The sequence below is a fragment of the Chenopodium quinoa genome, unplaced genomic scaffold (assembly GCF_001683475.1).
Source record: "Chenopodium quinoa cultivar QQ74 unplaced genomic scaffold, ASM168347v1, whole genome shotgun sequence".
Taxonomy (NCBI): domain Eukaryota; kingdom Viridiplantae; phylum Streptophyta; class Magnoliopsida; order Caryophyllales; family Amaranthaceae; genus Chenopodium; species Chenopodium quinoa.
Genome location: NW_018742899.1, coordinates 835,760 through 907,848, shown reverse-complemented (window position 1 = coordinate 907,848; position 72,089 = coordinate 835,760). Strand labels below are relative to the sequence as shown.

Genomic DNA, 72,089 nt, shown 5'->3' with positions numbered 1-72,089 from the left:
GCGCGCCCGCCTGGTGGCCACCGCTGCTGGCATGCGCCGGTGGTGGTGGCCGCCGACCAGTGGTGGCGTGTGGTGGTGGTCGGCCGGTGTGTGGTGGTGTGTGTGGGTGGTGATTGAAAAACATTAAAAATAAGGGGAAGGGGAATAATTAAGGGGAAAAGAAAATAAGAGAAGAGAGAGAGAAGGTTTAGCTTTGGGTGCACTCCACTAGGCATATGATGGGTATTTATACCCCCTCTCAATATCTCTACTACTTAAAATTCCTTTACTACCCTTAATGATATCTTTCCTAGTCAAACTAGTATTCTGACTTTTCTTAAATACCACTGACTTTAAAAAAATTATCTTTTTATAAAATAATATGCCCCAATATTTCCAAATCATAAAATAAAATATTTTTAAGATTATTAAATAATTAAAAATAAACTTTTAATTAAAATAATTCTTTTTAAATTAATAAAATTCATAAATAATTCATTTCAAATTATTTAAATACTTTAAGAAATACTTATTTAAATTAAAATACGTATAAAAATATGGGGTATTTACAGGTACCAACACAATAGGTACCCCCTTACGTGTCGCCTATGACCTGTTGCATTAGGATAGTTTACGAGTCGCCTGGTTGATTATAGGCGATGCATAAAATAAGGTATAGGAGTCGCTATAATATATTTTATGAGTCACTTGTTTCTTTAGATGCGACGTGAAAAATAGAGTTTTCGAGTCTCTTGTTAGTTTAGAGGCGACGGGTAAGGTCTATTTTATGAGTCATTTATTCACCAAAAAGCAATGCATATAATAAAACTTATGTGTCCCTTATTTATTAGAGGCGATGCGTATAGTAAAATTTATCAATTACCTATTTATTAGAGGCGATGTGTATAGTAAAATTTATGAGCCACCCATTTATTAGAGGCGATGCAAATAATGTAATGTAGGCTGCTACGTGCAGTCTTAAACATGCATGATATTAAAATTCATTTATAATCATAAAAAATGAATAAATAAAAAATAATGATATTTGATGAATTTAAAATAATAAAGACAAAATTAACTAAAATATATTAATAATTTAAAATTTTCTAACAAAACGAGTACATACATGAAAATTGTCTGTGCTATAAAAAACGAAAAAAAATTGAAATAAGTTTTTCCACGAACTTTTGAGTACTAGTTTCATTCTCATTAAACTACAAACATTTATCATAAAAAAATCTACACCATCTTTCTCGAATATCATCGATCACCTCCTTAGTGAATGGATCAAGAGAGAAATGCTACATACACAATAAATAGATGTATTAGTAATACATACATTGATACATGTAACATAAGCAACTGCTAATTTTATAAAAAATAATATTTATTTAATATATTTTCCCAATCGTTATATTTTGTAATACAAGTGAGACAATTTGATCCATATACTTCATGACATAATAGCCACACTCAACTCCGCCTGTTTGTTGAGAAAACTGAAATGCAAATAATAGTTTTTTTTTTTCGAGTAATGTCAATACACACATAAAACTTAAATCACCACATAATATGATGTACACCAGCAACACCTACCTTAATGACATTCCATGTTAGCTTTAACATTACAATATACAACCAACTCATCTCAAACACCATGAAAACCATCACGTACTTATAACCTCTGACAGTTCATCTTATCACCATCAACATTCAACATCCATATGATCAAACAAGTAAAAAAAATAGATTTAACTGTAATACTTACTGTAGACACCTGATTGTGTCTCCCCAAAAACCAAACCTAGTGATGAGTACCTTTCACGTTATGATTTATGAGTTCGATAAAGAGTTGAAGAGTCTCGCAAAGTTCCCTTAAGCCTTAACCATATTCCTAACCTTTCCTAAAATGTTTTAATCCAAAATAATTCATTTTGTGTCCTTAAACCCAAAAACATTCATTTCGTGTCTTTAAAATCATTCATTTCGTGTCTAAGTCATAAAAACGTCCAAACCCGGTAATTTTGGTTCAGGTTCCCGGTCCAATTATTGTTTAGTTGGATGTGGTTTGAAAAGAGCTTTCCAATGGTATATTATAAGCCCAAATCTGACTTAAAATGGATAAGTTATGGCCAAAATACTAAACCAAGCCCAAAGCGAGCCTAGGTACACCTTAGCTACGACCCAATGATTATATGGAGTCCGAATATCTTATTTAGGCCCTATATGATCATATTCCTAATCCTAAACCAGTTAGGAACTTCTAGAATCCTCTATAAGGCTCTAATTTATCCTTCCCGAAAAGATAAAGATCAAAGAGTTCGAGATTGAATAAAACTTCTCATATGATAATCCTCATCCTGTTCGAATTCAAAGACATTCGGATATATTTCACGATCATAATTCCATTAGAAATCAAATTCCGTACAAATTAGATTATCCTTTAAAACCAGCGCACAACGCCAGGACCAACGCACCGCGATGATCCCAACGCGGCGCGTCAGCAACCAACGCGGTGTGTCAGCAACCAACGCGGTGTGTCATAGTCAGTTTTACTTCCATTCAAATTCTGATATTTTTCTGGTCGCCTGACTCTCTCTTTTCCTTATAAATAGAGGTCGTTTTCCCCGTTTTCAAATCAGCACCAACCATCATAATCCTGAGCTAGAACTATCATAAGCTACAATTAGCTACAACCACCTAGCTCCAATCATCATCAATCCTTATCAATCATCCATGTTCTTAGCCTTAGCCTAAACACATCCGTGATACATCCCAGTCAAACACCATACCTCATTCACGAGATTTGAATACTCTAAGCTATCCTCATCGTTGCCTTCGACCTCGACGTGAAAGGTTGATAATTATGAGGGTTTGGTCCCAAATCTATATTTCAATTCACATTTGATTTATTTACTTTATTGATTTAACTTTCTTGAAGTTTACTAACGTGTGTATTGTTTTAATAGCACGAAGGTTGAAGCATCAAAGTGAGTAATTTAATCCCCTTATTATTATTCTTAGATTTTGGAGTAGAAATCATGTTTACAATGTTATTTTAATTCCTAGTATCATGTTTAGGATGTTTTTATAATTCCGAGTATCATGTTTAGGATGTTTTTATGATTGCTAGTATCATGTATAGGATAACTGTAACGCCCCGTATTTTCGAACCACTATTTTAGGTGCATTTGAACCTATTAAACCTAATTTCTAGTTTAAAATTCTATTTCTAAATTGAAATGTTAATTTAATTATTAAAATCGTTATTTGATTTAAGGGTCATCCCAAGCTTTTGAAACCCTAATTTTAATGTTTTGACGAAACGATTGAAAGTTGTTATTTAAAAGGTTTTAGATTTGAGTTTTTAATCATTTCAATTGTATTTGACTTGTCTGAGTTGATATTAGCGTTAAAGGGTGATTCCTTAAGGTTAAGCATCAATTCAATAAGTGTTACACTTAAATTGTATTTTAGAAATTTAACCTATTATATAATTGATACGGGTCATCATGGGTGATTTCTTGACTAAAGTGTCAATTTAATAGGTATGAAATGATTTTAAGGTTTTAAGACGTTTTACGTTCAATCGTATCAATATCGATAAATAAAGTTGTATTGGGTGATTCCGTCAACTCGTTTATCAAATTGATATTGTTTATAAAATATTCTTTTATTTTATATTTATAAAACTCATTGTAATGTCCTTTTATTAATTAGGTCATTATAAGTAAATAATATTATTGTTTTGCATTTCGTCTTTTTATGTCGCTTTTCTATAGTTATGAACTTTATATATTTTTGTATCTTGATTTAAATCATTTTTTTCGTTCTTATTATTGTTATTGAGATATCAATAATATAATTTATTATGAGGCTTATTTGTGAGCTTCATTTGAGCCCATTTTAGGCTGATTTACACAGCAGCTTTGAGGGATTAATGGCTGATCATTTTACCTTAAGTAACCTCCTCTAATCAATGGTAATAACATCTAATTATGGCTGCTCAACTCCTCCTCTTCTCCTTCCCTTTTTACGTACAAAATAACAAGCTTTCAACTGTTTTTCTTCACCAAAAAAATGCAGCACATATCTTCCTTTTTCCATTCTATTTTTCGTGGGTTTCAAGGGGTAATTCAAGGGTGATTTGAACGCTGATTGTTGCTGTCAAGTGCTCCTAATTTCGTGCCTTATTCATCCCCCTTTGGAGCATTAAAAGTGGAAGAACAACAAGAGTGTCTAGAGGGTTGTTTTGGGCGTGATCTTAGGCGTGGGTGGTCTGATCTTGTGGCTCTTCTCCTTTCTCTTCTTAATCTGAATTTTCATGCCTCCTAATCAAAGGTAACTAGCCTTTCTTCCCTTAGATTAGAAATGCTAGGTTTTAGTGTTGAATTGATCGGTAGAAATCATGTTAAGGATAGATTAATTTGTTGATTGATATGTATGTCAGATTTTCATGTACAATTAGGGTGATTGTTGTTGTTTGAACAATGTTTTTCATGTTAAATTATCTTACTATCAATCCCTACTAATTGGTGTATGATATTTTGATGTGATTATATTAGGTTTTGTGATGACTTTTGGGTACTTAAAATCTGATTGTGTGCGTACAAGAGGATTGTTTTACGATCGATTTGATATATTATGGTTAAAATTCGGAGGTGTTTAAGGCCACCAAATGACTGATTTTGTGAGAAAAGCTTTGTTGTCAACGTGAATTAGGACGTGATATTAGATAGATTTTATGAGCATGTAAATATATTATTTTTGTGACCGATTGAATGTATTTTCTAGATTATCATGTTAGGATTATATAGGAGTTTGTATCTTAGTCAAATTATGTGTGTTTGAGGCAAAATTCTATCTTTTAAATGCATGTACTTTCGAATTAGTGTGCTGTAATGACAGCTTGTGTTTCACATGTTCCTAGGCTCTGAAATAATTACTTGTGTTGATTTTATTGCCTAAAATGAATTAGTATCATGTTAGGCGATCACCTAATTAATTTGGCATGATTCTAAGCAAGTTTGATTTGTTTTAATGGCTTAAAACTAAGTATAAGAGCTGCTGCCATCCACTGTGAAAGGTGTGTGATTAGAGAGTTTTTATGATGTGTTTTTCCTAAATTCTAATCCCAAATGCATGTTTAACATGACCTATTATGTTCTTAGAGTGTATACTCTAATGGGCTAAGCTTAGTTTCATGTTTAAGGTGGGGTTTTGAGGCGATTTGTGTGAATAGTGCTGCTGGAATTGAACTTGGGGCTGCTGCGTTTTTATTTTTTGTCTAAGCATGTTAAGTCATGAATTTTAAGTCCGAAATGGTTTTATATGATGCTTATTGAGTATATGTATGTGCCCTAATTTTTATTTCGCATTTGAAGTATGTTTGATTAAGTTTTATGATAATATTTGGACTTATATGGTGCTGCCCTATTTTAGTTATTTTATGAAATTGTAGTTTGGATTTTTGGGTTTATCAAATGAATTTATGGGATTTTTATTGTAATTATCATATATTAGTTGAAATTATATTTTAAAGGAAAAATTGCATTATATAATACGACCTTTACCCCATCCGCTAATAACAAGTGGACTCGTGCTGCCCTATTTTAGTTATTTTATGAATTTATTGTTGTTATTATTGTTGTTGTGGAAATGGTCGTGGTGGGTTTAAGGCCTGGCTGCGACCACCACCTTCTGGCTGGCGTCTTCGTGGACTCGTGCGTCGGCCGGAAATGTTCTGGCTGGCGTTGTGGGCTGCTGCTCCGGTGGCTGACCACCGAACTCCCTTCCCCCTTCCCACAAAATAATAATAATAATAATAATAATAATAATAATAATAATAAGGAAAATTTGATTTTTACCACCTTCAAATAACGACTTTGTCGAATTTACCACCTCCAAAAAAAACATTTACTTTACCACCTCATAAAAAAATTAAACATCAGTTTTACCACCAATCACCTCCAACTAACGGATTCCGTCCAAAAATCCGTTAGTGGGGCCTACCTTGCACACGTGTCGCCATATTATTGGTTAAGTTTTAAAAAAATAAATAAATAAACAAAATAAAAAATAAAAAATCCCCATCAAGCAACCGATGGTTGCTGCCACCGTCGGGACCCCCACCGCCGGACCGGCTACGACCAGCCCCACCACCTAACCGTTACAACCAGCCCCCACCACCTAACCGCTACCAGCCACCGTCGGGACCCACAGCCACCGCACCGATTTCGACCTCAAAACCCTAGCCACCACCTAATAGCTACGACCAACCCCACCACCTAACCGCTACCACCGCACCGCACACCACAGCCGCGCCGATTTCGACCCCCTTTCCACCAATTTCCGACCTCAAAACCCTAGTCAACACCTAATAGCTACGACCAACCCACCACCTAATCGCTACCACCGCACCGCACACCACAGCCGCACCGATTTCTACCCCTTTCCACCAATTTCCGACCTCAAAACCCTAGCCACCACCTAACAGGTACGACCAACCCCACCACCATCCAAACCCTGACCAGAAACAACCGCCACCCATACGCGAAACCACCCCGACTCAAAACCACCACCACCCAAACCCAGACCAGAAACAACCGCCACCCAGAAGCGAAACCACCCCGACTCAAAACCACCACCACCCACCAGAAACCACGCCAGCCAGACGCGAAACCATCGCGACTCGAAACCACCACCACCCAGATGCGAAACCCACACGAAATTCCGACCAACCGAGGTAGTTGATTTCGTTACTGGTTGGTTGACATGGAAGATCGGGGAAGATGAAGAAGAAACGTCAAAAATGTGGGCCCTACTAACGGATTCATGGACGGAATCTGGTAGTTGGTGGTAAAATCGATTTTTTGGAAATTTTGGTGGTGGTAAAGTAAATCTTTTTTTTTTGGAGGTGGTAAATTCAATTAAGTGGTTATTTGAAGGTGGTAAAAATAAAAATTTCCTAATAATAATAATAATAATAATAATAATAATAATAATAATAATAATAATAATAATAATCAATATTATTACATATTAAAAAATAAAAAATTAAATTAAAAAAACAAATTAAATTTTTTTAACCCAATTAAACATTGACACGTGTCCCATATACCTATTAATCAAGTCAACAACAGGTCATGACTTGTTTAAAGCGGACACCCCCTAAAGGTCGTATTATTCTGAAATAAACAAAAGGTCAACTTGTTATTAGCAGATGGGGTAAAGGTCGTATTATTTAATGCAATTTTTCCTATTTTAAATAAGTGATGAGTGAATTTTTGGGTATTATAAACCCCTAAAGTGAAATATTTCGACGTGTGTTTGAATATGGGTGAGTTGTAAATTGTATTGTCGACGTCGTAATGCTTTGGAGAAGGATAACACTGTCTTTAGCATCACTTCGCCAAGAGTTATGAATGCAGTTAATTGTTGAATTCCGAAAATTAATTATATTCCCGAACTCAGACGATACCTTTTGTGGTTTATTAAGTTGAAATGTCTTTTGAAATGGAGTTTCAATTGAATTTAAGAAATATGATTTTCTTATGCAGTTTTAATTGAGTGTAAGACCATTTAGGCTTCTCTGCAGATTTCTGAGTGAAATATATTATATTAAGTATTTTAATTGATTTTGAATTATGTGTGGGGCCATAGTCGGGTGTGAGGCCGAGTTTCTTTCCGATGGTTAATGAATATGCTAACTGCCTGGATTGCGATTCTTAGGTAGCTCAACTTGGGTTAGTTGTTGTTGTCCGGGGGTGTGTAAGACCTTATAGGAATCTACCCATAACCGGGAGTTGGCTAATCTTAGACACGATCTCTGCAAGATGACTGGGGGTTTGTCCTGATAAACCTTAGGAAGTGGATTGTGAGGCCACTAGCGTTCCCTCCATGCCAGTTCTACTATTTTGAAGGTTTTGAGTTTGAAATATTGAAACTATGAATTTATTACTTATTTTGAAGTTTATATAAATTATGATTGAAGTTAAGTGTTTTAATATCGATTTTTCCTGTTTTAAGTTTATTCTGTAATATTTCATAATTGTATGGTTTGATGGTTTTAAGTGATTTAATTTAAGTTTTCAAGTTGTTTGTGGTTGTGGTTTCCTTCTATTAATTTAAGTCTAAAATCTTCTAATTCTGATTTGAGGGAGAACTGCTAGTTTCTCCCCACTGATTGTGGAACGTTGTTATAATTTGCAGGTTATATTTGTTTATTTGATCTATGTGACGATGGGTTGGGAATTGAGAGTTTAGAAACCAACTTTTGGGCTTGTATGCCTTTGTTGTTGGTTTTTTGTTTAAGTGCTTTGAATTTGGTTTTAGTTTGATTTCAACTTGGCCGATAAGGGTTGTTATGCCCTTGGCTTTTGAATGTAATTGATTTGTCTGAGTTTATGTCCATTTGTTTATTTCTTTTTCTTCACTTAGTTTGCGCTTAGGTTAAAACAACTTTATTTGGATGTTTGAATGATTTAAGTTTAACTTTTAGACCTAGGTTAAGCTTGACTTTGTCAATCGAAGTTAAGTAGCCTCCCGTTCAGGCGTAATTCCGCTAACGCTTCTAGTTCTAAAAGAATGGGGTGTTACAATAACACTTTGATCTTATTATTAGTGACATGCTAGGATTTGTTACTAAAGTATCATGCCTAGGATCTTACTATTAACAATATTTTGATGATGTTGTTATGATGATTGTTGTATTAACCCTATGTTGCTTGATTATTCATAATTTATTGTTATTGCTTGATCACGCCTCTTCTTCCAGGTTTAAAGGGAATTTGTGCTTGAAATCACGCCTAATAAGATAATTAATTATTTGATATAGGCTAATATGATTTTAATTCAACTAATCACCAATAACAGATTTTATTGTGCATTAATAATCAACCAACGTAGATTAAACAGGTTTAGGATTAATTTGATGTATGTATGTTGATTGAAAAGCGCACATGAATATCATAAGAATTAATTAGAGGTCTATTTAGGGGGGTTCAATCTCTTTTAGGTTGGATCCGTATTAAGGCTGCAAACAATCCGAGCCGAGCCCAGTTTCAGTCTGTTTGAGCTAAGCTTGATAAGTATTATTCGTGTTCGAACCATCTCGAGCTTGAACGAACTTTTAAAAATCTTGTTCGAGCTGGGCTCGTTAAGAATTTTGCTTGTTCGAGCTTTATTCATGAACGTACTCGTTTGCATTTCGAGTTTAAGTTTGAGCTTGAACGGGATTTAATCGGGCTTGACTAAATAAACGAGCCTTAATTTGTTATTAAAAAAATGTTTTCTTTCAAATTTTAACACAACAGAGTTTTCATGCCTTTACATGATGAAATAGTTAGTACTTTTTTACAATTATGTATGAATAAAAGATATATAAATTGTCCGAGTTTTAATCGGACATTAAAAAAACTTATAAATGGACTTAAACGAGTTGTTCATGAACAATACCGAGTCGAACATGATGTTGTTCGAGCTTTGTTCATTTATTTGACGAGCTTAAGTTTTTTGTTCAAGCTTGTTTGTTAGCTTAACAAACGAGTTTTGATCAAGCTTTGACCGAGCTTGTTCGCGAGTAGTTCACGAACGTATCAGCTCATTTACACCCCTAATTCGTACCATCATCCCCGAACATCCAGTCATGGTTCCAGACCACTATGGAGTTAGCAATCTTCGTGATTGTGAATGGAGTGTAACCTTCACACCCGTGAACGGTTTACAAGTTCCTAAAACTTGTTGGCGACTCTTTTATCTCTAACTTCTTTTCCTTGGAGCGTCGCCATGCTTAAAAACATGAACCACAATAGGGCTCAAAGAGTTGAAAAATTCCCTACGGTTACACAGACAATGCTCCTTGGAGATGCACACTATCTAACGACCAATTTGCCAAAGAATTGAAGTAAAAAGCTTCTCTTTTTTGGAGGCAAATCACAACTAGCATCCAATGACGACTTATAAACAAACAAAAGTAAGAAAAAAATTAATTAATCATTAAAAAAAAAAGAGGTTAATATAGTAATGAGATTAATTTCGAGATGTGTGTGCTTACTCTTGATAGAATGGGGCAAGTATACATTGTTTCGTACGTTGCTTGGTCATTGAATGATTTAAATAACTTGTTAGTGAGGAAGGACGAGATTTAACCATTCCTAACCTTTGGGGACAAAAAAATCTAATGGTGCCTTGAACTTTGTTCTTATTGATTTCGTTTTGCAAGCACCTAAACCAATTGCATAAATATTAATATATTAAATAATAAGCATGTCTAGTCAAATTTTACTGGAAATTTCACAATCTAAGTGTTATTACCATATCCAAATATGAACACATGATATGTTTAGCCATGCCATGTCAAGCAATTGCTTAAGATCGTCGCCAAATACGTAAGCTGTAAAAGTGACTCTCTCGGGATAATAAAAGATATCCTCTTCAAACTCAACATCAATGCTGAAATCAATGTCACGATTCTTATACAAGTTGTATAGATCCTTGCAACTTTTTGGCAATGACAAGAAGGTGACCTTTCTAACAATGAAGCATTGTATATTGTTTCATTCTCATTTTCCTTCTAATGTGATTCAGCCACTGAACCAATCAATATCAACTATTTTATTACCATCTTGGATATTTTCCATGTTCTTTTGTTGTGGTTTTTTGTTGATCTTCATAAAATATAAGAGAAGATAATTAAGTGCTTATACTTTATAATTTAAAGTTATATAAAAAAAAGTAAGTTACCTCCTAAGATAATCTGACTTGTTTTCGAGGCCATTGTGCCCAATTTCCTTTTACATCATCACCAAGGTATTCATGTCTGAAAAAAGGCAAAGGTGGGGGTGTACTCTCCTCCCCATCAACAATATCCAAGATAGTCACTTTGACATAATCTTTAAGTAATGGAACATTATGAATAATCTCTCCTGGTTCAGCTTTGCATAAGGTCCCTCTAGCCACAACTCGATATACTTGATCTTTTCCAAGGACCAGTAACTCACATGCAATGGACTCCTGTACACAAAGTTTTAATAATATCACTTTTTGTAACCAAATTCGATGCAAATATTGAGGTCATGTATGCTAATAATGATATATAAATAAATATCTTAGAACCATTAACGAAAGGATTAGGATCAATGGAGTGAAAATTGCTACGAGGATGGAGGGATGTAGGAGAATTCATATCAACTTCAACATAATTTGGTACATGTATGCCACAAGACTTCAAAAGCTCAAGGGTAACAGATTTCATTTATGCTCTTGTTTGCTCCTTTACTTGTTCCGCGAGTAAATCTGCAAATTCCTCCACTTGTTTAAATGATAGCAAACCCTATGCCTCACGACAACGCTTCTTGTTTAAACTTGCTTCCCTGATAGAGGAATAGGAGGGGTTCCATGCTCGGGCTTTCCATCAAATTCCTTTCAAAGTTTATGGTAGGGATGATTACGAGGAAGCCATCTCCTATACTTTTTATACGCCAACTTCTTACTTTTTGGTAGATGAATAGCTTTTGTATCATCTTCACAAATAGGACATGCTTTATATATCCCTTAGTCATGTGACCAAATAGATCCCCATAAGCTGGAAAATCATCAATTGTACAATAAATCGTGGCATGCAATGTAAAAGACTCTTGTCGATAAGCATCAAACACGGAAACGCCTTCATCCCACAACTTTTTTAAATCTTCAATCAATGGTGCTAAGTATGTATTTATGTCATTACCTAGTTGCTTAGGTCCTAATATCAATAATGACAACATAATGTATTTACGCTTCATAATTAGCCAAGGTGGTAAATAATAAATCACCAACAGAACTGGACAGGCCAGGTGCTGTGTTGGCTACTCATGTTACCAAATGGGTTTATTCCATCAGTACATAAGCCTAGCCTTAAATTCCTTGCTTCACAACCAAATTCTTTGAATTCATCATCAATATGTTTCCATTGTGGGGAATTCGCTGCATGTCGAAGCATTCTGTCTTTTTCACGCTCATCAGTATGTCATGTTAGATTCTTTACATCAGTAACATTAGAGAACAAACGTTTAAACCTTGGCACTGTAGGCAAATTCCAAAGCATCTTAGCAGGAGCCCCTCCTTTGACAATTTCACCATTATTGCTCACCTTATATATTGATGTCCCACATTTTAGACATTCATGCAAGTCATTGTACTCTTTTCGATACAACACATAATCATTTGGGCAAGCATGTATCTTCTTAGCATCAAAACCCATTGGACACAACATTTTCTTTGCTTGATATGTAGATCTTGGAAGCTCATCACCTTCAGGAAGCATATCTATCAATGATACCAACAAATCTGTGAAACCCTAATCACTCTACCCATTTTCAGCTTTTATTTTGAACAACTTTAGTACACCAAAAAGTCTTGTATACTTGGAACAGCCAGCATACAAAGGTTTATTAGCATCACTTAATAAACTATCTAAAACATGTCCCTTTTCATGTATATTTTCCTCCATATCATGTATCATCTCATCAAACTGATATTCTTCATAATCATCATCAACATTATTTAAGTCCACTACATTGTCATCGCAGTTAATATCAGCATCTACTATTCCCTCACCATGCCAAATCCATTGAGTATAATTCTTCAAAAACCCATTCCAAAATATATGCTCTCGTAGTTCATTTTCAGTAGACACCATACCTATATTTCCACAACTCTTACATGGACAACATATTTTCTCCCTTTTTTTTTTTTTTTTATGTTTCAAGGAAAATTGAATAAAAACTTCAACCCCTTATCGAAATTCGGGCGTAGTACGCTTTCGGATAATCCAAGTTTTGTCTATATGATCTCTAACCAAGACATACATGTCCCACATATATTAATTTAATAAACATTATATCTCACAAAACCAATATATAAGAATTTAAATAATGTATGACTTTTTGTTATGGTCCTTATCACTCTAGTTAAACTCATTCTAGAATTATTTTTTTATTTTTTTTATTTTTATTATTAGTAGCACAGTACGTAATAGCATAATATCATAGCTTAGTGTCTACCATATATGCATTAGAATCAAAATTATCAGATTTAGTTATATTATTATACGAGCATCTATATATATTCATTATTCACGTGACTAAAAATTAATTGAAAAATCAATTTAGGCAGATGTCAAACTAATACGGGATGCATAATCTTCATCTTTCTTAATTTTATAAGTTTTTAGTGTAATACAGAAAGAGTAATTAAATATGTTGGAAATAACAAATAAATAAATGTCAACTAAGAAAATTAAGTCCGAAAGGCCCACGGTTTTTTCTAAAGAGAGAAACTCTCCCTTCTCTCTACTTTTCTAGTGGGTGTTTTTTCTTTCCTTCTACAACTCAGGTTACTGCCATGGCTAAGGGTAGGAAGAAAAAAATGAACAAAAAATCAGGATCTTCTTAGAAGAAGAAGAAATAGAAGCAATCTCAACAGAAGCAAAAGCAAAAAGAAAAGCAACAATTGATGGTAAAGGAAGCTGTGAGCGGGGCTGAATCGGGGTCGGATGATTCAACTAGGGCAATTACTCAAGGTAAACATTCTTCTGCGCAACTGGATCAATGGTTGACTGTTGTTAATAGAAGAAGAAGGAATCAATTAATTAGCACCCCTGACTCTCTGGTTGTTGGTGGCAGTGAAATGGTGGTTTACCTAGTGCATTAGAAACTCCTCCAGTTCAACCGACCACTAATTCGAATAATTCGATCTGAGAATGTGAGGAGGGCTCTAGTTCCTTGGAGACATGGTAGTGAGGGTCCGAGTATTGCTCCACCTACTATTCCTAGTCCTGAGGTGGAAGCTAGAGTTGATGTAACACCCCCAAATTATTCTCCAATAATAATTATTATAAAACAGGATTTAGAATGCTAAGTAACTTAGGGATATTACTGCCACGTGATAACGTAAGGCTTTTCAAAACATAGACTTGCAGCGGAAGAGATACATACTTAACCTTTTTTTTGTATTGATAATATGAATAATAATATCCAAAATAATAATTAGTATATATATAGTGGAGTACTTCAACAAAATACCACAATAGTGAAAACCCTAATCTAGGTGATTACTTCGAAGGTCCCCAATGCAGCAACTAGCATCCACGCTTGAAAACACCTAACTACTCATCAATGAATGATAAGTAGGGCAAAGCAAAAAAAAAGAGAAGTACGGGTTAGAAAAAACGCTAAGTACATACCAATGCTAGCTATGTAAAATCAATTTAGTTAGTTAAACATGCTTTCGTAAGATTTAACCTTTATAAATAATATTTATTCAAAACATTCTATAAATAGAAATTTCACATTTAGAAACATTTAGAAACATTCCAAAAATTATCAAAATTTCAAAGCCAACGATTTTCCAAAAATAGATTTCAATAGAAATGGAAGATCAATGTTTTCGCAAACCATTTTCCCAACCTAAGTGTGCACACCCCCCAAACTAGTGACTCCTTACATAGTGCTATACTTGGGGAAAAGACTAGATCATACATAGTTCATAGCCTTATCATTTATCTCCGCATAGTGGGAGTCATAAAAATCCGATAAATATCTTTTATAAATCAACCTTCTAATTCCTGTGTATGGGATGATTAAAATGATAACATTTCCTTTTTTAAAAAAAAATTGGTAAACAAAGTAAGTTTACAAACAAGCTTATAAAGCATTTAAATATTTAAGATCAAACAATCATTTTTTATTGAAACATGCTTACACAAATTATTTTATAAAATTAATAAATCATTGTTCAACATTCAAACATAGCTCACCATTCAAAACATAAAATACATTTATATAAAATCTCATATTTAAAGATCTAGCCACTAGTACGTACCTTGATCTTTACAACTGTTCCACTTAGATTTACAACCACGAACTATCTCCTAAATAAACATTATATGAAGTATTTTAAATTAAAATCAAATATGAAACCTTATAAAAATCATAAATTGAAAATAGATATTAGTTTTAGAAGACTAACTGCAAAACAATATAAAATAGCAAAGCTCACGGGAAGGTTCACGTTGAAAAGAAGGAGTTAGATATTGTAGAGGTCATATCTCATAGTATATAGCTCCAAATTGGGTAATTCTTGATCCTAACATCAAGGAATTTTTTAGAGGAACAACTTTTCTTCAAACAGCAGAAGCCTAAAAATGATCAGAAGTGGTTGAAAAATGGCTTGGAACATATACGGGCTGAACTAGTACGAAAATGAGAGGCATAAGAAGAAAGAAAGAAGAAAAGAAGGATGGAGCTTTGATAGAAAGAGACTTTTGGCTTAAAATGGCTGAACTTTGGGTTCTATTTACAGAGCTTGAGATCTCTATTGACATCATGTATGATGTCAACAACTTTATTGGGTTAATAAACTTTAACTTTCTAAGTTAGCCTTTATAAGTTTATTAACCCTAATTTCTGAATGAAACCCACTATAGCCGCCACTTCCTATTTTATATCTCTCTCACTTTAACTTTCTCACTCTAAATCACCTCTTTCTCACTGGTTACTATTCATCACCATCGTTAAATACTCTGGCCATGAGCCACCATCCACCGCGACCACAAGCCACTAGCCACTATGACCACGAGCTGACCCATCGCGAGGAGCTGAGGACAACAAGCACACTCTAACTTTCCTCTTCTCCTCTCTCCAACTTGATCTGCCACTGCTACACGCCACCTCCAGCCCCTCATCGCCGGACCATTCCAGCAGCATGTTCGCTGTGTTGCTTCCCTCTTTTTTCTTCAATTTTATTTTGAGGAAATTCGAATTCTTTTTTTTTTTTTGTATATACTTTGTAATGTTAGAACTTAGACATTTGTTTGCATAAAAATCAAATCATATTTGTTTCATAATAATTCTCTTACAAATTTCTTTATTAATGATTTGTAATTTTAATATTGTTATAATGATAATGTTTATGAAGAAGAAGAAAATAAAAATTAATGAATATAAAGATGGTAAAGGCAGGGAAAAAGGGGTATAAACGGTTCATAATCGAAACGGACCGGAATAAACAGGTCAAGACCAGAACCCCGACTGTTTGATTCAGGCCCGGTCTCTGGTCCTTGCTTTTAAGATCATTCTGGTCCAGGTCCATTTCGGTCTTGGTCTGGTCAGGTCCGATTTTGGACCGGTGCACAACCCTAATTGTAGGAAAAATTAAGGGGTGACTCATAATAGTAACTAAAAATAGTGGAATATGATGTGGAGATGATGTGGAAAGAAAAATGTAGGAGAGGGAAATATGTGAGTAACTCACCAATGTGGGTGTTGTAAGGCGTGACTTACAATGGTAACTCATAAATAATGAAAAATGATGTGGAGATTATGTGGAAAGAAAAAGTAGGAAAGAGAAAATGGTGAGTAACTCCACCAATGTGGGTGCTCTTATATAGGTCATAATTATAAAATATATTTAAGTTTCCATACTACAAAAAATAGACATTTAGCAACAGATCAAATTCGTTGCTAGATTGTACTTTTATGTCGCTAAATATAGGTAGCGACAGATTTTGAAACGGAATTACTCCGTTGGCAAAACTGTTATCGCTAAATGAGACTAGCGACGTTGTATTTGTTTTTCGTTGCTGAACTTAGCAACGGATTTTTATTTTCGTCGCTAGTTTTAGCAACGGTTTATTTTTATCTGTCGCTGGTATTAGCAACGGAAAAAAAAATCCGTCTCTAAATTTAGCAATGGAAAAAAAATCCGTCGCTCATATCAGCAACGGAAAAAAAAAATCCGTCTCTAAATTTAGCAACGGAAAAAAAAAAATCTTTCTCTAAATTTAGCAACGAAAAAATTATATTGTGTATAAAAGAAGATGCTATTCGGTTCAACCTCACTCGGGTCAACCCGACTCAGCTTTGCATGTAAGGCTCTTTGAATCCCCAATCTCAAAAATTGCAATAGGTAGGAGTCAAACCCGTGACCTCAAAGTCACATAGTGAAACTCTTACCAACTATACAAAATATTATTTGTTTACTTCTACGCACATATTTGATAGGAAGAATTCATGGGAATAATCTCACCTTTGGGCCATTCGTTTTTAATAATCCCACCTTTGAGATATTATTTAATAATCTGATCTTTACCCTCCATTCTTTTTTATTGGTCCCATTTGACCAGAAACCGGTTGAGTAGGTAAATATTTTTTTTAAGTTTAATTTACACGTGTCACAATTTGATTTGTTCAAAATTAAAAAAAAAATTAAAGGAAAAAAAAACCACCACCCCTGCCACCACCTTCCCCACCATCTTGCCACCATTCCCTCTCCTCTTCCCCTTCACGCAGCTCCCCTCTCCCCCAGCCCAGAAATCGGCCGGCTGGCGTCCAGCTCACCCACCGCCGGCCAACCCACCCCCTATTACTCCGACCTCCCCTTAACCGTCGCCCCACCCATCCAAACGAACCCTAACCTGCGAAAACCGCAACCAACCTCCACCTTCACGAACTTCAGTTCTGATTCCACCCCTTCCCAACCACCGCAGTCCCGAAACCACCCCTTACCATGATTTTCGGCCCCCATAAACCCTATTCCCCCACCTAACACCAACAAAAAAATTGTTTTAACTAAGAAAACCCAAAACCCGGAAAAGGGGGTGCAGTGGTGGTGGTGAAGTGGCGGTGCATCAGTGGCTTTAATTGCTACGAAGGTGGGATGGTGGGTGGGAAGAACTAAAAAAAAAAAATCAATTTGGGGCTTTTTGTTTGGTTAAGCTACACTTGTAATTCGTTGCACCAAATGAATCTACGTTGGATTGTGAGCATTTTGATACAAATTTCATACATTTTGGTGAAGAAATGAGTAGGTTACCATTATGCCATGGACTCCATACGTGAGCTTCAATAGAGTTTCCTCCATTGTTGTCTTCTTTAAGCTTAAAAATGGGGTTGTCGAGGAAGGAGGGGAAGGGGAGGGAGGCCGGTGGCCAGCGGCGCGTCTGCCGGAGCAGGTACCGGCGGCAGGGGGCTGGCCTGGGCTGGTGGCTGGGCTGGCTTCCTGGTGGCTTGGCTTTTTTTTTTTTTTTTTGGTTTTTTTTTTTGTTATTTTTTTTATATTTTTGACCAATCACAGGCCGCCACGTGTCATGTAACCTGTTCCTCCTTCGGTCATTTTTCCATCCACCTACTATCATATACTTCCTCCTCTTCCACCTACCTTCATCTTCTTCCTCCTCCTTCACCCACCCACCGTCATCTTCTTCAATTCCCGATCCGACACCACCATTTCGGACATCGTCACACCAACACCTTCATCTTCTAGGTCTTCATTGATACCAACTCCATTAAATATTTCAGACGGATTCGCCTCCATTTAAATGAAACCCTAAGTGAAAGGGGAAAAATACATGGCATGGTTAACCCTTAAGGATAGGTGAGTTTTCCCTTCTACTTGTGAGCTTTCTCCGGTAATAGTGAAGCAAGAAATTTGCCATCCATTTTCGTCGTTGCTGGCAACCAAACGATGAGAAACAGTAGGCAAATGTCGCTTTCATGCAAGTGGCTAAAAGTAAAAGTACAACCGGCAAATCTATACTAATATTTAATAACATGAAAACTAAAGTGTCAAGTGACATTTTTTTAAAGCCTTTTTTTTCCCTTTTTTTTCAATCCTCTAAAAAAAAAAAAAACAAAAAACTTCTTTTTTCTATCCCCAAACGCTTCAATTTTCAATTTTCTCAAAAATTAAATGATAAGATATCATTTGTCTCTCTTGGTTCCTCTGAATGTCAATATAATGTTCTTTAATTACACTAGAAAATTAGTTTATCTTCAATTCCCCTATATCACCATTCTCTTTTCTTCTTTCTTTCATCCTTCTCTCTATTCTTCCTCTTTTCACCCTCAATTTATAATGTATTTCAAGTATATTTAAAAAAAATGAAGTCAAGATCTATATAAAATTCAAGAAAATATGGTGGCCTTGTATTCAATGGAGTAGGTTAGTTTTCTCAACTTTGTTTACATTTTATTTTATAGCTTTTTTTTCAAATTTTTTTGAAATTCGGTTTTTGATTTTTTTAATTTTGTGATTTTATTTTGACTAATTGTTCTATAAACTTTTGTTTGAATTTTTTTTTTTAAGGAAAAATTCAAAAGAATAATCTCAACTTTTACATATCTTCTCAAAATAATCCCAATTTTAAGTTTAACCTTTTCAAAACAGCCCCATGTTATTAATGACTTGTTGCAGGCCTTGCAGCCAGTGGATTGATCTAAGTGACGCTGACAGTTGTTAATGTTATCAATTTGCGCTTAAATAACATCAACCACTCCATTGACCATTCTCCTTATCCCAAAAGTACTAGCTCCTCTGTAATTCCTCAAAAAATAAAAAGTATTCCTTTGTATTCTCCTTCCTTTCCCTATCACATAAACCTGCCATGGCAAAATAATACTCTGTGAATGTCATGAATTGCTAACATCTTGAAATTATGATTAAAATTGATTTTTAAAAACCCCCAAAAATTAGGGATTCAATTGGATTTTTATTTTTGATTAATTTTTAATACCTTTGTGTGTAGAACGAGGATAATGGGTTTTCATATTTTTAACCTTTAATGTTTGGGTACTCAAAAGTATTACCTTGCAATTGTGCTTTTAACCTTTGATGTTTTTCGATACCAGCAATCAAAACCAATGATTTATCCCCTCTGCATATGCTCCAGTTTTGGTACTTGAAAGACAGAGATGATGCAAGGAGGCAAAAAAAATTACTCGTAGAAAGGAAAGAGATTTTTTGAAGGAAAAATTGTCCAGAATAATCCCACCTTTAGGCCGTCCGCTAAAAATAATCTCACCTTTGGATTATTTTTAAATAATCCCACCTTTATACCCACCCCGCTATAAATGGTCCCAACCGGTCATTTAACTTGTTATAACAAGTTACCATACACGTGGCAACCTGTAATTGGTTAAAAAAATAAAAATAAAAATAAAAATAAAATAAATCTTTTTTTAAAAAAAGTAAAATAAAAAATTAATATTTAAAAACCATCAACCACCCAAGCCAACCCCTACCCCAGCCACGCGACACCGGCGAGCCACGCTGCTCCGGCCAACCACGCGGCTCTAGCCATCCACGACAACCTCCGCCGTTACTCCTTCCCCAGAACCACCCCAACCCTCTCCCTCACTCCTTCCCCCGCGAAAACCCAGGTAAGCCACTGAACTCGCCGTTCCTCGATTCCACCCCGTCGACCACCCCAGCCACCATAGCCGGCTATGCCGACCTCTGTAGTATTTTAAATCGGACACGCTGACCTCCCTTGTATCCCGATGCCGGCCTCGCTAACCACCCCTGCCCTCGATTTCAGACGCGCTGACCTCCCCCATCCTCCGCCCTCGATTCCAGCCGCGCCGATATCTTCCGTCCTCCCCTTGGTTTGGTGGTTTTCAAATAGTCTTGGGTTAATGGGGTATTTTCGAAGGGTGTTGATCGAGGTTGGGTTGGCTGGCTGGGATGCCGGTAGGCGTGGTCAGGTGGCGGCGGTTTTGGGTTTGGGTGGGATGGTGGTTCCAGGTTTTGGATTTGGGTCTGGTTGGTGGTGGTGGTGGGGATGGTGGTGTGGCTGAAGTGGTGGAGCGTGTTGTTTTTCTTTTTAATTTTTCTTTTTTTAATTTTTTTTTTACCAATCAAGAGGCAACAAGTGTAAATTAATTTTTTTTAAAAAAAAAATACTAAAAAAAAACCTATTCAACCGGTTACAAGTCACCTGGGACCATTTAAAGAAGACTGGCATTAAAGGTCGGATTATTAAAAAATAATCCAAAGGTGGGATTATTTTTAGCGGACGGCCCAAAGGTGGGATTATTCCGGGCAATTTTTCCTTTTTTGAAAGCAAAATATCGAATTAAGGAGTATTGGTTGATCTCCCCTATTACATTAATGGCGGAAATTTAGTGTGACGCCACTCCTTGTATTAGGCAATTAATGATTTTAGAGAGAAAATAAAAAAGTTTACCTGTTGATAATCATCGTAAAAGGTAACCGATTTTCAGGAATGTTTTGAGAAGGTTACACTTAAAATTTGGATTATTTTCAGATTTTTAAAAGTTGGGATTATTTTGAGAAGACATGTAAAAGTGAGATTATTTATGTGAATTTTTTTTTTCTTTTAAAGATTAGTAGAGTTTTTTTTTTGTTTTTCAGTGTCTAAAGAATGACCATTTTTTTTTTGTCAACAAATTTTAATTTGGATTAATACCATTTTTTAATCCCAACTTTCACCAATTTATTTTTATTAATCCCAACTTTCGATTATTCCTCAATAATCCCAACTTTAAGGTGGGTTATCATTCTTCATACCCAAACCGGTCAACAAAAGTCAATGACCTCTTATTCTAGGTCACTTGACACGTGTCAAGTTGTAATTGGTTCAAAAAAATAAAAAAAAATATTAAAAAAATAAAGAAAAATTCAATAAAAAAAAAATAGAAAAAAAAACCCAACCAAGCCACCACCAGCCCACAACCGCTGGCGGTGGCCACTCACCCAAAACCACCATCTCCGTAGCCCCAGCCCCCAAAACCTCCCCAGGTTCGCCCTACCCCCGCGAAACCGGCCCACCTCTGCCTTCCCCTGAACTAGCCATAGCCAAAAGCTTTGCCTTGAAACCGCCACCCATAAACCTGAAACCACCATAACCAAAGCCTACGACCTCGAAACCGCCACCCGTAACCCCCGATACCACCTGTAACAACAACCCTGACCTTCGAAATCACTTCTCCAACCCCCAAAACCACCAAAAATACAGCCCCCTCACTTTCTTTCTCCTCCAATTGCCGGACAATGCAAACGATGGTAAGTTGAGGGGTGGCCGATTGTGGGTCATCATTGTTGGTGGTGGGTTAAGGGGGAGGCTCGGTGTCCGATTGTGGGTTGTTGGTGGTGGTTGGTTGAGGGGGTGGCTTTGTTGTGTGGGTCGCAAATGATGGTCGGATTCAGGGGTGGTGGTTTCGGGGTTTCAAGGGTGGTTAGAGTTTCAGGGTTGCTGGTTTTAGGTGGGTATGGGAGAAGGGAAGGGGAGGGTTGGTCTAAAAAGGGTGAAGGGGGTGGTCGGAAAGGTAAGGGGAAGGGGGAGGGGAGGGGCGGTCAGGAAAGGGAGGGGAAGGGGAGGGGTGCTGCGGTGGGGTGACGGTGAGGGGAGGTAGGTTGATTGGTGGTGGTTGCCATGGCAGGTAATAGCCATGGATGAACAACAAAAGGGAGGAGAGAGAAAATGGGTCTTTGGGTTTTTTTCTTTTTTTAAATTTTATTTTAGTTAATTTATTTTTATTTTGATAAATCAATTAGCATGCAACACGTGTCAAATAAATGGTTTTAAATTTTTTTTAACCTTTTTTTCAAGTAACTGGTAATCCGGACCGAAGAATGAAAATGCACCCTAAAGTTAAGATTATTGCGAAATAATCGAAAGTTGGGATTAATAAAAATAAATTGGTGAAAGTTGGAATTAAAAAATGGTATTAATCCTTTTAATTTTGAAATTCATCATTTTGGAGTTTATGTGGCTGACTGGTCATATACTTTGTACAATCAACCAATACTTTTTTTTTTAGATCATGGTATTTATTTTAACTGGTATCCACAATACTTTTTTTTTTTTTTTTTTTTTTTTTTTTTTTTTTTGTGATTTTGTGTTGAATCTACATTTGTCCTCTTCTGGCTTTTCTATATATTTTTTCAATTTTGTTTCAACTAAAGTGTAAATATTTTTTTCCGAAAAAATCTCTTCTTTATCTCAAATGCTTCAAATCACTTCAAAAATACAATGATCAATTTTCATATATGTCTCTTGGTTTCTCTAAATTTCATTATACTTCGTATCATTTTTCAATTACACAAAAATTTAAGAGTTTATCTTTTCTCTCTATTTTTAACTTTTTCTCTATCTTCCCTCTCTCTCTACTATTCCTCTCTTTCACCCTAAATCTATTATTTATCTCAAGTAATTTAAAAAAAAAATTATTACTCTCAAGATCTATATAAACTTCAAGAAACAATAGTTATATAGAATTTAAAGGACTAGTCAAAGGTAATTTTCTCAACTCTATTTCAGTTCAATTTTTTTTTTTCAAATTTCTTTCCAAAATTAATCTTTGACTTTTTCATTGTTTTTTTTAAAAATGAATATGTTTCATTACATTTAAGTAGTATGTTATTTTACTCAAAAAATGTAATTCATTTAACATGTTTTGATTTAAAAAAAAATAATCTAAGAGCAATCCAAATACACAATAGTACGATTATTCTTTAATTAAATATATATTAGCCAAAAATTAATCCGTGCATGGCGCGGGCTATATACTAATTATTTTTGTAAACAAATTATGATTTAGAATTTTGTATGGACGTTTATTAAATATATGTTCGAGTATAAGTCTTACTTCATATTATCATATCATTATTTTTTGTTATATATGTTTCCTTTTCATTTTCAAAGAACTTTGTTTTTATTTACTTTTGACATTTTTTTTTTTTGTGATATTATGTTTAATCATTTTTAAACGTATTTTGTTTTAGAATTTTTACTAGCTTTATCTTTGTATATTTTTTCTTTTTCAATTTTAAAAATCCACTTTATAATTTTTTTTTTGTGGCTGGCCACACAGCCCACATTGTGTGGTTAGGGTTACTTATTCAGGGGTTACTCGGTCGATTACGGGTTACTCGGTTAGAGGTTTACTCAGTCGGTCAGGGATTACCCCTAAATAAGTAACTTCAGCCTCACGATGTGGCCAGCCACATAAAAAACTTTGTGTTTTGTTTTATATTTCCGATTCATTTTTCAAATTCTCGATTTTTATTTTATTTTTATATGATTTATTTTATTTTTTTTTAACTTCGTTTTAACAATTTTAATTTTTTTACTTTTGCTTTTGCTAAGTTTTTTATTAGGGATTTAGATCTTTTTAATTTACGTTATAAAATTTTAAATTTCGTCATTAGCTTTAATTTTGTTTTAAGTTTTCGTGTTTATTTTTTTTTATACTATTTTGATTTTTTTTTATTTTTGATTTTTTTTTTATTTTTTTATCTTATCCTAACTTTTGTGTATATATTGGTAAATTCAATATTTGGCTTCGCTAACAACTCCACCATTTAACTGTGTTTATTTGGTACATTTTTTCATATGAAAAACATAATGCAATACATTTTACGTACGTAGTATTTCATTTTACTAACTTCAATGCAATTTATATTTATATATTTTGATTTAAATTAAATATTAGAGCATTCCAAATATATAATAAAACAATTATTAAATAAAAAGATAGACATTCAATTAACAAATTTGACCCGTGCATTCACGGGCTAAATACAAGTAAATTGTTAAAATAATGAATAGTACTCAATTTATTTACTCTCTCCATCCCTAATTATGAGCTTGTATCCTTTTTGGAGATCCCAAAATTAAGAGTCTATTTCTATTTAAAGATTGTACTTTTTGATAATATTACCTTTTTTTTAATGAGTTGTCATCATTTATTTATACGAATGAAGTCGAATTTCTTAATTTTCATAAAAAACCCAAATAGACTTTTAATTCCTTTTTTTAATGAGTTGTCATCATTTATTTATACTAATGAAGTCAAATTTCTTAATTTTCATAAAACACTCAAATAGACTTTTAATTAAAAGACAGAGAAAGTATCAATTTGTCACAAGAATTTCGTTGATCTTGGTAATCAACTTGGATTTTCTCAAAATCAACCACGCACGCGCACATAAAACTACTCCATATAATGGTACGTTGAAGCAGAGTCCTCTAAAACGGGCTATTAAGAGAAAGCCCAAACTAAAACCAAGCATTTGACCTCCGCCTAAAGTCTTTCAAATAAACCCTAAATCACTCATCCACCCGAAAATGGCTGAATCATTGTGATTTCTTCAACACTTCCAAAGTTTATCACTCAAATAACCTCATTTCCATTGATTTCTCTCAGCTTATCTGAAAATGGCGAAACTTTCTTGCTCAAAAATGCAACATTTACGACCACCTAGGGTTTATCCTGGGTTTTATGGGATCTCGAGTAAATCCCCTTTAAATCTCATCAAACAATTTTGTTCTACTACTTCTGTTGATGACTCATTACCTGAATCTCTGTCCCCCATTGATCCAATCCAAGAAACAAGCAATGAAAGTGCAAAATCTGAAGGTGGTACTTTGGTTGAAGGTGGAACAGAGCACAAACAGAGGACTCCAAGAGGTAAGAATCGAAACCCAGAAAAAACTGAGGATATTATTGCTAGAATGATGGCTAATAGAGCTTGGACAACTCGTTTACAGAATTCAATTCGTAATTTAGTGCCTCAATTTGATCAATCTCTTGTATTGAATGTGTTGGATAGTTCCCGGAAGACGGAGCACGCGCTCCAGTTCTTCCGGTGGGTCGAACGATCGGGTTTATTTAAACATGATAGAGAGACCCATATGAAAATTATTGAGAGATTAGGCCGATCATTGAAGCTCAATCATGCCCGGGAAATCCTAATGGATATGCCGAAAAAGGGTGTTCCATTTGATGAAGATATGTTTGTTGTGTTGATTGAGAGTTATGGTAAGAATGAGATTGTTCAGGAGTCTGTAAAAATATTTCAGCAGATGAGGGAGTTGGGTGTGGAGAGGACTGGGAAATCATATGATGCTTTGTTTAAGGTGATATTGCGGCGAGGGAGGTATATGATGGCGAAACGGTACTATAATAAGATGTTGGAGGAGGGGATTGCACCTGCTAAGCATACATTTAATATCTTGTTGTGGGGTTTCTTTTTGTGTCAAAAAGCTGAGACTGCGAATAGGTTTTACGAGGATATGAGGAACCGAGGGATTATGCCTGATGTGGTTACGTATAATACAATGATTAATGGGTTTTATCGTTTGAAGAATATAGAAGAAGCGGAGAAGTTTTTCGTGGAGATGAAGGGAAAGAATATAGCACCTACTGTTATAAGCTATACTACTATGATTAAAGGTTATGTTGCCATGGGAAAGGTAGATGATGCTCTTAGAATGTTTCAGGAGATGAAGGATTTTGGTATCAGGCCAAATTCTGTCACATATTCAACGCTTTTGCCTGGGCTTTGTGATGCTAAGAAAACGTCTGAAGCTCAGATAATCTTGAGGGAGATGGTAGAGAGACATGCTGCTCCCAAGGATAATTCGATCTTCTTAAAGTTGTTGAACTGCCAGTGCGAGTCAGGTAACCTGGATGCTGCTGTGGATGTGCTTAAAGCAATGATTAGAATGAGCATTCCGACTGAGGCTGGACATTATGGGATCTTGATTGAAAACTCATGTAAGGCTAAGGCCTATGATCAGGCAGTGAAATTACTAGACAAGCTTATTGAGAAAGATATAGTACTGAGGCCTCAAAGTACCTTCGATATGGAGCCAACTTCTTATAATGCAATTATTGAATATCTATGCAACAATGGTGACACTAAAAGAGCAGAAACCCTTTTCAGACAGCTGATGAAAAAAGGTGTCCAGGATCCTAAAGCTTTCAATAATTTGATCCGTGGGCATTCTAAAGAGAAGAATCCTGAAGCTGCATTTGAATTGCTGAATATCATGATCAGGAGAGGGGTCCCATCAAAAGCAGATGCCTACAAGTTACTTATCCATAGTTTCTTGGAGAAAGGCGAACCAGCTGATGCCAAAACAGTTCTTGATAGTATGATTGAGAATGACCACTTGCCTGACTCAGCTGTGTTCAGAGCAGTCATGGAGGGTCTTTTCAATGATGAAAGGGTGCAAACAGCTAGCCGTGTTATGAAGATGATGTTGGAGAAAGGGGTGACGAATAACATGGACTTATCTGCAAAGATTTTAGAGGCTCTGTTCATGAGAGGTCATGTTGAGGAAGCTCTTGGAAGAATTGAGCTATTGATGCACAGTGGTTGTGCACCAGATATCGATAATCTTTTATCAGTTCTGAGTGATAAGGGAAAGACAATAGCTGCTCTGAAACTTCTAGATTTTGCTTTGGAGAGAGATTTTACATTGGACTTTTCGAGCTATGACAAGGTGCTAGATGCCCTTATAGGTGCTGGTAAGACACTAAACGCATACTCAATATTGTGCAAAATATCGCTAAAGGGCGGTGTGACTGATAAGAGCAGCTACGAGAGTCTAATCAAAACCCTGAATGAGGAGGGAAACTCGAAGCAAGCTGATGTTTTATCAAGAATGCTGAATGGTGATGTAGGTGATAGTACTAAGAAAGGAAAGAAGCAAAAGTTAGTAGCATCTTAATTTTCCTAATTTTTTTAAACTTTCTTTTTTCCTGTTGGTAGAATTAAAGATGGATTTTGATCTCCCTCTTCATTATCAGGGTTAAATAATACTGGAGGAGACCTGTTGTGTATTTTATACTTATCAGTTTTGTTGTTCTTGTAGACAATTATTGAAATTTGGAAATTGAATTCAGGATCTTATTTTGCTGTTATTATTGGTGCTTGATTGTTTAAAAATTGTTGCTTCTCATTGGTGGAATTCCTATTGCTATGCCAACAGTTTTATCTGTTACCATGGCTATAGGTTCCCATAGCCGAGCAGGTTGGTAACAAGTAGCAGTAACATTTTAGTTCAAAGGTTATGGTTGTAATTTTTTTTTTTTAATAGATTCTAGACTATGAGCTATATATCTGTATCCGTTAGGGTGCAATAACGAAGAGAATGACAGCTACAGAGGAAATGGCAGGCATGGATGTACTTTGCAGTGACAAAACAGGAATTCTGAAATTAAATTAGTTGTCTGTTGACAAGAACCTTGTTGAGGTTTGGTTTGCTTTTTAATTGCTTTTTTTAGTTTTTTCCCTTCATTAAACACAATATTAGGCTATTAGCACCAGTTAATTTTGAATATTCCTGCAGGTTTTCGTCAAGGGAATTGATGCAGATACAATGGTATTGATGGCTGCTCGAGCCTCTCGAATGGAAAACCAAGATGCAATTGATGCTGCTATAGTTGGGACATTAGCTGATCCAAAGGAGGTAATCTAATTATCTAAGTAATATTAGGAAACATGGTTTTTCACCTTATTTTGTCCTGCTCTCATTATACTCTTTCCCCAATGAAAAGGCTCGCCTAGGCATTCAAGAAGTTCACTTCCTTCCTTAATCCAACTGATAAGCATACAGCTCTGACGTACATTGACAGTGATGGGAAAATGCATAGGGTTAGCAAAGGTGCACCAGAACAGGTATTATCAAAATTTACCCTTTTTCTCAATTTTTGACCAGTCTGACACGTTTATATTCACAATTTGGCTTATTGCTAGATCTTAAATCTTGCTTATAATAAATCGGAGATAGAGCGCAGAGTTCATGCAGTGATTGATAAGTATGCAGAACGAGGGTTTAGGTCCCTTGGTGTGGCATACCAGGTAACCATTGTTCTCTGCCTATATGCTTTCCTTTCTTTATGTCTTCTTCTCTTTCCTCTTTTTTTTCCTTTTTTTTTTTTTTTTTTTTTGTTTTTGTCCTGACTTCTTTCTAATTTGAACATGTATTGAGGTGTATGTCTGAGATGTTTATGCAGGAGATTCCTGATGGTAAAAAGGACAGTTCTGGAGGTCCATGGCAGTTTATCGGCCTCCTTCCTCTTTTTGACCCACCACGACATGATAGTGCAGAAACAATAGGGAGGGCACTAGACCTTGGGGTTAATGTAAAAATGATTACAGGTGCATACCTTCCTTTTGCAATCCTTTATACATATCACACTTGCTTTTTATTGCAGATGTGAACAAATTAGTAAACTTTAGCGGTCACCTTCTTGTTGCTTCACAAAATCACAATAAGAGGTCATTATTACTTAAAAAGAGATGTGTCCATAGAATACTCTTTTTTTAAGTATTTTTTTATCCATAGGCTGTGCAATCTGAAAGTGTTGTAGTTAGGTCTGTAATGATTAAAATTGAAATATTTTTGCTCCTGATTTCCTTTTGTTGTTCCAATTATATGTGATATTTTAGAGTAGCATCAATAAGGTTTTTTTTTGTCTTATTTAATGAGTACACCTGGTATGTCTTAGCAAGAAGTTATAAATTGAGAATATATGTATATACAAAGACAGCAGCAGGATGTTCAGTTTTGGCGATTTACAAAGAATGGTATTTATACGGTTCGATCAGGTTATTGGCTTGCAAAGCTGGGTTCAAATAGTGTGAGCGAGGTGGTTGCGGAGGAGGAGGTGTGGTGTGCTGTTTGGAACACAAGAGGCCCCCCAAAAATTAAGGCACTTTATATGGAATGCGGTGAAGGGGAATATGGCGGTCAAGGAGAGGCTTATGCATCGTCATATCACATCCGATGCTCTTTGTCAACTGTGTGGGGTAAATGAGACCGTTTATCATGCATTGTTTGAATGTGTGGTAGCAAGGAATATATGGCAGTACAATGATCTTAGAGCAAATTTGGAGGATGCACCGAATGAGGACCTTGCGGAGCTATGGCTGTGGCTTTGTAAAAAGTATGATGCAGGGGTCGTGTGTTTGATGGCTGCTCTAATGTGGGCTGCTTGGAGGGGGAGGAATTTAACTCTGTTTCAAGGTGAGAATCCGAATGGTGTAATGTTGGCTGCGGATTTTGTGAGATTGGTTCATGACTTCAATACATATGCAAAGAGGGTGCTGCCAGCCCCCCCTTCTGCTGGTCAACCTCAACAGGCTACTTGTGCGCAATGGAAGAAGCCTAGTCATGGATGGGTCAAGGTGAATTTGGATGCTCATGTATTGGAGGGGTGTAAGGTGGGGTTGGGAGTGGCTATACGTGATGCGGAGTGTCATTTACTAGCAGCAGCAGTCAAGGTCTCACACTATACATCCCCAGAAGTGGCTGAAGCTATGGCGATCAGATAAGCGTTGCAGGTGGCGAGAAGACTTGGGTATGATCGAATCGAGGTGGAAAGCGATGCGCTAAATGCTGTTCATGCAGTGAAGAATGCAGATTATGGGATGTCTCCTATTCACTTAGTCTATGAGGGTATTTGGAAGGATAGCATGTTGTTTGTAGTTTTGCTCATATTAAAGGATCTTGTAATATGGTAGCGCACCTTATTGCAAGGTGGGATACCAGTACTAACTTGGACCTCTTGGTTAATCTTATAATATAGCTTGTTCGGTTGGGTCCGTTCCCTCAAAGTATCATCACTTTGGCGGAATTGGATCTTGGACCTCTTGGTTAATCTTATAATATAGCTGCTATCTTTTCTTTTTTTAAAAAAAAATTACTTGTTTATTCTAAAATCCAAATAATAATTAAGGTTAAATGTACATAGCGCCTAAATTTGAATAATGTTCATTTGGGTCCAAAATTTAAATAAATTAGTTATCAAAATAGACTATTAAATGTATACATCAATACATGTAGATAATGAGTTATTATTTCATACAAAGCATAACACAAATTAATTTTGGACTTGTATTTTACATGCTTTTTAAAAAAAAATTATTTTCAAGAAGATGGTACAATCTATCTATAGTAATATATAAAGTGAAATGGGTTTTGGGTGATAAATTTTTCTTTCCCAAAATACCCTCATTTTTTATTTTCTATATATATATATATATATATACTACCTCCGGTTTTTTTTGTGTGCAACTTTCAAGCTTTTTGCGGTTCACGAAGCAAAAGATTGAAGGGCAAAGATCAATAAAAGTGAGTGGGTTTAATTAAAGGAGAAGGAGAGAGAAAGTGTGGCCACCTACAAAGTATTTTGGTGGGAAAATCTGGCCAAAAGTACAAAGCCAAATTTTCCCCCTCATTTAAATCTGCCAAAAACAGAAGTAATCAAATTTTTCATGTAAAATTTGTTTCCCCCCAATTTTTCAAAAAAAAATCTGCCAAACTAAATTTTTTTTACATTTCAAGGGAGGCTATAAAATCAGTCACCTTTTCGACTTTGCCCCCAAAATTCCAACATTTAATGAGGCTATAAAGGCAGCCTCCATTGTCACTAAATTCATTACAACCATTAATTTTAGCAGCTGGGTGAAACATTCCAGCAAAAATCAGAGTTTCATCCCAAAAAATTACAGATTTCTACGTTCACCGCTACGGTTAGTTTAATTACACACTAACTACACTGTTCAAAGATTTACAAAAAAAGGCTGGTCTGCTGTCATTGAAGCACATCTGGGTATCATCTTCATCTTCATCTTCACCCCAGCAAAAATCAGCAGACCCCTCATCATTATCTTCCTGTGCTGATTAACACAAACACATGGCAGAGTATGGTGATTCTGTTTTTTTCGATGTTGAACACATACTAAATGAAGAACAGATGGCAGAGTTGTGGTTTGAAGAAGAAGAAGAAATGCAGGATGCAGGCTTTTGGGGGTATGAATCAGAAGATGACAACATGGATGGTAGCCAAGACAAAGAACAACAACAGTCACACAGTGAAGGTGAGGTTGATTCCTCACAAATGCAACAACAACCACAACAAATGCCACAACAACCACCACAAATGCAACAACAACCCCAACAAATGCAACAACAAATTGTATGCAGGAAGCAACTGCCAATGCAAAAGAAAAGGCAAATTGTAGATGCAATATTGGTGAAAATGAACAATGGCATATTACCTAGGGGTCACTTGAAGCAGTTATCAACTCAATTCAACGTACACAAATCAACAATAACAAGAATATTCACAGATATAAAGAAACAGCTGGCTGAAGGGGACTTGATTGATGTCAAGACTTAAAAAATTGGCAGAACAGGGAGAAAGCCAATGGAAATTTCTGATGAAATTCTATAGTCAATCCCATTACATTTAAGGCAGACTGAAAGGAGCTATGCAGGAGCATTGAAGATCAGTCATAGCACAGTTCACAATTTGAAGAGGAGAGGAAGGCTAAGAACACACACAGCCTGCAACAAGCCAACACTGTCATCAGACCATAAGGTGGCCAGACTTAGATGGATTTTGTCACACATAAATCCATTTACAGGAAATCAGGATCCCACATTTGTTGACATGAGGAATGTCATACACTGTGATGAGAAGTGGTTCTACTTGAACCCTGATAAAAGGAGGTTTTATCTACTGCCAAGTGAGGAGGATCCTTACATGGCAGTTCAGTCAAGATGATTCAAGCTCAAGGCAATGTTCATGGCAATTATAGGGAAGCCATTATATGGCATAAATGGAGAAATGTTACATGATGGGAAGTATGGCATCTTCCCATTCACTATGCAGCAATTGGCACAGAAATCAAGCAATAAAAGGCCAAGAGGGACTTTGGAAACAAAGGCACTACAGAATATAAACAGAGAAGTTATCAGGGAGATGTTGCTCACAAAAGTTATCCCAGCCATCAAGTCAAAGTGGCCAGAAAGTCTGGCCAAGGATATGGTAATCCAACGGGATAATGCTAGGCCTCACCAAGTTCCAAGGGATGCAGAGTTCATTGAAGCTACTACCACAAATGGCTTCAACATTCAATTTATTTTTCAGCCAGCACAATCACCTAATTTGAATGTGCTTGATTTAGGGCTGTTTAGGTCTATATAATCATTGCAATATCAGTCTTTTCCTAAAGACTTAGATGAGCTAGTCCAAAAGGTGAAAGACTCTTATGACACATTCAATCCAGAGGTTAACAAGTACATCTGGGTAACTTTGCAAAATTGCATGATTAAAATACTGAAGGTAGAAGGTGGTAACAAGTACAAGATTCAACATATGAACAAGAAAAAGCTTGAGAATATTGGCATTCTACCAGAAATAGTTGTAGTCCAGAAGGAGGTAGTAGTGGAGGCTGTGGAGTATCTAAACACTATGTTTAGGCCAGCTAATCAGGGCAATGAAGAAGTCACAGAAGAATTGGAGGTGAATGCAGATTAGGGGACTCAATACAAGAAAAAGACAACACATGTACTGCCACACATAACCACTTACCTATGTAAGTTTGTTTATTTGTGTTTTATTTCACATGTTGAAGTACCAAGTGGTTAGGTGTATTTTGTTGATTACAATTATTAAAACATGTAAGGCAGTATGTTGTAAAGTCTTTAGATTATGGTATGGTCTTTTGTAATGTACTTTCTTAATTACTCAAAGGTATGCTCTTTTGTACCCACATTTTAAATGGTAGCAATGAATGACAAAGACAAACAATTGTTGGGGCCATTCAATCCATCAGAGGGGTTAATAGTCATTGTTGAATACTACACTAATGCACAAGGGTATCTTAACAACAACAGCATTATGCATGTTGTTGGAGCAATTCACTTGTGCTTAGTCAAATTCAATGGAGTCCCTTCATCATGTGGATTTGGGTAAGGTGAATGTCAAATCAAATTATGGGACTCAAAACAAACCAGGATACAGAACCTATTAACAGGGGACTCATTGTAAGGGACTGACTAGGCAGAAAGGTTACATGTAGAAGATACCAGCCTCATCATTCATCAATCAAATCCACTTTGCCAACATAGTCCATCCCAAGGAACAACAACACAATCATAGCCACACAGCCAACATGGTCCATCCCATTTAACAACAGAACTTTCAAACAACACAACCAACATCATACATCCCAATCAACAACAACACAATAAACTCAACACAGCCAACATCAAACATAACCCGATTAAGTCCATGGCAGTCAACAACAACACAATCAACTACACACACCCAACACAATACATAAGCCAACATAGTCCATGCCAATCAACTCACTTCCAAATCATCAACATAAAAATCACTACGAATTGGAGTATTTGAAACCCAGTACATTCCAACAAAAGAAGAGAACATGCAATTCATAGAACATAACCAACCCTAGTATCCACACACGCATCAACCCATCAAATTACCAATAGTACACAGCGAAATAACATAACCCAGGGTAACACCAAAAACCCTAAAACCATCATGCAACCAGATCTAGTCAAACATTCCCACAACAACAACCAAATAACAAAGCAAACCAATACAGTATGGCAAAAATCAAAAAATTAAGGAGAATTTTTTTTTTTTAAAAAAAATTAGAGAGTTAGGGTTAGGAAGAGTTACGCAAGGGTCAGTGCTCAGCCTCCTCATCAGAGGAAAGCACGACGAATTCTCGCTCCGGCAAACCCCAAATTCGCCTCAAAGCCACCAAGGCCGCCTTCCTACGTGGCCTAATCTTCGCTGGTGGCCTGGAAGGCTCAGATCGGGCCTTGGGAGGGGGCGCAGCACTGCCATCCTCACCTTGGGACCCCAGATCTACACGGACAACATCAAAATCAAGCTTTTTGTGGCCACGGGACTCGCCTACACCCTTCTCCTTCGTTTCTGCTCAGCCTCATCAATATTCTTCAGAATTTCCCCTAACGCCTTGAAAGTGGTTGGCGAACAACAGCTTGGCCCATCTACATGCGCGTATAGGCGACGGGGAAAATCATCGCCTCTGTTGATATCATTAATCAGGGACTTGATAAGAGTGGCCTCGCTGATGTCGTCGGTGCCAATGTACGCGTCAATTAGTGGATCAAGGTCTTTCAGCGGAATGGTGGCATTTGGTTTTCGAAGCAAAGGTGAGGGAATGGGAGATGTCATGATGTAAACTGGAGAGGAAGGCGAAAGAAATGAGGAAGGCGACAGAAAGGAGGAAGGCGAAAGAAAGGAGGAAGGCGAATGAAAGGAGGAAGAAGAAGAACCAGATCTAGGGTTCTTCAAAAGAAGAGTCTAGACCACTTTTAATCAGGTGGTTGGGAAGATGGAGAGTTGTGTCGGTTGGGAGGAATAAATGGAGGGAGTGATTAGATTAGGGTAATTTAGGTTAATGGAGTTAAGTGGGGGTTATGGGTAATAAGGGGTAAAAGTATAAAAATCTGAATTTTTAATTAAGGGTAATATAGTAATTTTCAGTGTTTTTTTAACCCAAAATAGATATAAAAGAGAAAGTTGCACATAATAGTGAGCGGACTAAAATGACAAAAGTTGCACATAAAAAAAAACCGGAGGTAGTATATATATATATATATATATATATATATATATATATATATATATATATATATATATATATATATATATATATATAACCCTACCTTTATTTTTTTTACAAAAAATAACTACCATCAATAAAAAAAAAAAAAACTACCATCCTTTATTAAAAAAATAATTAAAAGCTACTTTTTTTTTTATTTTTTTTTTACAGTACTATTTTTTTTTTTTTAGAGAAGTCATATCCTTCTATTACCTCCCTAATTTCATCAATTTTTAAACACACTAATATTTTTTAATAAGAATTTTTTTTTTAAAGATTAAGGTAGATAATATTTCATGAAAAAAGGTAAAATCGAGTCATATAAATTTCTTATAATGCACACGCAATGTGCGTGTGTCTCATAACTTGTAATGATAATGGGAGTTGGCACTAAAGCCACTAACTTTAATTAATACATGGTATTTTCAAATAAATGGTATAATTACAATAATATTAGTGAGTAAGATCTTTGTTTAACGAGGTACCCCTTTAGAGGAATGAAGTGAAATACTTCGTATGATGTTTCACCACATTAAATTTCATGGAATGTGCAGGTATTTGTTGGTATGATAATTAATTAAATTGATATATCTTTCATACCAAAAAAAGTTGTTATGGAGACTATCATTGAAGTTTCCGTTATTGTTGGTTTACTTTGTTATGTTGTTGGTATTTCTTAAAAGGCTGACGAAATAGTACTGCATTTCACAATTTCGAGGCATTGTTCTACAAAAGTGGGTGACATTGTACTACAAAATTAAAGTGGGTGGCAGAAAGCAAAATTACTTTATTTCTTTCTTTTGGAGTCGCATGACTTTTTTTTTTTTATATCTATTCTAATTTATTTAGTGGTCCTTACTAAAGGCATGAAGGCCTCTAGTAGATAGAACATCTCCAATGGTAAGCTACAAGGCTTGCTTTGTCACATCAATATTTAAGCTGCAATATTTTTTGGCTACAAAGTGTTCCAATGGTAAGCTAGAAGGGTCTTGTAGCTTGCAAAAAATAAAATATAAAAAAATTAATAGTTTTACACATGCCACAATATTAGTCGAGTTTACTTGTCTCATTTCTAATCAAGCAATGTAGCTTGTTTGGGCTACAATAGCTTGCATATTGCTCAATTTTTTGTTTTCCAATGGTAAGCATATAGCTAGACATTTTATTATAATTGCAAGCAAGTCCTTATAATGAAACCATTGAAGTTGCTTTTAGAGCCTGAGATCTTGCCCTTTTTTACTACTTTATAACTTTATACGCCATATTATCAACATGAAAAAAATCACAAGGATGAACAGGCCCTAAACGAAAATGATCTAACCTTAAAAGCACGACGAAATTCCGTAAACAAAATTTTCATAGCCTATATGTTGTTCGACTCCTGTGAAGTACAAAAAACTGATGATTAAGAAAGAAAATATGCGCACTGCAAGATAGTGAAAGTGAAAGAGAGAGAATGTGTGATAAAATAGTTGTACTTGTACCTACCAACCTGGTACAAGTAACGACCCACGATTCTCCAAATTTTCTCAAACTTACGACAAATACTAGAATCCTCCATCTCTTTTCTAGAGAAAGCCAAATTCTACACCAACACAACACCCCCAAAATAAAGGGAAAATAAAGAAGCGTATAATAATAGTGAAGTGAGCAGAGTATTGCACATTTGCACCCACCATTTTTTCACTAACTTTTCTTTTTGCTAATTCACATTATTCTTCATCTTATTCTCTCCAGAATGTTCAACTTTTTTGCGATATAATTTTACTTGATTCTTCGTCTGTTTTTGGGATTTGAAATTTGCAGAAAAGTTAGTTGAAGATGGGTGACTCTAAGGAAACTATGGAAGCTGTTTTGAAGGAAGCTGTGGATTTGGTATGATCATTTTTCATGGTTTTTTGCTCTTAATTTTTACTGTTTTTACATGGTTTATTTTCTGGATTTTTCATGATTTCTGCATTTTTGTAATTTCCATGGTTTTTGGTTTCTGGGTTTTCATGGTTATTTTTGGGTTTATGGGTTATACTTATTAGTTATTACGGTGCTTTGGGTTTCTCTATCTTTATTATTCTGTGATATTTTCATGTCGTTTTTAGGTTTGTTTAAGGCCTACTCTGTTTTCATGATCAGTTTTTAGGTTATTACTATTTTCATCGTTTCAGTTTCTGGGTATGATAATGTGTTTCAAGTTCAATTTTTGTTGTTGATTTCTCTGTTGCTGGCTTGCTGCAGTTTCTTCCATAGTTTTGATTTCTGGGATATAGTGATGTTTTGAGATTTATGCATTTTTTGATTCTGGATTTTCTTTTTATTATCCATACCCTGTTTCATGATCTTTGTTTATTTATTTATTTTTTTAATCTTTTTGACAAACGTGATCTTTGTTTAAAAAAATATTAGTTCATCATTTTAATTTCAGTCGTATCAGCATTACTAGATTTAATGCACAATTTTATTAGCTATTATTTGTTTAAAATAGTAGTCATTATTCACTATTCTAAAAATGTGTAGTCATAATTTCATTAATTTTTTTGAAAGAAGTATTTATTTAGTCTTGAAACTTAGGAGGAAAAAAAGATGATGTCAAAAATAGTTTAGGCAGGAGCTTTTTCATAAGAAGTTGACCTCTGTCCATTAATGATGTTAGCATGACTTGTTTTAGTACGAAGTATTGTAATATTTAAAACTTCCTCCGTCCCTAAATGTTTTTCTCATTTCTAATATTTGGGTCAAGGTTTGAAAACTTTGACCATGAATTTCCGTTAATCTATCGCTTTTTTTGGATAGCAAAGAAGGAAGGAAAGGAAGGGGAGGGGAAAAGGAGGGAAGAGAAAAGAAAAGGGAGGGGTAGGTGAGCTTCATATTCCCTCCAAATCCCTCCAATTTTGGAGGGATTATGCTTATTAAAGAGAGAGGGAAAATAGATCCCTCACTCTCCTTCCCCTTCTTTTCCCTAATTCTTTACCCAAATAAGAGAATTTGCCCCCCTCCCTTTCTCTTCTCTTCTTTTCCTTTCATTTCTTTCTATCCAAACAAAGTGTAAAAGAGATTACATATTTATGTGGGATCTTGTTACATGTGTCACGTTGTATATTTTATTAATATCAAGTTTTATAATTTTTACTCGTATGGAAATGGAGATATAGACGTTTTAAAACACGTCTTGGAAACCGTGAAAAGTCAAATGAGAAAAACATTTGGGGTTGAAGGGAGTACAAAGTAGTTTACCTGTTTTTGCAGTTTTTGTTGTTTTATTCTTACTTTCAAAAAAATAAATATTAATAGTACGGAGTATGAGGCTTTGGTACATGGCACAATATACTGATGATCCCCCAGTTATGAGTTTTAATGAGTAACTTTAAATTTTTTTTAAGTTCAGTGAATATTATGTGAAGAGTAGAACATGTAATGATGAGCATAGTTCCAAGAACTTGAAATGCACTATGAGTCTATGACCCAAATATAATCATTGACATGAACTTGTTTCTATTATTAAATTGACATCAACTTGGTCGTTAAACCATTAGTGATATGAACATTCTTTTGGGATATCACTAATGATCATTAATGACCAAGTTGATGTCAATTTAGTGATATGAATAGTCTTTTGGGACTAAGGCTTTATTGTTGTTGTTGCTGTGATATGAACAATATAAAGACACTCAATTACTTAAACTTGATATAAGGGTGTGGCTTGAGGAGTATCCTCAAGAAATTTGTAGCAGTGTATTTTCTGATTTGGAGCCTTCTCTCTCCTTAATAAAATGAGCTTGCTTCTTGTCACAAAAAAAATGAGGTTACTTAAACTTGGTCATTAAAGCCCATTTTGGTGACGTTGCTACCTTTACATAATCAGTTTATGGCGGTGAGTGTCTTTAGTTCATGTCAATTTGATTATCTGGACAAGTACACAAGTTCATGTCCTTGGTTGTAGTAGAACCATAGTTCATGTCAATTATTGTAATTTTGCCTAATTTTTATATAACTGTGCGTGTTGAAATATGAATCATAAGTCTCAAACAGATGAGTTCCCTGGACTGTATCCTGATGTGAATAATGTAATTGCAGGAGAATGTTTCTCTAGAAGAGGTCTTTCAGCAATTAAGGTGTAATCGAGATGGTCTTACGTCTGAGGCTGCTGAAGAACGACTTCGCATTTTTGGACCTAACAAGCTTGAAGAGAAGGAGGTTCATTTCTGTTACCATTCCTTCTTAGTATTTCTTGTTGCTAAGAGTTGGAACTTTGTGATTGGCCTTTAATTAACATATTTCACCCCTGGAACTCTAATAATGCAGGAGAGTAAGTTTCTGAAGTTCCTTGGATTCATGTGGAATCCTCTTTCTTGGGTGATGGAAGCTGCCGCGATAATGGCTATAGCTCTTGCTAATGGAGGAGTAAGTCCTCTTACTATATTTATTTTGTAGCTTATATATTACTCCTTGGTCCCTTTTTGAAAATATCGTTCATCACATATGAGGTTCATTTTTGAGGAATCGTTTTAAAAAATATAATAATTGTCCTTGACTATTCAAGTTTTTTACTTGTCCACCATGTCAATGAGCTCAAAATTTAGGTCAATGGTACCACTAAGTATACTTTATTTAATATGGGATAAATTAAAATCAAACTGTATATGTTTTTTTTTTTTTTTAAAAAAAGTAGCCTATTATTTTTAAGATGGCCTAAAACTAAAATGTTGCTATTACTAAGGTCATAGAGAATATTAGAAAATGCTCCCTTTCCTCCATTGAATGTCTTGTCAGTTTTAAGAGTGTGCAACTGTTCGTGAACATTGGAAGATGTTCTCATCTTGTATTGAATTGGTAGTAATGCAGAATTGTTGGGTGGTGCTTGTTGTGTAAGTCAATCACATTATTGGATTATAGACCATAGAAAGGTCTTCTAACCCTATATAACCTTCTCATCTCTACTTAATTTCATACTATAAAGAAAAAAGATAGTGGGCACTAGTGGGTAAATGCCTTTGCATGTTTTGAAATACATACCGTATAATGATTCATGGCAAGCTGTTCGTCAAAAATGATTCTAGACAAGCAGATGATCTTTAGTTTTTTGACATGTTGGAACTTGGGGCAATAAGCTACCTTGATTTTGCAGGGGAAGCCTCCTGATTGGCAGGACTTCGTTGGAATTGTTACTCTTTTGTTTATCAACTCAACAATTAGTTATATAGAAGAGACTAATGCAGGTAACGCTGCAGCTGCTCTTATGGCACGCCTGGCTCCTAAATCTAAGGTATGTTTTAATGTACTATATTACCAGTGGTATGTTATGATACTGTGATGGCCTTTTAACATGTGAAGTTGAACACTTGTAGGTGCTTCGTGATGGAAAGTGGAGTGAGCAGGATGCAGCTATACTCGTTCCAGGTGATATTATCTCTATTAAGCTTGGTGATATCATCCCAGCTGATGCTCGTCTCCTGGAAGGTGATCCTTTAAAGATTGATCAGGTGTTTGAGATGTAACCTTTATGCCATGTTTGTTTAGGAACTTCTTTCTCTTAAGATCTCTCATGACCATTCTTTTGTCTGAGGTGCAGTCTTCACTCACTGGTGAGTCACTGCCAGTGACCAAACAAACTGGCGATGGTGTCTATTCAGGCTCTACATGCAAACAGGGAGAGATAGAAGCTGTGGTCATTGCAACGGGTGTGCATACATTCTTTGGCAAGGCTGCTCACCTTGTAGACTCCACAAACCAAGTTGGCCACTTCCAAGCGGTGAGTGATACTATATGACCTAGAGAACTATGAGGTCAAGTCAATTATTTGAAGGGGTCAATTTGTATGAGTGAAGTTTTTAGCTAGGCCGAAGGGCTACTTTATCTGACTCATTTCTTGTACATGATTGATTTAACAAAGTTATATGTTTTGTAAGAAAACCTTTATCTGAAGTCCTTATCTAGGTCGAAGGGCTACTTTATCTGACTCATTGCTTGTACATGATTGAAGTATCAAAGTAACATGTAAAAAACCTCAATCTACAGTGGGGTATAGGACAAACAGTGCCTTAACTAGCTGAAATCATCTTTAATTGATGGGATAATTTTGTTTTCACCCATATCTTCTATACTTCATCTAATATAAATTTATATTTGGTATAATGATTTAGTAATCAAAGAGGGAGATATCAGAAGCTTTATTGTTGAATGTTGATAAATTACTCCTCATAGTAATTCTTGCATATTTTTGGTCAGTGTTTTTATCTGTAATTTACTTGGTTTTATGTCTCCACATATGTTCTTCAAACCTGTATTTTGTTGGCGGAGATATTTGAGTTTCAAAAGTGTAAATAAGCGAATAATTTAAATGCAGTGTTAGATGTAGAAAATTTTACATGCCTTTTACATTACTCCTAGATTTTAATGTACTGGGTCTGCATGCGATACATGCTTCAAATATCATAAACCATGACAATCATTTTAAAATACGTAAAAGTAAGGGTCAGGTTAACACAAAAATTCCTCAAGAGCTGGCTTGTATTATAGAGGTTCAAGGTCTTAAGTGTACAAGTAATGATAATCCAGTTGGTAAAGTTTTATTACAATTGAATTCTGTTATGCCCTTTCTATGTGGTAACTCTCATAAGTTTGTTGAGATAAGAGGGTAGAAGATATCGAAGAACTTAGTAGGAGTTTCATTAAGGATACCAGTTGCTCAGGTCCTACAAGGCTACAAGTTTGGGTACCAGTTCTGATATCAGGTTATGGTTTATTGGCCAGTTTCTGTCTTGTGCATTAGATTCTTGAGTTTTAAGGTTTCTTATGCATGATGAGACAGTACATGTTATACATTGTGTTTTACTTTTTTTTGTTATTTGTTGTAAGCCTTTCTATCAATTGAGGGTTTAAGCCCCCCAGATAACGTAGTAGGATGGGGTTATATCTTAGTTGTATTTGCATGTCTAATAATATTATTGGATTTTGTTATAGGTCTTGACTGCTATTGGAAACTTCTGTATTTGTTCTATTGCTGTGGGAATGCTGGTGGAGATCATAGTTATGTACCCAATTCAACACCGTCAATATCGTGTTGGAATTGATAACTTATTGGTGCTTCTCATTGGTGGAATTCCTATTGCTATGCCAACAGTTTTATCTGTTACCATGGCTATAGGTTCCCATCGTTTAGCCGAGCAGGTTGGTAACAAGTAGCAGTAACAATTTAGCTCAAAGGTTATGGTTGTAAATTAATTTTTTTTTTTAATAAATTCTAGACTATGAGCTATATTTCTGTATCCTTTAGGGTGCAATAACGAAGAGAATGACAGCTATAGAGGAAATGGCAGGCATGGATGTACTTTGCAGTGACAAAACTGGAACTCTGACATTAAATAAGTTGTCTGTTGACAAGAACCTTGTTGAGGTTTGGTTTTCTTTCTTTCTTTTTAGTTTTTTCCCCTCATTAAAACAATATTAGGCTGTAGCACCATTTAAACTTGGATATTCCTGTAGGTTTTCGTCAAAGGAATTGATGCAGATACAATGGTATTGATGGCTGCTCGAGCCTCTCGAATGGAAAACCAAGATGCAATTGATGCTGCTATAGTTGGGACATTAGCTGATCCAAAGGAGGTAATCTAATTATCTAAGTAATATTAGGAAACATGGTTTTTCACCTTATTTTGTCCTGCTCTCATTATACTCTTTGAAAAGGCTCGCCTAGGCATTCAAGAAGTTCACTTCCTTCCATTTAATCCAACTGATAAGCGTACAGCTCTGACATACATTGACAGTGATGGGAAAATGCATAGGGTTAGCAAAGGTGCACCAGAACAGGTATTATCAAAATTTACCCTTTTTCTCAATTTTCGACAAGTCTGACGCGTTTATATTCACAATTTGGCTTATTTCTAGATCTTAAATCTTGCTTATAATAAATCGGAGATAGAGCGCAGAGTTCATGCAGTGATTGATAAGTATGCAGAGCGAGGGTTAAGGTCTCTTGCTGTGGCATACCAGGTAACCATTGTTCTCTGCCTATATGTATTTCCTTTCTTTATGTCTTCTTCTCTTTCCTCTTTTTTTTTTTTTTTTTTTTTTTTTTTTTTTTTTTTTTTTTTTCTTTTTTTTTTGTTCCGACTTCTTTCTAATTTGAACATGTATTGAGGTGTATGTCTGAGATGTTTATGCAGGAGGTTCCTGATGGTAAAAAGGACAGTTCTGGAGGTCCATGGCAGTTTATCGGCCTCCTTCCTCTTTTTGACCCACCACGACATGATAGTGCAGAAACAATAGGGAGGGCACTAGACCTTGGGGTTAATGTAAAAATGATTACAGGTGCATACCTTCCTTTTGCAGTCCTTTATACATATCACACTTGCATTTTATCGCAGATATGAGCAAATTAGTAAACTTTAGCAGTCACCTTCTTGTTACTTCACAAAATCACAATAAGAGGTCACAATTTACCTAGCATGGCTTTTGGTACTATATTCAACTCTCTCCTGATAGTAACTGTGGAGAACTACATATAGGAGAGACTCTTTTTTGGTCCTGAATGTAATAAGAGATGTGTCCATAAATAACTCTTTTTTTAAGTATGTTTTTTTAATCCATAGGATGTGCAATTTGAAGTTGTAGACTTGTAGTTAGGTCTGTATTGATAAAAATGTAATATGTGATATGTGATATGTTCTTCTAATTTCCTTTTGTTGTTCCAATTGTATGTGATATGTTAGAGTAGCGTCAATAGAAATCTTTCTCTTATTTAATGAGTACACCTGGTATGTCTTAGCAAGAAGAAGTTCTCTCATGGATGAGGAATTTTCTTATTATGCTGGGATCAGACTGTATTACCATGTATTGATCTATCCATATGATCATGCTAGGCGACCAATTGGCAATTGCTAAGGAAACAGGGCGTCGACTGGGAATGGGTACCAATATGTATCCTTCTGCGGCATTGCTAGGACAGGAGAAAGATGAGTCTCTTGTAGCTTTACCTGTTGATGAGCTGATCGAGAAAGCAGATGGTTTTGCTGGTGTTTTTCCTGGTATGTTTATCTTTGCTGCACCCTCACGCAGAAGAGTTTCCTTCCAGACTAGACAGAGTAGTGTATATGAAATGTACTTTTACAATTACTTTTTTGGAGCTAGATCTTTTAATGGTACCTTTTTTTTTTTTTTTTTTTTTTTTTTTTTTTTTTTAATTAAAAAGGTTTGCTGAGTGAACTGAGTGAGTTGACACCAGAAGTGGATAAACTTGTTTTTATTAATTCTCATGCATAACAGAAGCCTGTAACCTAAATGAAGACTTGAATCTTTGTACTTGGGTTGATTGTTTTAGGCAAGAAATAAAGTGCTTGAAGCCTTGAACTTCATTGTAAAAGGATAGAAGATAAACAAGATGAAGTCATTGTATTATGTAGGATGATTTATTAAAGCCTATACAGATCTTGCAGCTTCTGTATTGCTGTTACCACATTTATTTTGTCTCCTTATAGATGATACATTGATATCTATATCTCTTCCTGCAGAGCATAAATATGAGATTGTGAAACGCTTGCAAGCAAGAAAACATATATGTGGAATGACGGGTGATGGAGTAAATGATGCTCCTGCTCTTAAAAAAGCTGACATAGGCATAGCTGTTGCGGATGCGACTGATGCAGCTCGCAGTGCTTCTGACATTGTCTTGACAGAACCTGGGCTTAGTGTCATCATAAGTGCAGTCTTGACAAGTAGGGCAATTTTCCAGAGGATGAAGAACTACACGGTAAGCCTCCTTTTGGAGAATGTAATACGAAGTAGCAACTAATCGATGTTATAATTGTCAAACCAATTTATCATCATTGGATCCTAGCAACATGCAGCTGGGCTCCAAACTTAATAGTGAGTTGTTTTTTTACTTGCTTCATAGAAAATTTTTGGTTCCTCATTTATTCCATAAGGTATGGTAAAATTGTCAAATTGGCTGTTAAACCTCCAAGATCCATGAATGTGGTCTTTTATGATATCAACAATTACCTAAGTGCATGCCATTCTTTTTTACAGATCTATGCAGTTTCTATTACCATCCGTATAGTGGTAAGCTTTTTCATCTTTGGTATAGCTTTGCTTTTTCTTTTTCTTTTTCTTTCCTTTGATACTAGTACTAAATGGTCTGCATGTTTATCTATTTTTCTTATGTAATCTCTTTGGATCCTTCCCCAGTTAGGGTTCATGCTACTGGCTCTCATATGGAAGTTTGACTTCCCACCCTTCATGGTGCTGATCATTGCCATCCTCAATGATGGTTAGTAGTTCTCCCTTGACATTCGTTGGTAATTGTATGCTGTTAATTGCTGTTCTCCATGAGTTTCATGTTTAGCATTACCAATCTAACATCCCTGTATAATACCGAGTATGATTATTTGTACAACTATCGAGTATGATGTTGAATATTTGAAGCAAATGTTGCGTTTGTTTATAGTACTTTCTTGGTTTATTGCCCGAATGTTTGAAAAACTAAGTATCTAATTGTTCATTATTATGCTGCTAATTTTCCAACTTAAAGTACTTTCTTGGTTTATTGCCCGAATGTTTGAAAAACCAAGTATCTAATTGTTTATTATTATGCTGCTAATTTTCCAACTTAAAGTACTTTCATCTATATATTTTATTCCTACACTTAGCCACTCTTACAAACTATTGTTCTTGTCTATTTTCAGATGTTTCTGGCGACAGATAATTAACCAAATATTGAACTTTCAACTTAATGTCATTTCAAAATAATTATTTTCAGTTGTTGATGTGTACTTTGTAATGCTGGAGAATGGATTTGTAGAACAGTGCTTAGATGAAATTAATAGGCCGGAGTGAAAAACAGCTTCTTTTTTTCCCTTCTCTTAAGCCTCAATTCTAAAGAGATTGTCTTATTATATTTAAGTATATGCTACCATTAACCAAGTTAAAGGATATTATATGGTTCTTGCCTTTTGGAATCTTCAGGTACAATCATGACGATATCAAAAGATCGGGTGAAACCTTCCCCCAGCCAGATAGTTGGAAGTTGTCAGAAATATTTACCACTGGAATTGTTCTTGGCAGCTACTTAGCAATGATGACTGTCGTTTTCTTCTGGGCTGCATATAAAACCGACTTTTTCCCTGTAAGACTATCAGATCGTACAAATCTATCTCCACTTTCAATCCTTTTGAATCTTCTAAAAATTTTCTATGTTGTATGTTCTTTTCAAAATTTTATTCAGCTTTATGAGACATGCAAATCTTGTTTGCTCTCTGTGCCTTGTCTGAAGAGAAAGATGAAATGCAGAGGAAACGAATGCAAGTATATTTTCAGAATGAGAGTAAAATAGATGTGGCGGCTAGAAAAAGATTATTCCATTCAATTGACCCAAAATGCAGTCTCTTACGTATATATACTAAGGAAACAATCCCTGGAATGATCTTACCCTTATGACTCACCTATTACAGCTGTGAGAACTACAGGACAAAACACTAACAGCCTAAAATAGTAACACCTGTTACAATGGCATTAGAGAGCACTAATAACAGTAGCAAACAAGCTAATGATAATAGCTATACTCATCTATCCTTCATCATTGTCCTATGTACATGCAAGAGAGGCTTCAAAGGTTGTTCAATTTACAAGTTTGGTCAAGAATTACGATATCCCTAGTCTTCTTGCGATGTGTATGTTGTGTAGAACTGTAGATTATTCCAATATATGTTGATTATGATGTTTTTCCAAGCATCACCTTCCCAAAAAGCCTACTCTCTCCTCTTATATTAATCTTTTTATCACTTCTGATGAGAACTTCAGTCAAAATAAATAAAGGGACCTAATGTGATTACGGGAAATAAACACTCGGTTACTGATACCAAAACTTCTAATTTCCTTACTTCCGCATGACTTTTCTTACGAAATCTTAGTAATTTGATCTGTGAAGGAGCATTATTATGTTTCTAAGGCTCGATTCAGCATTCTTGCTCTCTTTTGGTTTTATTTTCCCATGATTTTTTTTTTTTTTTTAAAACTTGGAGCATATCTCTTTCAAAAAAAAGATCCTTTATCTCACAAAGTCCCCACATCTCTTATTTTGCCACTTACATAGCTCACACTCTAAATTTAGACCCCTCCTTCCTCCTCCTCCTCCTCCTCCTCCTACTATCCCTCTCGCATATTTTTCGCTAACATGATTCTTTTTGTCCTCTGCTTATGCAGCGCACATTTGGAGTGTCAACGCTTGAAAAAACAGCTCATGATGACTACAAAAAGCTTGCCTCAGCCATATACCTACAAGTCAGCATCATTAGCCAGGCCCTAATATTTGTCACTCGGTCTAGAAGCTGGTCTTTTGTTGAGCGCCCTGGCCTGCTGCTAGTGTCAGCTTTTATCATTGCTCAGCTGGTAATTGAGCCACATTTTCTTAGCAACAAGCTTAGAGTCTTGTCGCTCTCCTCTTCATGTTGTTTATTCATTTATTTATTATTATTATTATTTATTTTATTTTCTGGTTCACAGATCGCAACCCTGATTGCTGTGTATGCAAATTGGGGTTTTGCTGCAATAGAGGGTATTGGATGGGGCTGGGCTGGTGTAATATGGCTTTACAACCTTGTCTTCTACTTTCCCCTTGATATTATCAAGTTTGCTACCCGGTATGCTCTCAGCGGGAAGGCATGGGATCTTCTACTTGAGCAAAGAGTAAGACTGCAGCCCATCTCGAAGTTGCTATAAAATAGAATGAAAAAGTAAAGGGGTGATTAAAAACCTTAATCTGGATTTTGCAGATTGCCTTCACAAGACAAAAGGACTTTGGTAAAGAAGCAAGGGAACTCAAATGGGCTCATGCTCAAAGGACACTCCATGGGCTCCATCCACCTGAAACCAAGATGTTTACTGACCGAAGCCGTGTTTCAAAGCTTAACCAAATGGCTGAAGAGGCAAAGAGACGAGCTGAAATTGCAAGGTACGTCTTTGTTACAGAAAACCTATCCCCAACCACTTAGTTAGAACTGCTATGTGAATATATGTACAGTTGTGCATGTCTTTCTTGTCTGTCTGAAGTTCTAAGCCATTATCTGTCCATCGTCTGCATGTTTACCAGTCACTTAAACTAGATAGTCTAACAAAATTGTAGGCCATGATTTTATTTTAGTTCTTCTCTACTCAATGTGAGTTAAAACTTTGAACTTTTTAATATTAAGAGATTGATGGTGATGTATACTCAGATTTTTATAAATATTGAAGGATAACTATTGTCCTAGACTCCTAGTATTACTTAACTCCTTAAAAAAAGACCCAAAATCAATTGTGGCATAATTTTAGGGACGAAGATAGTACCATTTTAAAGTCACTTAGGTCCAAACAAGCCTCAATATCATCACCTCAAATCCTTTCTAGCATGAGAAAATATATTCTTGTGATCAAAGTATCAAACTCTTTCTGAACCTTTCTCTTCTCCCAAAAAGAGTTGCTATGCCTTGGAACAAGAATTTTGATGATTCCCCCCTCATTTGTGTCAGGCTTCGGGAGCTGCATACTCTGAAAGGACATGTGGAGTCGGTCATTAAGCTGAAGGGCCTTGATATTGATACAATTCAGCAGGCATACACAGTATAAACAATTGGATGATTCAGTTGCCCTTCTTTGTACATAATTTGGTGTGGCTAAATGGTACTGACAAGCAGCAGAATACAAGTGCGTAAGAATCAAAGCCAAATTGCAAAGCCTTTGTGGAAGGATCAATATGGCGTCTGTTGGTGGCAATGGACCAGTGCAGTGGTTATATTACTATTTTCTGCCTCATTCTAGTAATTACTATGTACAAAATGCTGGCTTACTACTATAATGTATATAGTTTATGTGCTATGTTTCATAATCAGCTGGTAAGTGGTGATACTTTGTGATGTAAATTAGTCTGAATAATTTGAAAAAGATTTTGTGATACTGTGGATTTCAGGAATCATATCATTATCATTATTACCACACCTTGTTTTCTTAATTCTTAGCCTCTTAGAGTCTTAGGTGTTCTAGTATTCTTTCGAACCAATGCCCTAGGCTGTTGCTGTTAATTGAATTTTGTTTGAGGGGGTTGCAAAAGCTAATATGCAACACAATTGAACGACACCCTTTGTCTAACTGCCTCTCAATTTACAAATGTTTTTACAGTAAAATAGGCATCTTGTATTAGCAGTTACAAAATCGATTACCAACTCTATTTATGTTCTGCTAAAATTAGTTCTACAATATTTTTGGTAGAATTAAAGCTGGATTTTGATCTCCCTCTTCATTATCAGGATGAAATAATACTGGAGGAGACCTGTTGTGTATTTTATACTTATCAGTTTTGTTGTTCTTGTAGACAATCATAGAACTTTGGAAATTGAATATAGGATCTTATTTTGCTGTTATTCTTGGTGCTTGATTGTTTAAAAATTGTTTTCTGCTTCTCATTGATTTATGTCAGTATTTGCTTTGCAAGGGAGACTCTAAGTCTCAAAACAAATGTATGCTGGATTGCTGATATATCTATTTTCCCTGCATTTGTAATATGTTTATACAGTATGTTATTATGTCTGCCAATGGCTTTGCATTGTCGAAAACCGGACCTAAGACTGTTACTGAAGCTGTTGACGTTATCTGAAATATTTTATATACACCCGGGTGTACCATACACCCAACTAACCTAAAATTAGTTTTTGCTCTTAATTTGATGATTAAATGAAAAACAATCATCAAAATGAGAACAAAATGTTTATAGGTGTACCATGAACCCGGTTGAAAATAACAATCTCTCGACGTTATTAAGACAAGTCCTAGGAAGTATGTGTTGCTTGGATTCATAGGATAACACCAACTGTAGGGAGATTAAACTCATTAGAGAAGAATCCCCCATGATGAGATAGGTGAAAATCGAATCTAGCCCCCCGCATGATTAAAATTCAAGATAACCCAACAGCTTCAACTCTCCTCCTCCTCCGCGTTATGAAAGCCGTGTTATATCTAATATAATCTAATATATATATAAATAAAGTACGTATTTTTCGAGAGCATTCAACACGTCACATAATTAAAGGTTTTCGACCAACTAAAATTTAGATTTGTATTTTACTTTAGAATTAAAAAATTCACTCGCCACCTAAACAAAAGTGACGAATGAGATTTAAGAATTTTTCCATGTAGGTAACGAATAGTGATTTATCAGGATTTAAATTATTTAAAAAATCAATTTTTTTTTATTTTTTATTTTTATTTTTTTAAGAGCTAAAGATTTATAAAAAAAACCATGTATATAGAGGAGTTTTTTTCCAAGTTTATTTGAACACCATGTAGATTTTTATGTCACTATTTATTTTAATTTTTTGAAAAACAACATTAAATTGAACATTTTTAAATTTTAACTGAACGTGTTTTTCATAATTTTTAATTTAATAACATAGGAAAAAAGGTTAAATTTATATATTAAAATTATGTTCAATTTAAATTAATAAAAAGGTTCAATTGGATTATATATATATATATTATATATATATATATATATATATATATATATATATAAAAAAAAAAAAAAAAATATATATATATATATATATATACATCCTTTATCAATTATCCCATTAAAAGATTAAATACTGCATTAACAAAATTATCATATTAAAGTTTATCATATCTAATGATAAAAATTTATCATCACTTTAAATTCAGCGTGTTTTCTATGTCCTATATATAAACCCATCTAATGTCTCACATAAATAAACGTAAATTTTGCAGATAAAGAAACGTATTTATAAGTTCAACATCTTGAAATTCTAGAATGCGATATGCAACTCATCAAATGACACAATTAGCAATTGATTTACAAAGGATGGTGGAAGGTCATTCATTATTTTCATGTTAGCTTCACATAATTTATGTTCTTTCTATTTTTTTTTTCAAGAATTGGTTTGTTTTGTTATTTAAACGAAAATTTTACAAAATATGTAGTGTTTATATATGTGTGAATTTTAATTGTATAAGATTAAAAAAAAGAAATCAATAGTATTTTATATTAATATTTGTTATTATGTTAAATTTAAATATCAAACGTCACATAAGGAAAATTAACGAATAAGATTTGAGATTATTTTATGTGCGTAGTTATAATAACTATGAATTGTAAAAAAAATTACATTTTAAATTAGAATTAAAAAGAAAAATTAACAAATGAGATTTGAGAATTTAATTTTATGTGCCACGTAAGTCGAAAATGAACCTATATACAACAAAAAAAATTATATTTTATTTTAGAATTAAGAAATAAAGCCACATAAGAATTAATGAATGATATTTGGTGAGTTAGCTATAATATAAAATTCACATTTTATTTTAGAATTAAAACAATAAATATGATTTAGAATTTAAATTTTTTAAAAATTAAAAAAAAATTATCTTTTCATATGAAAAATTTTATTCGGCACATTTGGTGAATGATCATAAATTTTGAGATTTTTAGTATAAAAACTAAAAATTATCACACTTGGTTGCATTTTAAATTACATAAAATATAATAATTATCCTTTTCTAACTCGCAATAGCAAGTTAATCAAATATTATAGGATGTAATTAAGAAAATAATCCTTTTATGTGATTTATGTGTACAAAAATTGTAAAAATTTCAATCGCCATGTAAGCAAAATTAACGAATGAAATTTGAGAATTTAATTTAAAATGTAAAAAACAACGAATAGTAACTTAGGATTTAAATTATTTATTTATAATTTATTTATCAATTATAAATTATTTTTTCATGAAATTTATGCATGAAAAAACCGTGCATCGCACGGGCTTTCATCTAGTATCTATCTATATATATAATAAATAAAGTCAGTCTCGCAGCCAGACCACAAGATAGCGACACTTGGCATTCCAGTTTTTCGCCAAGTGTCACACCACGTAGCCGACGAATATATATTATTGTGATTAGATTAGGTGCCACGTTAGATTAGATTGTATAGATTTTGTTTAGGATAAAAAAGTATACATAAAATAATTTATAATTGTTTTGAAAAAAAAAATTATCTTTTTATTGACAATAGAATTTTGTTTATAACAACACACCACATATTATAATTAATATGAATATCCAATTAACAATAGAATTTTACTCCTATACGAATAACCACGTAACTATAATTATAAATATGGCCATGTATCATTATATTTTTTTAGTCTATCATCAAAGCTTTTGAATCAGGTATTCTTCATATTCGGTTGTAATATTTTTGTGTACGTTTAAAATTAAGACACAACAAAAACTATACAATACAAGGGATGATGATCATTATATTATTGTGATTAGATTAGGTGCCACGTTAGATTAGATTGGATAGATTTGTTTAGATAAAAAAGTACAAATAAAATCATTTATAATTCTTTTGATGTTGTGAAATATAGAGAAATATGAGATTGGGAGAGAATAAAATGTGTATTCTATATTTCATATCATGGAGGTGTACATATATATACAGTACAATTGATAGGGTTTGCTTGGAGAATAATAAACCCTAAAACCTAAAAAGTCCCAGAATAATACAAGGGTATAATGGGCATCCACAAATATATTTCATAACACGCCCCCTTGGATGTCCATTATCAAAGATTGTGCCTCGTTAAAACCTTATTAGGAAAAACCCTGTGGGATAAAAACCTAATGAAGGAAAAAGAGTACATCATTCTTCGTAATACGTTTGGGATGCTGCCACTCACTAAAAACCTTACCAGGAAAATCCAATGTGGGACAAAACCATGGTTAAGGGAAAAGATTACAACGTGTAATTTCTCCCCCTAATGAACCCATAACTTGAGATCTTCTAGTGCAATGAATCCGATATAGTTGGTACCTTCACACAAATAGAAAAATACCATTCCTTGACAATCTTCAATCCTCCCTAATTGAGTTTGAATCTTCAAATCTTCATGTGAACAAGTGAAGTGTCTTCATTTCACTGTATTTATGATAACAACACATGTGTTTATCTCTATGTCATTCGAAATCTCTATTTAAAGTTGCCTTAAACATCAAACTAATGCCTTCTTCTGGAGGTCATATCATACAAAGTAAAAACTAATGATCAAAAATTGATCAAAGATTCATTATTAATATTTGATGGCAACACGTAATATCATCAATGTCGTTGTCCAATCTTATATGATTTAGTAGTTACATACTTTACTTATGGTTCTTCTAGACCATTAGAGGACATTCTCACGCATAAGTACCTTGTTATTATTCCTTAAACATCGTTTTATAATTGATATGACAGTTCTCCTGCAAATACAAATAGTAAATCTCACTAACTGTCACATGCCCAAACTTCAGGTTGAGATGTCAATGATGTAGTCACATAGGCTTTTCAAGAGTTTGATGATAATTACAATGTTCAAAATATAAAATTTATAATACTAGATATTTAAATACGTCGTATATAAGTTCTTCAGGAACTTTTCACAACATGCTATTAGATCAACGTCATATATAATTTCATCACAGTTATAAGGCCTATTGGAATATAAATATCTCTTTCTAATTTTCTATCAAAGTTGTAAATATATGCTATACTTTGGACAAACATTCACCTATACTACAAATATTGTATAGAAACGAGTGCATGCAATACGAGATATTGAATCATGGTAAGATATTAAACAACATATAAAATGAGTAATGCATCTAACAACTTCCTACACATGCAATAAGTAATCTATTAACCTATGACTTACACATACACATGAATATAAGACTCAAAATAATACAAGACGCTATACAGTGTGGATTTAAAAATTCATATTTCATTGGACTTCTAGTCCAAAACTTTTGATCATTATTATTATGTTGACATCAAAATAGACATATGTTTCAGATCCCTTATTCACTACTCCATTCTATCATGCATATGCATATTATTCATCGGTTTCATTGTGTATCGGTATCATAAAATTTCTTTAATGTACACGCATGCTATTTTACTATGATATCTGAATACATTTCTCATTGGTACCATCATAACTTTTCTTACATCATAGGCCATCTATTGTATAATTCAGATATCTATACCACTTTTGGGGTATTTCATACACAATGGTATTTATATACTATTACACTATTAAAATTGTTAACTGCACTATCTTGCCATATATCATATCTATTAAACATATCTTTATTTTGGAACCGATCATACAACCTACACTTCAGGCGTAGTGATTCAAGTATAATTGGCAAGATTTTATCTCAATGTATACATATAATATGACCAAAATGTATCTTCAACTCTATGTAACATGAGTCATAACTGAATACAAATCAAATCATAAATGTGCAATATATCTTGATAATATATAGACAAAAGTTGGCATATAACTTTTCAACTACCATTATAGGGATCATCAATTTTTTTAGTTTATTTTTCTATTTTTCTAACTTTTGCTAATTCTTCTCCCCCTAATTTGGTAAAATATCTCATTTATAGGGGCGTTTAATTCTAAACCAACTTAGTATACAAATTTCATTAAAATTCATTTCATTGGGAGGATCACAATCAAAATTTATCTCTCATAAGATTTGTATTGAACAAGTTTTATATCTTCTAGGAAACAATTTCAATGAAGTATCATTTCTTCATTAACTTTACATTGCATGTGTATTTATTATAACACTTTTCATTACATGTTCTCTTTTGGAAATCAATGTCAATGGGGAGACATGTGTTGTGCAGTCGTACGTTTTTCCTTCTTTTCCAATTTCTTATGTGCTAACATATAATAGCTGTAGACATCATTTTTGGTCCCCTGTTCCGACAGGAAGTGCTATGACGATATATAATTCCATCTTTGTGTTAGATTAGAGTAAGGAATACTTATGGACTACTGATTAAGGCCTAAACACATAAAACCAACTAGCTTGACCCAAATGAAATGAACCAAAGCTTGTTAATACTAAGCCCGATCAGAAATTAGGCCTAATCACGAGATTAAACCTAATTTTGACGGATTTAGAAGCGCCTACATTAAAATCTAAGGTTGTCGCAAGAAAAATCGGCGTAACTTAAGGCGTCGCGCTGACCTGGCGCGCGCAACTCACAGAGATGCGCTTGTGGAAGATTCAGAAATTTCATAAATGTACTGAATCGAATCTTACCATAAAGCCACGCGCAAGACCATAGGTCGCACTGCCTAGAGCAACGCGACTAAATCACTTGCGCGCAGCAGCCGCGCGCAACCTGTTGAGTTGCGCGCGCCACCTGCTGCGGCAGAATGTCCGAAATCCTAAAATCACCCATTCCCTATAAATAAAGGTTCAATACGAGCTTTGAAGACGCATAAATTAGCCTAAAAAGTCAGCAGTAACTTTGTGAACTTATGCAAATAATCATCCCTCTTGTCCTAAACACTCACCCTTTAATTGTTTGGTTCTTACGGTGAAGGTTCCCGAACAAGAAGGAGTTCATAAGTGTGCTAAACGAAGATCTAGCAAGGAAAACTGGTAAATTCTCGAGCACTTAGATAAATCACCTTTCTTTTCTTGCTTAAACAACTTTTAATTAATTAATTAATTAGTGTTGTTTGATCACCTTAAATAAACTTTAATTAATTAATTTCACATAGTATTCTTGCGTTAATCAAGACTAGAATTTGAATAATTAATTGATTGTTTTATCACCTAAGCCAAGGTCAATATTGTTTATTTCTTGTTCTTTTCACGAATTTGAATAATAAAGAATAACGACATTCATTGCAATGTAATCTTTATGTGATCAATGCTTGTAAATAAAATCAACTAACTTAGTTTTAGGTGTCACGTTGCATGTATTGTTTGGTAATGAAATTGTGAAAAAGGAAGAGCTAGTAGAGGCCGTACTTGGGCTAGAATAGCGATTCCTCCCTAAAAGAAATGTTATTTTAGTACCCTCGCTCCTGAACTCATTTCTGGTACAAGTAGACCAATTTGGGCATGGGTAAACTAATGATTCATGCTAAATATCCCTTGAACCCTACTTGGGAGAAAGGCATGAACGAGGTTTATAAGTTTTCCTAAAACTCATTATTGGCGACTCCTTATTAGTTTCTTACAAAAAACGTAATGATATAATTAATTCTAATTCAAGGTCCCCCAAACAATCAGGAATTCAAATCCTGATCGACACACCTTAAAAAAGTGTAAAGTCCTAGGCTTTAAAGGGCCATGGGAATAGAGGAAGAGGATCACCTACGATGGGCACACCCTCCTCACAATAGCCCCAATCAAAAGAATTGTTATACAAACATAAATCACTTGCTTGTAATTCTACTAGGTGGTAATCTTCTGGATCATTAAAGACTTAAATAGTGTATTTGGTGAGCTTCCGGTTACCTAATAGTTGACAATAATATATAAGTTATTCTGGTAAACTTTTGGTCACCTTTTACTCTTTCGTATATATATATATAAAAAAAAAGAAAATAAAAATAAAAACCTATTAACTCTTGAAATTGTCATCAATACAAATTATTATAAATTACAATCCAAATATAGCTCAATCTCAATGTTGTGTATGTCTTGCCATTCAATTTATTTCATATATCTAACATTGAGAGAGCGTCAGCACATTATCAAATGAAACTTCAGGTTTCCATAACGAGTAATTATTATACCCAAATGGCCTAATTTAATTATCACATCTCTAAAACAATTGAACTCTAGTCAGTTTTCCAACACTAGTGATCACTTTATTAAACTTACTTTATGCCTGACCATGAATATGATGTGATATTATAACACTAACATGTGTTTCTTTATACAATTGGCAAGACAATCAACTAAATATTTGATCCAATATTAACTCATACTCTGATGGAACTTTGACTATAATCTTATTGATACATGCTAAGCTTGTTAGACATTCTTTACTCTTTTGGAGTATCTATATAATCATGGTACATATCCATTTTACTAAACATAATCTCTTATAGAGAGAGGTCTATTAGAATGTATCACTTCCTCAAATTTTCTATTGTCGATAATTGCTCTTTTCTTGCTCAAAGATTCTTATCTTTGGAACCTATTGGGCTCGGCTACCACGCTTCAGTCGTTCTTTAGGTTCATTAGCTACTAATGTTGTCCTTTTGGGACATTAATTGGAGCATTTACAGGGTATATAACCAATGACATCTATTCATATCCATCTTCGGTCTGGATGGTGTCGTTCTAAATGTTAGATAATTTTGTGGTTGCCCCTATTAAATAAATCATTGATACTAAAGCTAATAAATGTACCAAACTGACCATCAATATATCTTATCATTCATATATCTTATTATTCATGTGCAAGGATTATATAAAATGATGAAATAATTACTATCCCCCCCTAATCCTTGCATATGGGGGTATGAGATAATTAATCCAACAACCTTTAAAATCCTTTGCACCTTTTAGTCATAAATTCTTTTGACAATAACATGTATCAAGCAAAGTAAAATTATTCTTATATAAAACTCTTACTTGTTCCTCTAGCCCAATTATATTAATCTTTATATCACAAATTCTTAAAACTAGGGCATACAAAATACATTTTTCAAGTAAGTTGCTCAAAATATTATCTTTAAATTCTTAAACTTGTAACACTATTTCTTGCTCAAATAGATAATATATTATCATGTTTGCAATTCTAATGAACTTTTCCATTATATAAAATCAATAAAACATCATGCAAACATGTTTGTTATCTTTTCAATCATACAAATTCTTGTTCACTTCTGGGAGTGAGTTAATCTAGTATCATCAATTCTCACCCAAAGTTTGGTATCTAGAATACTATTCAAAATCTTTTGTATATATATTCATTTTTTTTTTGAATAAAGATTGTTATACTTTAGAAACTATTAGGAATTTCTAAGTCATATATGTACCTTCAATTTTCTTTTATTATTATTATTATATTATTATTATTATTATTATTATTATTATTATTATTATTATTATTATTATTATTATTATTATTATGACCTTTCATAAATTTAAGTAACTTCAGGTCCATATGAATGAGTATTTCATGTTCAATCTACTCATCATTCATATAATCCAACTTAATGTAGGCATAGAGTATCATATATAATTGAATGCTATCGCACATTAATCAATATTTTAACATTGATCCTAAATAATTGAAAATAATGTGGGAGTAACCTAAAATAAGGGATTGATCCTAAATGGGTGAGTCAATCTAGAATATATACAACAAACTTGGCCCTCAATTACTTCCCTACATGAAATTTCATACATAAACATAGTCGTATATTGCATTATTAACAATAATAACCCAATGCAAAACATGCTAAGACCAATTAATTAATATGAGGAGAGGTTAAGATTAGTCAAAACTGCTATATAACTTCACACACATACAACATAATGGAATCAAGATTGTTGTAAATTAATATCATTTATTCTCAGAGAGTTTGTTTCCTCCCCTCCCCCCCCCCCCTTTTCTTAATTTTTTTTTCCATTGATATGTAAATATCATAGATTTTATAGTCTTAAATACAATTGTGCAAATATGCATTTGACTAACTAGTACCAAGTTATCAATTCAAGTTTCAAACAATTCCATAACGAAACAAATAAAGTTAAGTTAAAGTTGTAGATGAACACATTAAATATAGATATTTGGTCAATATTAAGAATGCAAAATAAACTTGATATGCGAATAAAATTGGTCTCTTAGTTAATAGAGATATATATTGATAAAGTCAACCTTATCTTTAATTAGTTTGTTATACATAATTATCTTGATGAGTATAATATCTTAGAATTATGATTAAGATTAGCTAAAGACTTGAACTTATATCAGGAATAACTAAATACTCCATATGCAATCAAAAGAATAAAATCAAACATCACACAATAATACTCATACCATGGTTTATTATAGGGATTTGTTAAACATTGCCCACAAATTTCTACATAAAGCCCACAATTATTTTTACTTTGACACTTATGCCCTTTTTTTAATTTTTACCGAAAACGTAATTCTCTCTCTCAAAAAATGTGGAGCCGGATTGGATCGCCGAGGGACTTCGGAGAGCCGGGGGACACCGGAGAGCCGTCATCGTCGCTGGAAAGCGAGGTACCTTGCAATTTGAAGTTGCGAAATGCTAGCCGGCGGATGGCCTAACCGCCGCCACCATGGCAGTGGCGTTTGGCCGGAACGCCGCCACCGTGGCAGCGGCGCCTGGCCAGGACGCCGCCACGTGGTAGTGGAGTCCTGGCTAGACGCCACTGCCACGATAGCGGTGTCCCGGCTAGACGCCACTGCCACGGTAGCGGCATCCCGGCCAGACGCCACCGCCACATTTCGTAATTTTTTTTTTAATTTTATTTAAAGTTTTTGTTTTTTTTTTTGTGGTTTTTTAACTTTGATAAATTTGAAATTAAATATGTGTTAATAATTTCAAAAAAACATAAAATTATGTTTTAATTTGAAATTATGTTTTAAATAAGTGTTAATAAAATTATGTTTTAATTTTGTATGTGTAAATTAAATATTAGTTAATAATTTCAATAAGAAAATAAAATTATGTTTTTATTTTGTATTTGTATGAATACTTTTATACATAATTATGTGTTAATTTTGTATGTGTATGAATACTTTTATACATAATTATTTGTTAATTTTTTGTTAAGTATATGTAAATTTAGAAATTAAATGTATTATGCGTTAAATATAGAAATAAAATTTACAAATAAAAAATTTAGAAATTATTTATGTGTATTTTGTGTTTAATGTATTAATTTAATCTTTATATAATTCTATGTATTTAAAATTATTTAATTGTTGTAGGATTTTGGTGGAGATGGTGTTGATTACAGTGGGATTTTTGTACATGATGGTCCCTTCGAAGATGTTCAACAAGCGATTGATTGGGAAAAACAGGTTGCAATTAGATCTGGTTTTTTATTTAGTAGTAGCATCTCATAAATCTCAGCGGGATGGTAGAATGGATCGCATTTTGAGATGCGACCGTTATCACAAAAGGGAGGAACGGAATTTTAGTACAACGATTCGGTTTGATACAAAGCGGAAAGGTTGTGGGTGTGAGTTCAGAGTAAAGGTTCGCTAACACCAAAGTTATGACGGTTGAGAAGTGAAGGGTTACTCTAAATGGGGGTATCACAACCATGAGATGATAGTATATGAAGTGGGTCATCGACAGTTAAGCGGCCTAAGTCCTGCTGCAAAACTAGTTGTCAAAGAAATGAGTGATGCTCAAGTGAAGCCTTCTAAAATATTAGCATCTGTATTAGAGAAATTTCCTGAAGACCAGCCAAACCAAAGACACATCTACAACGTTAGACAGAAACTGAGGTTTGAACGATCAGAGGGAAAGAACCCTATTCAGCAGCTTCTACACCAGGCACAAGCACGTGGTTACTTGTTCTGGTTTAATTCTGATGAAGAGACATCGGAGGTGACTCATTTATTCCTTGTGCATCCTGGTTGTGCTGATATGGTCAAGTCTTGGCCATCTGTGATTTTGATCGATTCAACATACAAGACAAACAAGTACAAGTTCCCACTGGTTGAGATGATTGGGATGGCTCCAACGAACCAGAACTTTCTGATTGGTTATGCAGTCATCAATGATGAGACGACTGCGAGTTATTATTGGGTGTTGGAGAAGTTGAGAAACTACATCGGCCCTAATGTTCAGCCATCAGCCATCGTCAGTGATTGTGAGGGAGGTCTCTTTGCCCCTATAGCGGAGCTGTTTCCAAAATCGAAGCATTTACTGTGCACATGGCACATCAACAACTCTGTGAAAGTCAAAGCCTACAACCTTTTCAACAATAATTTAGATTCGACAGAGAGATTGGTAAATGGTAAGTGGCGGAAGATCCTGCAAGCTACCATAGAGGTAGAGTATGATCGAGCCTTGGATAACTTTAGGGATTCATACCAATGGTGTCCGGCAGTGGTAAACTATGTGATGCAGTAGTGGATACCTCACAGGGAAAATTTTGTCAAATATTGGACAAACCAAGTTATTCATTTTGGAAACACTACGACATGTAGAGTTGAAAGCTCTCATAAAGCTTTGAAGGACTGGACTGATTCTTCCACCTCTGCTCTGGATACACTATTTGAGAGAATAAACAAGGCTATTGATACTCAGAATAAAGGCATCAAGAACTCTCTCGAGGACTCTAGACGGCGACATGGTATGATGTATTGCCATTTCATATTTAAGATTCTCCATGGTCGTGTGTCACACTAGTGCTTGGGTTTGATTCTGAGCGAGCACAACAGGATGAAGGAGTTGGGTGATGAGTGGCTATTCGGTGCGGATGTGCTATATCAGTGACTCATGGATTACCTTGTGCATGCACCATTCACCGCGTAATTACCCATGATAGGGCGTCGTTACATGTTGATCAGGTTCATCCATTCTGGCGGACGCTCGTTATTAGAGAGCATGCTGCTCCATAGATGGTCGACCGTGAACAAAAGGAGTTGGAGCAGTTTTGTTCGATGTTTGACCGAGTGTCCTCCAGTCACCCTTCAATCATTTGTGATGCTACCCATGTACTTCATGACATGTTCAACACGTCTTGCTTGGATCACGAGGAACCTGAAGGGGTGGAGCGACCTAGAGGTCAACAACGGCGGAACAGGAGTGCGTTTGAGTACATTCATGGTCGTGGTCGTGGCTGTGGTCGTTCATCGTCATCCAGTCGTAGCCAATCTTCTTCGTCGATGAACATGCTCGAACCGGTATAGTACTTTACTTTAATTTACTTTTTAAAATGTTTGTTGAGTTTACTGCAGACTTGTTAATTATGTTTATTGATATGTTCAACAGGAAGAGTGGATATTGATCAGTTTCCATATAAGGACAGGATTCCTAACATCATCATGGAATACTTGGACGGGTGGAATGATGCGATTGCAGATGGTAACTGCGGATTTCGGGTCGTGGCTGATGTGTTTCGGGGCGGTGAAGACAACTACGCTTTAGTATGTCAGTTGATGTACAGTGAAGTTGCCTCAAACCGAGATGTTTATCGTCATGTGTACGACCAAGACTTTGATAGTTCTCTGCGGCGTATCCAGTGGGGAGGAGGACCTTGCGGTCAAAATCATTGGTTCGACGCGCCACTTGATCTCTTTGCCGTTGCAAACATCTACAAGTGTGCAGTCATGCATTTCGAGCTTGGTTTGCATAGTCGAGCTTATTATCCATGTACCATGGTTCTCCCTTGGTCTTCGCATGAGACCGTCACTAGACCGGTAAGAGAGTTAGCTATTGCATTTCTGGGGTCGTCATACAGAAATTTCATCCGATTGGACCTGTCTTCCGATTTTCCAGTGCCACCGATCATACCTTGGTGGTACACTATTTGCACATCAAGCGTAGAGGGTTGGGATGTGCTGTATCATGACCGGATCCTTCAATAGAACAACCTAGCTGCCTTTTAGTATTTCATGCGTATACCTTTTCTATGTAACCTTGTATTTGTTTTGCTATTTTTATACAGACATTTATTTTTTGTATTCTAATTTTGACTAAATTTATACCTTGCATGCATACTAATTAGTATTTGCGTGATACAAACTACAAAGATAATGTCAAATTTTAAAAACTTAAAATGATAATGTCAAATGTTACAAACTCAAACGATATTGTCAGATCTTACAAACTACTATGATAATGTACAAAATGTTCTATACATAACATGCCAACAGATCAGTAATTCCTCTTTGACGCCCACTGCCACTGCGCAAGGGCACGCTCCAAATCATCAATAGCAGCTCTACGTGATGCAGTTGTCATGTTGTCCCTCTCTTGAGAGAGTCTTTGTCCCACCTGCATCATCTTTCCCATCCACTACATACAACAAAAAAACATGAAATTCAATAACGATATATAATACTAAAAAAAACACAACAACAAATGTTTTATGAGACATACCGCATCCACGACAATGGGTGGTGGCACATCATGATCATCGGCATCGTTTCCATGGTCGAGGTCTCTAATATCAACCTCGGGTGCGATACCGGCTGTACCATTCCATGTAGTGCTGGTCACACATGGCAGGCACCCCAGTTGGCGACTTCTGCAGCTCCACAGTCTATAGGCGGGCAACCATCGAAAATTGCTCCCACGTGGCAATCATGCTTTTCGGCCATTGGACGACATACTCCTTCGACAATGCAGATCGGACCGTCTTACTAGGCCATGATGGTGGAGGAGGGACAACTTGGACAAATCCAAGCTGGCGAAGACAGCGCTGGGGCATGTATACCTCTACAATCTCACGATACTGAATGAGTCCCGTGTAGAGGGTCCTAGGTACCCTATTACTAGGGTTTTGGCCGAAAGGCATCCAGTTCACCTGCACTTTTTTTCAAATTAGTAAGATTCATTTAATAAATGCATCACAATATAAAATTAGGTATAATTTATACACTTTACCTCTAAGGGGGACATCCTGTCAAACAATAACCGTATCGATCGGAGGCGGTCAACGGACTTCTTCTCGAACCGCAGACTCCACGCCCTGGCATGTGGTATCCCATCCCCTATAGGAACCGGGTCGCGATGTGGTCGAAATGTAGGAAAATACTCGTATATCCAGGTTTGTAATAAAGTCAAACATCCAGTGATACCTGCCGCATCAGCCCGACTCGAAAATCCTAGTTGGCGATAAAAATACGCTAACGTAGCCGACCCCCAAGAAAACTGGCCTACTCTGTCGGGCTCACACGCGTCAACTATGTCACGTGGCCTGAGCTTGTTTCCGCTCTTATCCGGAAACAAGGTACACTCGAGGAGAAGAAAAACATATGCAGCCAGCTCTGCGTCATGCGTCCTACGTGTCGTGGTGTGCAAACAACGCCGCAAGACGGATGCTATCTTTACACCGCCGTGATCCCAAACACCAAGCGCCCCGGTGTACAGCGCAACCCTGTCCACCGCCAACACCTCCGCCAGCAAATCTGTCTGATCTGCATCAGTCACAACAGAAAGTTGTTTTCCCTCTGCGAAAATCCCAAGGATGGCCTCAACGTCATGCAACATGATCGTCATCTCACCGAACGGAAGGTGGAAAGAGTTTGTATCCGGCTGCCATCGCTCAACGAAAGCCATGATCAGCGTTGAGTCAATCTTATCGTGCATGGTGGCAGGAAGGTGACTCACTCTAGTGCCCTGCAATCGGTCGAACATCTCGCTCTCCTCCGGCTAAGCCTCAGCCCATCTACACAAAAAGTTACAAGTATTTTCTCGCATTTGGCATTTCAAAATGCCCGTATCCAAAGCCCAATCCTGGTCCTCCCAGATACGGGTAGCTATGTGTCCTAGAAAGCTAGGAATCACACTCCCGTCTACAAGTCCCCCAGCCACCTCACCCCTCACCACCCAAGAATCATTAATGACCCTCGACCGTTTTCTGCTTACCGCAGACACAGTGGACGCAGATGATGTGCCAGATCTACAAACAAATTTACCATCTCAACCCTTACGCACATCTACCCTATGCGTCTCATACATATCTTCATCCTCTGATCGTCCACATCCTCCTCCTCCTCTTCTTCCTCCTCACCATCATCATCTTCATCCTCCTTAGGATGGTGAACCCGTTCTCTGCGAGCCAAGGATGAAATACCACGAGATCTAACGTGCCTAGGCCCCAAGCTCTCCATTGAGTAGTTTCTACTTCTAATAACTTCCATACTCTTCCCCGCACTAGGTCGAAAATGCGATACCTAACTCCATTAAAAAATTAAAATATATATAAACAAAAAAAAAAAAAATAACTAACCAAAAAAAAATCAAATAAACAAAATAAATACTAACAAATTGACATAAAAAAAATAATAGAACACTGAAAAAATACACACTAAAAGAAAAAACTTAACCAAAACATACAAAATATATATAAACATAAAAAAAAAAGAAAAAACTTAACCAAAACATACAAAATATATATAAACATAAAAAAAATAACTAACCAAAAAAAATATCAAATAAACAAAAAAAATCCTAACACATTGACATAAAAAAAATAACAAAACACTGAAAAAAAAAATATACAAACAAAAAAAATACAAAATAAAAAGAAAAAATTACCAAAACATACAAAATAAATATAAACATAAAAAAAATTACAAAAAAAACAAATAAAATACAACAGAATTGGAAAAAAAAATATAAAAATAAACAAAAAAAATACAAATAAGTGAAAAGGAAATATTAACATAAAAAAATACAAAAAATTTGAAAAAAAATATAAAAATAAACAAAAAAATATACAAAAAATTGCAAAAAAAAATATAAACATAAACAAAAAAACAAAAATTCTGAATTTTTTTTTACAGAAAACTGAAAAAAAGAAATAAACATAAAAAAAAACAAAAAAAAATATAAAAAAGGGAGGTGGTGTCCCAGCAAGACGCCAACCCCACAGCGGCGGCGGCTGGGCAGGACGCCAAGGCCACGGCGGAGGCGCCCTCGCAAGACGCCACCACCGTGGCCTTGGCGTTCCGACCAGCTGCCGCTGCCGTGGTGCTGGCGTCTAGCTTGGGCGCCGCCACCGTGGCCACGGCGTCCTGGCCAGGCGCCCCGCCCTATGTGAGGTTTTTTTTTTTTTATTTTTTTAAAAAAGAATTACCTTGCCACCGTGTGACCGCTTTCCCTCCGCCTCCGCCGCCTCGACATTGTCGTAGTTTGAAATTTTTTTCTTTAGAGAGAAGTGAGAGTAGAGAGTAGAAAGAAGATGAGCCTTTTTTTTAACAAATAAGGGCAAAAGTGTCAATCCACCTACTATTTGTGGGCTTTATGTAGAGATTTACGGGCAATGTTTAGCAGTTCACTTATTATAATAAGGTAGCAATGATAATCATAAATCATGCCTTAAAATAAACAAGATCAAAAAGTAAAAATTTTAATACTTCTGATGCGGGAGTATCCAAGATTTCCTTTCTTGATTCGTACTTGATAGTTTTTAATGTTTCTTTAGATAGATTTTTGCTTACAAGTTTTTACCTTTCACTTGAAAGGGTTTTTCTTGTTTTAAGCACCTTAGGATTCCTTAATTAAAAAAAAAGGCTGATTTTTAGTTAGGTAGTTAGTTAGTTGTGGGTTACTTGGAATTCAAGTTAGAGTAGAATTAGTTTTCCTAAACCTAATAGGATTAGGATTATGTCTATTTTATCTTTTCCTTGTAAAGCCTATAAATAGGCCACATAATTATCAATAATTTAAGAGATATTTGTTTTGGGAATTAATCCTTTGAGCGTTGCTCGTTTGATTGTTAATCAAAAACATCACTTATTGCGACTCGTGATCATCTTCTGATCTAGTTGCGACTAGGAAGAGACCCTCTATTCTTGCGAGAATTAGAGTACTATCCAATTCAATTCATCCATAATAACCATATTTTTCATCACTACCACAATCGTGGTTGCATTCTACACAAAATCGGACTAAAATCTGCATCAACTTCGTAATACTTAATGTTGGTATTACGATGCAATATGGTACCATTATAATATTTAGTCATATAAGACAATCATGAAAACATATAACCAAGTAATCATTACTATGTATCTATGGCACTCCATGTAAATGGACTTTGCCACACAACAAATAAAAATCATAAATGATTTGAACATGCACGTATATAATTCTTATAAATTGAAGTCCAACATTATATACACTAATATGTGCTATGTACAAAATGCATCAGATTACAAAGCAATTAGAAAATAGTTTATAATTTAAATCAAATAAAAAAAATTGATCAAGAAATATGATTTGTAGTCCACTTGACTGAACTTTGTACTCAAAACCCTCAAATAGCAAATAATTCCTAATTATGAGTAATACTACGTTAAAAATTTAAAATAATTCCTTTGGCTATCCTTAAGCCCATTAAATTACGATACTTCTTAAGTTTTGCAAATCAACCAAAAACTTTTGCTAAGATACGTACAAAACTTTATTATTATTGATAATAGAATTTTTTTTTTATTTTAAAAAAAATCACTCCAAACGACTAGATATTATTAATATTTAAACAGAAATCGGAAGCAACAAGATCTTCCACCACACTTGGACAGCCCCAAACCCACACTCCTGTCGAAAACTCAGGCGGGGTGAGGTGAGGCATAGCGTGAGCAACACAATTTGCTTCTCTAAAACCATGTCTAAAAACGATACTCTAAAAAAACTAGAAATAGAAGCTATCTCCCTAACAGTCATGCCAAGAAAAGAGCCATCTTTCTTCTTGCCATTTACCAAATTAATAAGCTGCTCACAATCACATTCAACAATAACATTTCTAACGTCTTTAGGCCAAGTAGCATGGCCTTTGCCTCCACCACATCTACTGCCCACAATCTACGAACTTGTTGGCAAGCAGCTCTCACAACATCCCCCTTATGATCTCGAAGCGCAGCACCCATTCCCACGCCGATACCATTGAAAAGAGCCCCATTTGTATTCACCTTTACCACACCCATGGCAAGAGCACTCCACACGGCATCATTCCTTCTTTACCTGATGCATCTACACGGAATAGCAGTCCGCACTTGTAGCTCTTTGAATGCAGTCAAAAGCACACCCGTAGCAGCCGCTAACTCTACTGGATGCCTTGGGACAACTCTATGGAATACAACATTTCTTTCATTCCATATCTCCCAAGCCAACATTAACACATGAGATATGTCTTCCTTACTCACATTTAGCAAGACCAACTCCAACCAAACTTTCGCATTCGATAACGTAGGGCACTTAACCATTAAATTAACCTCTTCCCATACACATCTCACCATATTGCAGCTCCAAATTGCATGAATTTCTGATTCCTCCCACCTTTTGCAGCGAGTACACAAAGCTGAAACACTATCAATTCTCCTATGAATGCCTTTACTTGTGGGTAAAGCAACTCTATAAAGCCTTCAAGCGAACACAAACTTTAAGAGGAACATCAATTTTCCACAGCTTCCTCCACAAAGATGCTATCTCAGACGAACTACCCTCACCATTACAAACATTCCTATTAAAAGAAATGAAATGGTAACCTGATTTTATAGAGTACACACCCAAATTTTCGTAATTCCAAACCAAACAATCATCAAGAGGAAAAGTAGATAAAGGTATATTCAAGACCTCCTCTACCTCAAAAGGTAAGAAGTTATTAAAGACAACCTCTCTATCCCACTCACCACCATTTCCAACCATCAAATCTGCCACATATTCGCAACTACTCCCCGCTTTTTTCCTTGAGATTGTATGAAAAGAAGGTGGCCTACTCAACCAGGGATCGCTCCAAAAAAATAACAGACTTACCATCCCCAATAATCCGCTTACAACCTTTATCCAAGATCCACTTACTACTCCAGATACTCCTCCCAACAAAGCTCGGTCTATGCCCCACCCTAGCATTCAAAAAAATCAGTCGACGGAAAGTATCTAGCTTTGAGAATTCATGAGGAAATAAGATCGGGGTTATTCAAAATTCTCCATCCTTGCTTAGCTAATAATGCCTCGTTAAATTCCATGAACCTCCGAAAACCGAGTCCACCATTAGCTGTCGAATCGCACAATTTATCCCAAGCCACCCAAAAAAATTTCCTCTCTTCTTCTCTACAACCTCACCAAAATCTAGCCATCATTCTTTGAATATCGAGACAAAATCCACTAGGGAGCTTAAACAAACTCATAATATAGGTAGGAACCGCTTGGACCACAACCTTTAAGAGGACTTCCTTACTAGTGAACGATAAGAGTTGTTGTTTCCACCCTTTTAGCTTCTTCCATACTCGATCCTTCAAAAAACCAAAAGCTTGAGATTTTGATCTACCTACTCCAGTAGGCATTCCTAAGTACCATCCATGAGATTCAACCAATTTAACACCCAACATTAACACCACTTCAGCCTCTGATGAGAAATGTTTGAGCTAACCGATATTTCAAATTTGGCAAAATTTATTTCTTCGCCAGAGCAGCTGCTATAGATATCTAGCACTCTCCTTGCTTGAACATCTCTATCGTGAGCCCTGCTAAAAATGATGTTATCATCTGTGAACAGAAGATGAGACACAATAGGAGCTTCCCTGCAAACTCGAACACCTTGCAACAAACCTCTATTTACCTCACATTGTATCAAATGTGAAAACACCTCTGCACACAAGATGGATAAATAAGGGGAAATTGGGTCCCCTTATCTCAAGCCCCTCCAAGGCTTAAATTGTCCGACGCCTCCCCATTTATCACAATCGAACGCGAGACAAAAGATACACACCTCATCACCAGATTAATCCAAGAAGTATCAAAGCCCATTTTCTCCATGACCTTCTTCAAAAAAGACCACTCAACTTGATCATAAGCCTTGCTCATATCGAGTTTTACTGCCATACACCCATTTCTCTCTGAACAAATACTATTCATGTAATGAAAAACCTCATAAGCCAACATAGTATTATTAGTTATAAGTCTACCAGGAGTGAAGACACTTTGATTAAGGGAGATAATTTCAGGAAGGATTAGCTTCAATAGTCTATTAGCTAACATTTTAGAGATGATTTTAAATGTAACATTGCACAAACTAATCGGACGAAACTCCCCCATAGACTTTGGACATCTAACCTTTGGAATGAGAACAATGTGGGTATTGTTTAGGGGCTCCATATCTCCCCTTCCATTCATGATATCAATCACATATTTAACAAAATCACTTCCAATTATATGCCAATGTTTTTGAAAAAAATTAGCATTCATACCATTTGATTAATGCAAGCATGTCAAGGGTAGATTAAATGCATTATTGCATCTCTAATCTACTGCAATTTAAATATCTTTTAAGCATGATTATGGAGTTATAATATGTGCTTAAGTTGATATGTTCTTTTTCACATAAACTTGTTTTTCACAATTATGCAAATAAATTGCATTAATGAGTGAATGTTTATTGTGAATGTGTAATGTTAAAGTTCCTAGCATGTTAAAGTTCCAGTCTTTAAATGTTTAAATGGTTGGAATCTTGACTCTAAATTCCATGTTGAACTAACTTTGGATTTTTTCATATTTGGTTGATTAAAATCCTTAAAGTTCAAATGCTAGTGATTATTTTTTATTAATCTTCATATTGGAAGATGTAATCTTGTTATTTTACACAAGTTTAATAGTTGGAAAAATTTTCATTGGATGATTGGTTTATTTTTTCCAACTCCTATTTGTCAAATCCATTATTAATTTGCATATTGGTTAAATTAATTATGGACATAGCTTTTTCAATTTTAAGCATCAAGAAAGACCTAAAATATTCCAAGGTGATATTGGAAATTTAGGCTTGTGCACCATTAAAATTGAATTTAATTAAGTTGGACTTATTTTATTTTCATTTTGCCCTAAATTAATTCTAAAATAAATTTAGAATAATTTTACGTCACAATTATATCGGGATTAGAATCCCGAGAAAAATGCACGCAAATCGAGGCAAAAACCCCAAGAGCCACCAAGGCTAGCCGGGCTGCCCACACAGCCCGTATGTGGCTACATATGGTGCGCACAGGGGCTAAGCCTCGAAATGGCGCTGCTGTGTGGCGAGGGGATGCTAGTGCGCTAGTGCTTGGGCAGTGGCCTAGGCTGCTGGATGCTTGGGGATGCTGCTGGGCAGCATGGTAGCAAGCCTCATCCAGCCCACCACTTGCTGGCAAGCGCCAGCATGCGCAGCATGCGTAGCAAGCAACTGGTGCTAGCCAGCGTAGTGTGCTATGCTGGGTGCAGCATGCTAGCACCAAGCATCGCGCACATGCCATGGGCTGCGTAGCAGCCATGGTGCACAACCCACAAGGAAATTAGTGGGCTGTTTTTTGCTTAATTTCGGGCTATGTGTTTTGCGAAAATTTTGCCGTTTTAAAATATTTATGTAATTATTTTAACAAGGTTAAACCTCGTTTTTTCCAGCTCTTGCAAAAGTTTTGACAAATTATGGGTTAAACTGACTTAATTAATTGGATTAATTAAGTTGGATGCGGAATTTAGTGGGAACTTAGCTTATTATGTGTACAAATTGCGCCTTAATAAAACATAATTTATTAAACAACTTTGACTAGTTTTATTAGGCGCGTTAATCGGATTAAGCACCTATGTTAGTTACTAGTTTTGCGTGATTACTTGTTTTATCTCGTGAAATGCATGGGCCATTCACAAATAGTGAATGGGTGAATGAAAGATTGTTTCAAAATAGGTTTTGAGAAAACGACAACTAGTGGGACCCGACTAGGATAGAAAATACGGACTGCGTTCCGTTACTATTTTTGTAAATCTAAATACGGTCTGCGTACCGTTAAGTATTTTTGTACTTTAGATTAATCTTAGTCGTAGTAACTAGTAATTAGTTACTTGGCGGAGTTGTCTCAAGACGGCGTTTCGAAGAAGACGAGCCAAGATGAAGGCCCTTGAAGATTTGAAGATTTCAAGGGGTCATGCTAGTTGCCAAATGCATCAAATTTATGCCTCATATATATTGTTGTTATGTTCATATATATATATATATATATATATATATATATATATATATATATATATATATATATATATATATATTGTGAATGATAGATGCATGTTTAGGATTTCGATATGTTGCGATGATTAGTTAAGTTCACTTAAATCAACCAACATAGAAACACTAGGTCCCTTAAAATATTGAGCTAAAATTTGTCGTTCCAAGAACAACACTTACCGAACTAATGCGCGTACGTGATGGGCTACGCCAAAGCGAGGCATCACTACTTCCCTAGGAACGTAAGGTACACTAGGTATACGAGTTGGTCTTGGTTAAGCTCAACGATATCAGTAAGGAGTCCTTAGATGTCGTGGCAAAAGAGATGAAATGTCAAGAATGCATTAGATGCGACATTTTATCAAACCGAGAGTAGTTTAGAGCTATTAGCAATTGGATTGCTTACCTTAAGATATTTAATGTTAAGACAAGTCAAAGCATGCTTAATCATTTCTTGATCTTTAGGATCTCGGAATCATTTTATTCTCGCCTAAAAGGGAAAAATTATTAATGCGTGGATAAA

At 35.3% G+C, this 72,089-nt stretch overlaps 3 protein-coding genes and 2 pseudogenes across 3 annotated transcripts; all 5 read left to right on the top strand.

The window, feature by feature from the left end:
• The first annotated feature begins 24,769 nt into the window (after window positions 1-24,769).
• On the top strand, window positions 24,770-27,473 carry LOC110727068 (pentatricopeptide repeat-containing protein At2g37230-like). The gene has a single exon (XM_021906606.1). It carries the CDS (start codon window positions 24,980-24,982, stop codon window positions 27,278-27,280), a length of 2,301 nt encoding a protein of 766 aa, XP_021762298.1. The 5' UTR covers window positions 24,770-24,979; the 3' UTR covers window positions 27,281-27,473.
• Window positions 27,474-27,612: 139 nt separating this feature from the next.
• On the top strand, window positions 27,613-30,215 carry LOC110727069 (annotated as a pseudogene).
• On the top strand, window positions 29,527-29,889 carry LOC110727014. The gene has a single exon (XM_021906550.1). The coding sequence runs from the start codon at window positions 29,527-29,529 to the stop codon at window positions 29,887-29,889; it is 363 nt and encodes a 120-aa protein (XP_021762242.1).
• Window positions 30,216-31,253: 1,038 nt separating the features above from the next.
• Window positions 31,254-32,126, top strand: LOC110727013. Its single transcript, XM_021906549.1, has 2 exons — window positions 31,254-31,727; window positions 31,818-32,126. The coding sequence occupies exons 1-2, from the start codon at window positions 31,254-31,256 to the stop codon at window positions 32,124-32,126; spliced, it is 783 nt and encodes a 260-aa protein (XP_021762241.1).
• Window positions 32,127-36,665: 4,539 nt separating this feature from the next.
• On the top strand, window positions 36,666-48,984 carry LOC110727067 (annotated as a pseudogene).
• The last annotated feature ends 23,105 nt before the right edge of the window (window positions 48,985-72,089 follow it).

What these genes read in the sequence shown, in the direction of transcription:
- LOC110727013 (XM_021906549.1), top strand. Translation starts at nt 31,254, where the DNA reads ATGGCAGAGTATGGTGATTCTGTTTTTTTCGATGTTGAACACATACTA. An exon ending in CTGAAGGGGACTTGATTGAT is followed by an intron (nt 31,728 to 31,817) that starts GTCAAGACTTAA and finishes CATTTAAGGCAG; the next exon opens with ACTGAAAGGAGCTATGCAGG.
- LOC110727014 (XM_021906550.1), top strand. Translation starts at nt 29,527, where the DNA reads ATGGCTGCTCTAATGTGGGCTGCTTGGAGGGGGAGGAATTTAACTCTG.
- LOC110727068 (XM_021906606.1), top strand. Translation starts at nt 24,980, where the DNA reads ATGGCGAAACTTTCTTGCTCAAAAATGCAACATTTACGACCACCTAGG.